We start from the raw sequence: 72,089 nt of genomic DNA, 5'->3' as shown, positions 1-72,089 counted from the left end.
TTGGTTATGGAAGCTAACTCTTTTTTCTCTTGCTGCCATTCTCTTCTCTCCTAAACAATGTATATCTCAGAAAGGTAAATGGAATGTATTTTGTTTACCTTATGTTTAGTAACTAATTATATCCGAGGCACTGATACGATATTGGACATTCCACTGTGTGACTGAGACTAACACGTAATCAGACATGTCTTTGTTTAGAGGTGTCAGTGTTACAGAGTTAATATCAATTAGATAAGATTGGTAACAGATCTAAAACTAACAAAGAATTATGATTTTACAGATACAGATAGAAAATATCCATTTATGCAAAATGCTGCATCAGCACCAAGTGTATCATACTATGATTACATCATAATTGGTGGAGGAACTGCAGGATGTCCTTTAGCTGCAACACTGTCTCAAAACCATACTGTTTTGCTGCTTGAACGTGGTGGATCGCCTTATGGGAACCCTAATATAACAAATTTAAGTGCCTTTGGTGTTCCACTTGCTGATACTTCTCCTTCCTCTCCGGCTCAAAGATTTGTTTCTGAAGATGGCGTTCTCAACTCAAGAGCTCGTGTTCTTGGCGGCGGATCATGTTTGAATGCTGGTTTCTATACTCGAGCAAGTCCTCATTACGTAAGGTAACACGAAAAAAAAGTTACAATATATTCAGAATTTTTCTAATATATACCCGGTCTAATAACGGGTTTTAAAATATTTAGCTATGAAGCACACTCTATAAAGCTTTCTTACACGAATCATACATGTGTACAAATGTCTGACACTGCGACGCACCTACTATCATTATCAGAGGTGTGCGTGCTTCATAGATTTTTAGTAAATTTTGATAAAATGTTATATTTGTTTTTCAGAGAAGTTGGTTGGGATGGAAAGTTAGTGAATGAATCATATAAATGGGTGGAGAGAGTCGTGGCGTTTCAGCCTCCTGTGCGACAATGGCAATCGGCGGTTAGGGATGGATTATTGGAAGTAGGGGTGTTGCCCTACAATGGTTTTACTTATGATCATATTTATGGGACAAAGATTGGAGGTTCAATTTTTGACCAAAATGGTCATAGACATACTGCAGCTGATCTTTTGGAATATGCTAACACAAACACAATTACTCTTCTTTTGCATGCCATTGTTCATAGGATCTTGTTCACAACTAACAAAGGTTTTCACCCTAATCCTTAATTCATCATAGGATCATGTTTTTAAACTACTTTTTTTGGTGGCTTGGTTTATTTAATGATGATTTTATGAATGCATTTTGCTTGATATTGAATCAGATGGATCAAGTTCAAGGCCAGTTGCACATGGAGTTGTATTCAAGGATGATCGCGGAAGAGAACACAGGGCATACTTGAACCGGGGGACAAGAAATGAGATCATAGTGTCAGCTGGAGCACTAGGTAGCCCACAACTTCTAATGTTGAGTGGAATTGGAGCAGCACATCATCTTAGGGAACACAACATCAGTTTAGTATTGGATCAACCTTTGGTTGGACAAGGAATGTCCGATAACCCAATGAACGCAATTTTTGTCCCGTCTCCTCAACCTGTTGAGGTCTCCCTCATTCAAGTTGTTGGCATTACCAACTTTGGAAGCTACATTGAGGCCGCTAGCGGTGAAAACTTCAACGGCCGTTCACGAAGAGACTTCGGAATGTTTTCACCTAAGGTAATAATAACAAACTAATTATTTGATTAAGATCACCTGCGATCACTGATGCCATGAATACGTGAATGTGACGCAATCCATATTCACATTTTTTTTAGTATAAATGTTGATGTAACAAAATTAACTATTTTTTATTGGTTACAAATTACAAATGTAGATTGGACAATTTTCAAAGTTGCCACCAAAGCAAAGGACCCCAGAAGCCATAGCAAAAGCAATAGAGAGAATGGAGCGCCTAGACCAAGAAGCTTTCAAGGGTGGATTCCTTCTAGAAAAAATAATGGGACCAATTTCAAGAGGTCATTTGGAGCTACAAAACACTGATCCAAATGAGAACCCTATAGTAACATTTAACTACTTCCAAGATCCAAGAGACTTAGAAATGTGCATACAAGGAATCAGCACCATTGAGAGAGTAATCAATTCAACGGCATTTTCACCATTTAAATACAATAACATGTCAGTGTCTATGTTACTTAACATGACTGCAAATTCGCCAGTAAATTTATTGCCTAAACACACAAATACTGGGAGGTCTTTGGCACAGTTTTGTAGAGACACTGTCATGACTATATGGCATTATCATGGTGGATGCCAAGTTGGTAGGGTTGTTGATAGTAATTATAAGGTTCTTGGTATCGACGCGTTGCGCGTAATCGACGGTTCAACGTTTAATTATTCTCCTGGAACTAATCCTCAAGCAACTGTTATGATGCTTGGAAGGTATATGGGAGTCAAAATATTGAGAGAGAGACTTGTTGATGATGAAACCAAATAATGTTGTATAAAGAAATTTAGTATATGGTTTTTCTCTAGTTGATGTTCATCAATTGGTGTCTTGTTACTGAGAATATCTACACATTTTACCTTTCAATTAGAAGGGTAAATAATGGAAGAATTTGATTTTATTGTTTCAATTAGAAGAATTTGATTTGGCAAAATTTTATGGATGCATATACATAAGGGACTAATTTGGCAAAAATTTTAAATGTAAGGTAGGCCCTAACAATCATTCATAAAAAATTAGAAGAATTGTAGGATAAGTAAGAAATTCGAATAACTAAGAAAATTCAAAAATAGTGAGATAATGTGTACACATACATAATCTTTGTATAAATAGTTACATATTACTATAAATCATTTCGTTGTTGGTAAGAAATATACTGACTTTTGATGTTCAATTCAAAAGTAAGTAGAAAATTCGACTAATATCCCTTAATAATAGTTTTTCTTTTTAAAGTAATTATGTCTAAGAAAAAAAATCTTTAGCTATGAATTTTTCACTTTTAAAAATAATATTAAGTACAGAGGATTAATTTTTATAGAATTATTAAATTAATAAAAGTCTAATTTAATGAAAAGGCAAAATGATGAGTAGAAATACTAGTTTGATTGATTGTGTATGTGTAAATTGTAATGACTTCATTCATCTATGAAACGGGAGGTAATAAGGAAGTAACACTTCATGCTAGGTCCAAAAGAAACACAGTAAGGTTCAAACGACTAAATGATTTTGTGGTGCCGAAGATCCCAAAATAATGGAAACACCTAAAAGTTTTTATTATTGAGCCATTTATTCTACTGTTATTGTAAGAATTCCAGTTGGTATTGGGTATTTAGATTCGTGAATATGTTGTAACCCATATATGTATTTGTGTGATAAACGAATGAAATAGAGATGAAAATATTGAGTAAAGTTATTAGTAGGATTTTTTTTGGTAAAAATTAAGTTTTAGGATTTAGTTTAACCTTTTCTTTGACTGGGAACATAATATTTGGTGTCTTCATATTTTCATTGAGTTGTCATCATGATCTCGTCATCACGTCTTAATTTTGATGATCTTGCTCTCACCCTTCAACAAATCCTCCAAAACCAAAAGCATTTTCTCCAAAACTAGGAAACTTTTCAAAAGAATCTCTCCACCATAATACCCGAAGCAGGGCCGGTCCTTTGAATTTGGGTGCCTTGAGCGAATCAAAAGAGTGATGCCCCTATAATTTTTTTAACAATAAATACATAAGGATAAAGAAATAATTTGATAAAAAACACATTTTCATTTGACATAATGCAAAGAGAATAGAAATATAGATCTTTGAATCAATGTTTATACTACATCAAAATATAAACCACTATAAAGAGACTTATTCTTCTTCTTCTTGATCCCGTCTTTTTTCCTATAAAAAAATTGACCAAACCTTTAAAATTATTTAAATATCATCCTCTTAGCATTTTTTGTTGCAAAATCATTAATAATTTAATCATAATCAAGATTCTTCAAAAAATTATTTTCAATTGAAATAAACCAAAGACTATTTAATCTATCTTGTGACATAGTAGACCTCAAATAAGATTTTAATAATTTTAATAAGATTTCAATTGCTCTATAATTTATGCGCGCATTAGGCTAACAATTAAAAGTGTTTAAAGAACTCAATATCATATAGCTTGATTTTGATTCAACTATTAAAAATTCTCTAATAACTTTCAATTCTTCAAACAAAATTTCACCATCAAGATCAAGAGAATCGTCATGTTTTATATAAGTTTCAAGATGTTTACAATATGCTTTCAAGTTCCTATCAAATAATGATTTAAGTATTTCAATACTAAACAAGAATCCAAAAATATTTTCATATGTGCTATACTGCTCAAATCTTCTATCAAGTGAGCCAATTGTTTGATCTATAATATATAAGAAATAATAATTTCGAAAAGACTCTTCAGTAGACTCAAGATTCAGTTGTGTGGGTTGAGATGGATTTTCATCATTGTGTTGTTTTGTACTAATTTGACGTTTTTGAATAAACACACATTCAATCTCTATTTCACTCTCAATCTTTTCAGCACTAGCCTTAGCATTTACAAATCCAGATTCTTTATATTTTTTCAAATACTTGATCAAACCTTTTACTAGTTCTATAGCCACATCAATACACATGTCTTTTTTTTTTGTTGCAAACTTTTGCTAATCTCATTAACAACAATTAACAATTCAAACCAAATAATCATAGCTGCTAAAAATTCAAAGTAACCAATTTCATGAGTTGCTAAAAATTTGACTTCACTCTTATTTTAGAGATCATTATCTTGTTCAGCTAGTTGAAGTAGTACTTCACTCTTAATTTTGGGATCAATAATATAAAATATTTTTTATATCATTGTTTTAATTTTAGTGTCTCAATTAAGCTCTTTAGTTTCTAAAATTATGGATATATTAATTGATTTTATTTTAGAGAAATTCATTGATTTTATTCTACTCTATATTTTATTTATGAGAAATTACATTCTTTTATTAAGTAGTGCCCCTATAATTTTGTTAACCCGTATTTAAAAAAAAAAAAAATTTTAGCGAGTATTTTTGTAATAGAAAATTCTGTTTTAATATATATAGGTATAAGAATTTTTTTTTTGGTGCCCCTAAAATTATGGGGCCCTGGGCTCCCGCCCCGCGAGCCCGTGCTTAGGGCCACCCCTGACCCGAACTCAACCACCTCCAAAATCGCTTGGGACCTTTGGGATTCCAACCTCCGTCAAATGAAAATTTCCACGCCCCACCCCTACCATTAAGCTAGACATACCTAGATTCAATGACACATACCTCATGCTAAGTTGCGGGAAGACAAGTTTTTTGACTGGCGTAGCTCGTACCCACTACCATACAAAACCAACCCACCATCGTCTTCATCTTTTAAACCGACTCTTATTGTATCACCCCCTAAACCTCATTCAACCATTAAACGTTTGTCTTCAGCGGAACTCCAAGTTCGCCGTGAAAAAGGGCTCTATTACAACTGTGATGAGCATTACCAAACCAGCTACTATTGTAAGGGGTTGTTTCATCTCTTTATTGTCAAACTGTATTTTTCACTAACCATTGAGGAATCCACCCACCTCCAATTGACATTACCTGATGACACAACCCCTACTCAAAACACACCACTAGAAACCAATTCACCACCCAATATCGACCTCACAACCCACATAAGCTTACATGCCCTCACGAGCCACACCATACCACAGAGTAGCAAAACAATTGGGGCTCTAATTGCAATCGGTTGATTCCTTTCACGTTATTTTGGGTAATGGAGAAGAATTGAGTTATACATTGATGTGTCCTCAAACCCCTATTGTATTGGGCTTGCTTGAATTTAAAGTTGATCTATTCTTTTGAAAATTTCTTAATGCACCCTTATAGGGGTGAAATAAACCTCTAAAAACCTCAAAATGTCCTTCGAAAATGCATATAAGAATTCATCCAAAATCAATTTTCAATGTGTTTCAGAAATGCATCTCTGAAACAAACCTTATTATTACTTGAATGTTGGATTTAAACATTCAGTGGTATATTCGGATATGCATTTCTGAAAAATATTGTTGATATATCAGCTTGATGCATGATCACCCCTACCACTATTTCATTCTCTTCTTTTTCCTCGTAACCAAACGTACCATAAAATTCAACCATTCTCAATCAACTTTTCGTCACCAAACCAAGTTTCAAGTGTTTTATCATGTCAAATAGAGCAAAGAAAGTTGCAATTTAAGGTAAAATTTCCTCAAATCATCACTCATTTCCTAACACTGATGTTGAGTTTTGGATGAAAAAAGGGTCACTTCGGATATTCATATCCAAAACGAACATGTTATATTTCTGATGTGCATATATGAAACATGCCCTATTGCAGAAACAAATTTTTTATCAGATTTGTTGTTTTTGTCCGTTTTAGATATGGTGCACCCCGACATGTTTCCCAAAGCTGTTGTAAGGGTTTTGGAAAAAGGTGAATGACGATGTTAAGCCGGATGAGGTGAAAGGCGACGTTAAAATAATAGATGTTCCGCAACAATTTACAAATGATCAAATTTTTAATGTTCGTCAACAAATGCTTGAATGGGTCTAAATAGTAGCTAGCAAACTCAGGTTTGGTGTTATGATTGGAAAGTCCGACAATGACACTAGTAGAAGGCAAGCATTTGTAACAATGAGATGCGAGAGAAGTGGAAAATATGATCCAAAAACTCGAAAGTTAAAACATGATACCGGATCAAGAAGATGTGAATGTCCGTTTAAATTGCGTGAATAGTGTAGGGTGGATGATATGTGGCGTTTATTGTGATTTTTGGTATACATAATCATGTGTTGGACACCAAGCCACAAGGTCATCCAATCGTATATCGGCTTAAGCCGGAGGAGAAGGAAATTATTTTAGAAATATTGATAGTTAAAGTTATGCCGAGAAAAATACTTGCCAATTTGAAACGGAAAAGATCCCAAAGTATTTCAAATATCAGACTGGTATATAATGAACATTATCAACAGAACATGGCGAAGAGAGGTACGAGATCCGAAACGCAACAACTTTTTTTTGGACGATAACAACTATGTTTCAAGGTACAGAGTGTGTGAGGATAAAGTCAGTGTCCGTGACATTTTTTGAACTCATCCACAAAGTATCAAGTTGTTCAATACATATATAATATATCTATTCTACATTTTACCGATGTTTACTTTTATCGTTTTATTCTTTTTCATGTTTCTATGTAAATGATTCTGCTTCTGTTTCTATGTATGAGCTTTAGGGGTGGAACCAAATACAGAGAAAATCAGTGTTATCACCACTTGGCCTACTCCAAAATTTGTCAAGCACTTGCGCAACTTCTTATGTTTGACAAGATTTTATTTGAAGTTTGTCTATAATTACTCCAACATTACTGCTCCTTTAACTAAATTGCTAAAAAAAGATGAATTTGAGGGGGCAAATGGCCCGTTTGTTTTGGCATTTTTTAAAAGTGATTTTTATAGTGTTACATAATTTTGTAAAAAAAAAATTTACAAAGAAATTTTTTATAAAAGTTTCAAATGAAAATTTTGTTTGAATAGTTGTTCTTAAAATGTGATTTTAGATATTTCATCTATTTATGAGAAAAAAATTTGGATATCAAAATTTCAAGAGGGTTATTCCGGATATACATGTCTAAAACCCCTATTTTCGTAATAAAAAAATGTGAATTCGGAGGTGTGTATCTGAAACATGCCCTGGTGGCAAGATAAGAATTCTTGGGTCCAAAATGCTCCAAATCTTCTATAAATAGGGTCTCCAAACTATTTCTTCAACATCACACACCACAAATAGAGATGAGCCAAAAACATCCTCACATTACTTTTGTCTACTTCTGTGGTGAGATGTCGCCACGTCAATTTAGGTTCCCCGAGGACATGCCTCTCGCCGAACTGATTACCATACTTAATTCTCTCCTGCAATTTCCAAAAAAATTGAAAGGTGGTCAAGCTCGAGTATAATTCATCCTCAATTGACACTGAAGGAAAGATAAAGTTTACTCAGTTTGCACTGAAGACGGATGATGACTTGAAGGTTATGTGGAGTACTTTTCACCGATACTCTACTAATGGTTTGATTGAAGTCGAAATGAAGCTTCAACGATCTGGAGAAGATGTTATCAAAATATTACAACATCCTAAGCCACCGGTTTATAACTAAATATAATGTTTAATTTTTTCCACTATATATGTAATTTCGAGTATCGATCTTAAATCTATGTAAAGTTTCTTTGTTTTTAAGGTTTTTTCTTTTGTTTTGGGAGTCATTCTTTAATTCGAATATGTATATCCACATTATACAATTTAGTTCTTTTGGATGTGTATCTTTGAACCTATGCGAGAAAAAACTGGAACTTGGTGTGTTCGGAAATGCATATCTGAATTTAGGGGGTATTTGGGGAATTTCGTCAAAGTCCCCTAAGAACCCTTAAGGGAGCATTTAAAATTATCATTTGTTTTACCCTTGAGTGGAGCTGAAATGGTTCTAGGAGCCCAATGGTAGAAGACATTAGGGCTAATTCTAACAGACTATGAATCATTGACTATGACCTTTAAGGTAGCAGGTCAACCAATTCAACTGATGGGGGCAACCCAAACCAGCTTTAGAGGAGGCATATCTTCACCAGTTTAAGCGACTCTGAGCTACCAAAACCATTGACACGATGCTACAACTATACCTTACCCTAAATTCATCTCACAGAGCAACAATTTAGACGGAACCTCATTCAGACCCAAGAATTCATAACCTTCTAGAACACCATTCTTCCTTATTTATGATACCAAGGAAACTCCCACAACAGTGTCAAGTTGACCACCCCATTCCTCTCATTTCTAGCGCATACCCAATCAACGTCTTGCTCTATTAATATCCACATCTCAAAAAGTAGGAGATTAAAGCGCAAGTTCGTGAGAAACTTGACAATGGTATTATCCAACACAAGTTTAATGCTTTCTCTTATCCACTACTATTGGTTTTCAAGAAAGATGGTACGTGGATTTTTGTCATTTACTACAAGGTCTTAGCACTAACATAGTTAAAGAAAGGTTCCCCATACACGCAATCGATGAATTATTGGACGAATTGTAAGGTACTAAGTTGTTTCAAAGCTCGAACTTCACTCTAGTTATCATCAGACAAGAATACACGATGAGGACATTCTTAAGCCAACTTTTTGTATGCACCAGGGCCACTAAGAATTCTTAATGATGGTTTTTGAGGACATTCTTATGACAACTTCTCGTACGCACCAGGGCCACTAAGAATTCTAAAATTCCCTTTCAACATTCCAATCTTCTATGAATTTGGTTTTTGAGCTATATCTCTAGTAGTTTGACATTGTATTTTTTTATTATATTCTTGTCTATAGCCATTCCCTCGAGTCTCACCTTCAACATCTTGAGATGGTGTTATTGTTGGAACATACACAAAGTATTTTGGTGAATCAATGGAGAAAAATTAGTAATCTGAGAAGATGAAAATGAGAAAAATAATTTAGAGAGAATAATTGAGATGAGATGTGAATTTTAGCATTAATAACAAATGTTACAATTGAGAGATATTTATACAAGCTATCTAAAACAAGTGGAATACAAAACAACTTAAAGAAATAAGATCAAATGCCTAAACTCATGCTCGTAACCGGTTACACCAAATGTTGTAACCGGTTACGCCTACTCAAATAGAAACCCAAAAGCTGAAAACACCTGCTGTAATTGGTTACGCTATTTCCCATAACCGATTGCGGCCTTGATAAAACCAATTTCCATACTTCCAGAAGTTCTTATTTGATAAGCTGCTTACACTCGTTCACATCTATAAGCTTATACAATGCATTTGAATTATTATGCACATCCAATAGTCATATTATTTGGTAAAATGATGAGTTCTTTCTTTAGCAATCTAAGTGTGCCTTAGCCCATCCTTTTTTTATTATTTGGGCCACATTGTATGAGCTTTATAGGTGGAACCAAATACATAGAAAATCAGTGTTATCACCACTTGGCCTACTCCAAAATCCGTCAAGCACTTGTGCAACTTCTTATGTTTGACAAGATTTTATATGAAGTTTGTCTATAATTACTCCAACATTACTGTTCCTTTAACAAAATTGTTCAAAAAATATGGGGTTGAGGGGACAAATGGCCCACTTGTTTTGGCTTTTTTTAAAAGTGATTTTTATAGTGTTACATAATTTTGTAAAAAAAAAAATTACAAAGAAATTTTTTATAAAAGTTTCAAATGAAAATTTTGTTTGAATAGTTATTCTTAAAATGTGATTTTAGATATTTCATCTATTTATGAGAAAAAAATTTGGATATCAAAATTTCAAAAAATCACTTAATTTTGAAGCTATTTCAAATAGATTTTCATAAAAATCATTTTTGAAATATAACTTTTTGAAAAAATTGCGATTTTGACTAAGTTTTGGTCTTCAATAATGTGTGTTTATGTTATAAGATGTCAAAATTCGTATTTCATTTTAGAAAAAACAAATGTAAAAAAAACTTGTAATATTTTGGAAAATCTATTTTAAAAAGGCTTAAATGCACTTTTGGTCCTTGTAAGTTAGCGAGTTTTTGATTTTCGTCCTTGTAAGTTTTTTTTTGTTTGAGTCCCTATATCTTACTTTTTGCTTGAGGTTTAATCCCTAAAGCCAAAATCTGCAGGTTACCTACGGATTTTACTGTGAAATTTCCTGCGGATTTTGATTTTAGGGACTAAAACGAACGCGAAAGTGAAATATAGGGACTCAAACTAAAAAAAATAACTTACAGGGACGAAAATCAAAAACTCGCTAACTTACAGAGACCAAAAGTGCATTTAAGCCTTTTAAAAAATACAAAGAAAAATCCATTTTTTTAAAACTTGAAACAAACATGCCCAAATAAAGCTCAAGCAGCTTTTGATCAACTAAAGTTAGCTATGACACAAACACCTATTTTGGCTCTTCCCAATTTCTATGACGACTTTATACTAGAAACAGATGCATCTAGAATAAGAATGGGAGTTGTGCTAATTCAGCAAGGCCATCCTATATATTATTTTAGCAAGCAGTTTTGCCAAAAACTTCTCAATGCTTCTATGTATGTGCGATAACTCAGTGCCATGACATTCAATAGTCAAGAAATGGCGTAGATATTTATTGGGCCGAAATTTTGTTATTCGTACTGATCAACGAAGCCTTCACGAATTCATGATGAAAAGTATCCAAACCCTTGTGTAGAAATTCTACTTAGCTAAACTTATTGGTTACTCCTATGAGATATGTTTCAAATTGGGTGCACAAAATATGGTCGCAAATGCACTTTCATGCGTCATTGCTTGTTAATTACACTTTCTCAGTGGGAATTCCTCCACAAATTGAAAGATGAGTTGTTCAATGATGATGGGTTGCAACGATTGATTAATCAGATCAAGCAAGAACCCACGTCACATAAGCACTTTCAAATTTTGTGGAGTTAGTATATTTCAAAAGGAGACTCTTCATTTCTTCAACATCCCAATTCGAGGAAGTGTTACTCGAGGAATTACATTCATCACTATTAAGAAGTCTTAAAGAAAGTGCGTTTTGGCCTAACATGAAATAGTATGTCACAATTTTAGTGAATTCCTGTTTTGTGTGTCACCAAACCAAACACACAACCGTTGTTCCTATTGGATTACTACAACCACTACCAATCTCGAATCAAGTATAGGAAGATGTATCCTTGGACTTTGTAGTATGACTCCCTTCTTACCAAAGCATATCGATATGGTGGATAAGGTTAGGAGGGTCATTATCTTGTACCTTTGAATCGGGGATAAAATTTTATGGAAAGTGTCGTTTAGAAAAAAATTATGACTTCAATGTGGACAAAACTTAAATAATTATATATGACCTTAATTCAGATATAGCAACAATATTTTTTTAATTCCAAATGACATTATTTTAAATTATATGCTTATATGGTAATACATATTTGGATGAAAACATACTAATATTTTTAGATTTTAAAAATGCACGAGGCCAAATTGTAAGCTAACTAACAGCATTTGAGTTGAAAACGAAATGTAACTAACACCAAAGAAGTCAAATACAGACTTCTACACTCGTGGAGTCAATAAACACAAGCCGTGCAAAGCGAGGAAAAATAAATAATCATCCAATCAAATATTTTATTCGCTTTTCTATTGCCAACGCGAACCGCGAGCCTTACATGTGATAACAATAAACAATTACCACCACAATTTTTGCATGACATTTTTCTAAACTTATTTTCATTTGTTTTTTTAACATATCTTAAATTAAAATTAAATTATAATTAACAAATTTAGAAAAAAATTATGATTTTTTATTATATTTTTTTAATATTTTGTATTCTTTATTTTTCTTTTGATAGTTAATTTTTTATTGAATGCAATAAAAAATTGTTTTTGTTTATTTTAATTAAAATATATTTATGTCAGTTTATAAATACATATATTAATTATAAATATAGTATGATGAATTATTAGCCTGGGTCTAACAGCCAAGTCTAGCTATTTTGCATAATCATCCAATGTTTCTTGCCTAAACATATATTTTAATTAATAGTGAAGACAAACCTTAAGGTCAAATAATGCCAATATGAGATACAAATGCCAAATATATATCAATTTAAATGGCGTATTTTTTTGTATTTTTTATGACTTTGAGTATATTTTTTGTTTTTAAGAGAAGGAGAATGATTAATAAGCAATGAATAAAAAATAGTACATAAAGTGGGGAGCATGGAACACGAGTACGGTTATGGATCTATGATGAAAGGTCCACATGATGTAATTGTAAAGTTGGACAGCCATGGCACATAGTGCCATAATATATCTATCTGTCACTTATATTGAAGGAACTTTTCATTGCCTTTAATTAAACCAAGTTTTATTGTATACTTTAATATTGCATGTGGTAGCTGTTGTTTCAGATTCACTCATTGCATGTTTCTATAGTTTTTTATTTTTTCAATTTATTAAAGTAAGAGGACAATCATTCAATTAAATATATATCACATCTATATATCCAGATCCAGACAATAATCACGTGTTTAACAAATCCGAAAGATCAATTGTTTTGAAGGAATTAAATAAAAAATTGTTATTAATGAAATGGAAAAATTTATTTGTAGGTGAATTCTTATTTACCCAACTCAAAAAGTTGGATAAAGTTACCTTTAGTGTAAAATGCATTGAAAACATCAAACAATTATTTTATATAATAAATAATTAAATATATAAAAATTAAATTGTGTCATCTGATTGGTGGAAGGTACACTTCTCATCTTTTTGTGATGGGTAGAGAAGTTGTCCCCTTGATAACATATTATTAATTGTTTAGACATGATATAGTAAAAACATTTCTAATGTTAAAATTTTGTGTTCTTTGTAGAATCTTGAAAACAATTTTATATGAAAATTTTCATGTTTTGATAGCAAGAATCATGAGAATAACACAAATGCGTTTGTGTTATTTTCATCACATCTTCACTACTCTAAATTATTGTATAAGAATTATGAAAAATCGATGACAAATGAAAGTGATCTTTAGATTTTAAAATGTGATGGAAATAACACAAACGTGTCAGCAAGATCTTTTCTATGATGTATAAGATATTTATAGTATTATATAAATAATTGAAGAAGAAAGATTTTAATTAGATGGTATTTTTAATCCATCAATGTGTTGATATATTGAGCTTTTAAAAGATTGAGAATACAACTTCATTGAAGGAGGCATGACAAATTCAAGAGAGTTTGTTTACAAACATTGAGAAGAAAATTTAAATTGTTGTAGATGGAGAACAATGGGAAGAATATTGAGTATTTTCATAGGATCACACAAGTCACTAATAAGATGAAGAGTTGTGATGAAGTTGTTTCTGATCAAACCATCGCAAACAAAGTCATGCACACTTTTTCCAAATTTTATTACATTGTAGTGACAATTGAAGAATCAAATGATTTTTCTTCCATGAAAGTTGATGAGTTGCAATGTTCCTTGAAAGCACATGAACAAAAGAGCAAGTGATTGAGCAGACTCTACATGCTTAAACACTCAAGAATGGTGGTAGTTCAAAATGGAAAGGAAATGACAAATTCAAGAAAGAGGAATCTCAACAATATAACTTCAAGAAAGATGATCAACCTAAATCTTCTTTAAGAAATAATAGTGCCCATCAAGATAAGAAGATGGATAAGCTAATGAAAAAGAAGAACGCTTAATGTTATAAGTTCCAACGATTCTAGCACTTTGCATATGAATGTAGAAGTAAACATGTTTATAGAGAATGAGACACATGAGGCTCAAGGTGAGAGTAACTCTGACCCTATCCTCCTTATGACAACAAATGATGAACTATGAAGCATATTTGGGTCGTATTTGGACACATGTTATTTAAATCACATGATAAGCCATCAAGAATGACTAGTGAATTTTTATTATTCAATAAAGATGATGATATTTCAATCAAAGGAAGGCAAGCAAATCAAGTACGCATCAGTGTTGTGTTGTATGTTCCAAACATGAAGAGTAACTTGCTGAGTACGAGCCAATTATTGGAGAAGAGGTTTACTAAAGATCTTGTTAACAACCAAATGGATATCTTTAATGCATATTAGAAAACTATTTTGAGAGATCTTATATCTCAAATTAGAACCTTTAGTAACTGGCTGATATGCATAGACATGACACATGGCTATGGAATCTTAGGTATGACAACCATAACTTTAAATAGTATATGTATCTTAAATTCAATGGAAATGATACATGGTTTGTCTATAATTAGGGTGCATGTAGATGTGTGCAAGAATTTATTTATACGCAAGCAACCAAGGAAATATTTTGGGACTCATATTTCAACAAGATCTCAAGGTAAACTTGACGTGGTACATACCGATGTTTGTGGTATCTTTAACACAGTGCGGTTGTGATGGAATATGCACTTTGTTTCTTTTTTGGATGTCTTCAATAGAATAATATGGTTTTATCCCATGAAAAACTTCAAATTTTTAAAAAGCTTAAAAGTAATGGTAAGAAAACAAGCAGAAAGGAAACTTAAAGCTCCTTGGAGTGATGAAGATGAAAATTACACTTCAAGATAATTTAAATCCTTTTGTGAAGTTATGGGATTTCACCATGAGCTCATAACATGATCCACCCCTAAAAATAATGATCTCTGTGAGAGGGGAACATGATTATAATGAACATTACCAAATGCATATTGAAAAAAAACATCCAAATGCTTTTTGGGGTGAAGTTGTAACAAATGTATGTTATGTTATGACTAACGCAGTCAAGAAATATTACATCTACCAAGCATTTGAGAATAGCTTCAACTTCATAGAAATCTTGCACAAGTTAGAATATTTGAGACATAAAAGTTACAAGTAGATATGACTAACTTCTTACAATAGAATCTTGTTCAACTAGATTTTAAATTTGCATTTCTCATTGGCTACCTTGAGGGGGAAGTTTATGTTAAACAACATTTTGAATTCATTGTGAAGGTGAAGAAGATAAGGTCTTGAATTTAATAAGGCTCTTTATGCCCCGAGACAAAGTGTCTAGAACAAGAGAAATGATGAGTTCCTAAAGCATATTGATTATTCCAAGTCTATTATTGAACATCGAATATATATATATATATATATATATATATATATATATATATATATATATATATATATATATATATATATATATATATATATATATATATATATATATATATATATATATATATATATATATATATATAAGGGCTGAATCAAGACAATTTCAATATAATATGTCTTTATGTAGATCATCTACTCATCACAAGCCGAAATCACAATGAGACTATGGATCTTATATTCAACAAGAATATTGAATTTGATATGATTGATTTAGGAGTCATAAATTACTTCCTTGGTCCTGAATTCGCGACAACCATGAAAAGTTTGGTAATTAACCAAAGAAAGTAAATTAGTGATATCATGAAGAGTTTAATATGTTGAACCTCAAACCAACAAGTACTCCTATGGAAGAAAATTCAAAATTAAGGAAAAATTAAGATGACAAGCTTGCTACTAGAATTTAATACAAGCAAATGGTTGGATGCTTTAAGGTACGCTTGAAATTACAGATCTAAGTTATGTCAAAATCTAAGTTATGTCAAAATGTAGGTGGGTGAGAAGATTTATGCATAAACCTAAAATGTCATATATGCAAACAATCAATAGGACCATGAGATATCTTAAAGGAATAATAGGTTATCTCATCTAATTTCTAAAATTTGATGGCCAGAGGGATAAACTTGTACTCAATTTAGTATGGAGACAAAATGGAAAGAAGAAACACAATGAGATATGTTTTAAGTTGTTCAATTCTTCAATTTTATGGTGCTCTATGAAACAAATAATAGTGATTTTATCTTTTGTGAAACAGAATATATCTTCACCTACAATATAATTTGTCAAAAAGTTTGGTTGTTGATTGGAATGGAGAAATACATAGATAAAAAAACGGAATTAATGATATTCAACAAATCAACAAATAATATTGAAAAGAATGTCACACCTCATAGAATGCGCAAAAACGATTTTTCTTTCTTAGAGATCTACTAAGCAAGTGCAAGATTACCTTAATATATTGGAGAATATAGGATTGACTAGTAGATGTTCTACCTAAGCAACTCAAGATTGAAAGGTTCAAAGATATGAGAAACATGCTCAATATAATAAGTGTAAGAAATTTGAATTAAGAAAGAGTATAGAAGTGTAATTCAAGTCTAAAAGTAACTAACTAATAACAATGTTGGTTTGGTTGTTAGTCCATATTAGTGTTTATAAGTTCACTAATGTTGTATGTGATCATTAGTGTAACAATAACCCATGAGTATTAAGTATAATACACACAAATTCATTAAGTTTTTATATTTTTCTCTTCCATGTGTGTGTATAATTTTTAACAATGCAAACACAATTCTATACATGATGAAACACATAAAAAAGGACTATGCTATTTACATACTAATAAAATGAAGAAAAAAATGAAAACATGTGAAAAGATCATATAAAATACAATTCATTGATAGTTGTAAGATTTTATTTTTTAAAAATCTAAAAAAAATAATTGTAAAAATATTAATGAGAATATCTTAATCCACCCCTTGAATTTTTATACCAGAAGTTGAATGAAGCATGCAACTAGAGGATTAGACAATTGTCTGGCTCTTGCACACTCCTCACGTTACCTTTCATTTCAATCGTATAACATTTAATATGTTATTTATTAACTTGTACTTATTTATTTTGGTATTTGTGTTTCAGAGCTAGATTATTTCTTACTTCCACCACATTCATGGCTACGATCCTGATCCAGAATATAATGACGACATGCCTAGGGCTGCAAGATACGTCCTCCACAGGGGGAATCATAAATTGGTGCCATATTGAGTGTACCTCGATCATGCTAATCATGATGACATAAATTGGGCGCCGTTCCAAGATTACGGGCATATTGAGCGGATACACTTGACTGGGCAAAAGGCATTAGACATTGGGGTCATTCAGGGGGCGGTGCATAGGCGGTTTCCATAGTTGAGAGGATGGTCAGGGAGGTGTTCAGTGCGGCAGGGAATATGAGGCAGATGAGGTCGCAGGGGGTAAGGATTAGGCATACTCAGTAGCAATAGCCTATGTTTTATGTTTTATATTTCGTGTTGTAATATTTATACATTTCGCACTTTCATAACAATTTATGTATTGTATTTTGATATTTCAGAACATTTAATGTAGTTGTTATTTTCAATTCATTTTTTCGTCTAAATCGTATCACGGGTAGTCTGATTCTCCGTTTTTATCAATGTAATGATGAAATTTTAAATAGAAAAGACAGATTCAGACAAAAATTTGCAGGTACATGTTTGAAATCTTTGTTTTAGGTGGTTTCAGATGTGCATATCAAAAAATGTCTCTGATATTTTAATTCAATGTCTAAATAGTAAAACTTTGAAAAAAAAGTAATTTCGGATGTGCATATCCGAAACATCTTAAAAATATAAAAAAATGTCCGTTCGAATATATACATATGAAGGATATTTTAGAATTTTCAGATATATTTTTCACCATATAGAGATGACTTAAGAGATTTCCATAACTATTTCTAGACATTAGACATGCGTGCCTCTCCAATTAAATCACATTTTAGCACCACTTTTTATTTAAATTTTACTGCATTTATATTTAATCCAAATCTACAAAATAAACCACAACTTTTCTCAAATAAAACAAAATATTAATCTAAAAAATCAATAGAATTTTCTTATAATGAATATTTTCAAAAATTGAATATAAAAGTACATAATAAATGCTAGATGTTGTACAATTTTAAGGAATAATTTAAAAGAATATTCATATTTTCAAAAATAAAATATCATAAATAGTATTTTATTCTATACATGTATATATAGAATATCCTTATAACTTAAATTCTTTAAATATGTCTCTACTATATCATTTGATATAAATATAATTTTTCCAACTTTACTTTAAATACTCACTAACAATGTCTTGAAAATTGGCTTGTCTATCAATCACAAAAAGTCATAAAAAGTTAAGTCCTTAATAAAATTAAAAGTCATTAGTTTAAATGAGTTAGTCCCTCACTCACATAACTCAAATTAAATTGAATCTGATGAGTCTGAACTTTTAAATTCTTTTATAAAATCATAACATTTTAAAAAATATTACAGGCTAAATCGAGTTTTCATTATTGATTAAATATTTTTTAATTTTTAAAAAAAATATCTGTACAAATTTTTAATTCATGATCAACTTGCAACGATTTTTATAATTTTTTGTCAAATATTTTAGTGGTGAAAATTCAACTATTAAAGATGAACAAATTCTTTTATATATATAACGGTTTAAAGATAGAAATTTTTTTTTTTATTAAAGATGAACAAATAGAATGTCGCAGATTCGAATCCGTGCCACTGCATTTGATATATATTTTTTAGATAACCAACATATTTCTTTAAACTGAAGAAATAGAAAGGGAAACAACATATGATGGAATATAACCGAACCAAGTTTTAGAACCTACAAAATTACCTATCCCAACTAAAGAATGGGCTTTGAAATTTCTATCTCTACCTACAAACAAAACAACAGAAACCGAAAACTCCTTCGACAACACCTTGCAATCCTCAATCACTGGTTCAATGACTGCACACAGAGAAATATCATTCTCATAATCTACCACAATCAAAGCATCAAAGTGAACGATAATTTTTGACAGACTAATGTCTTTGGCCAGCATAATTCCCCATCGAAGGGCCAACGCTTCCGCCACAGTCGGTCCAACATCACTTTCAACTTTCTTACGTGCAGTTAGTAGCACATTATTGTGCGTGTGCTTAATAACACAACCCAAAACCAAGAAACCGTTAGCAAAGCAGCCAACATCCATAAAGACTGTGTGTGTCACCATGAACACTGTGAATCCTGTCAACGTGCAACCCTCTATTCCTGCAATTGATAACTGCATTGGTCCGCCAGAAATCCAAAACATACTCCTCGGCCTATTGTGCAATATGTCTTGGGTCAACCTATTTTTTCTCAAAAACCTTTTTATTTCTAGCATGCCAAATTTTCCACGGCATAGTGCAGATCAACTGTACCACAAAGATCTCCTTGCTATCCAGACAAGCTTTCGGTCAGTCTACAAATTTCAGGTTCTCCGACACTCTTGTCCCCATAGGCAACGTAAACCACACCAGTTTAACGATAGAAAAGTGCATGAACATGTGGGAAATAATTTAGGGGGCCATACAACAAAAGGGGCATAAGGATTCAACGCAACAACCTTTTTTGATTAAATTACCTTTGGTGGTAAGGATGTTCTTGTAAAGTCTCCAAATAAAGTTTGAATTATCCCATGGTTTGGAATCTTCCAATTCTTCTTCCATAAACTGTCCTACTGCTGATTCGAGGTACCACATTTTTTGGCTTCCTTCTCCGAAACAAGTATGTGATGTACTGACTTCACTAAGTAGTTGCCATCAGTTTCACCATGCCAAAGAGAAAGGAATGCTTAGGTCATGTCTAGTCTCTGTTAGATAAATTTTTTTTCCACTATTTGCTTATTCCACCTGCATAACTCATGGTCAATTGGATTAACTACTTTATCCTCCCTATTCACCCCTCTGACAGCACTTAGAATTTTGAATCCAGGGTTATCTGGAACCCATTGTCATCCCAAATTCACATTCTCGGCCCATCTTCGATCCTCCACCTCTTACCTTTCATCACAAGGTCTTTAGCACTAAACACACTTCTCCACGTGTAATTCAGGGCATACCCAACTCTGGCTTCTTGGATAGTGAAATGAGGGAAATACCTACATTTCCACACTCTTCCCAAAAGCGAGTTATCATTTTGTTGGAGCCTCCAAAAGTGTTTTCCAAGTAGGCTCAAGTTGAAATCAACAATTACCCTAAACCCTAATCACCCCACACCTTTAGCCTTGGACAAGTTTACCTAGGTCAGCCAATGCACCTTCCTTTCCCCGTGCTTACCTCCCCACCATAATCTAGCTAATAAACTCTCAATTTGTTTGCAGACCCCATCAAAATTTTTGAAGCAGCTCATGATATAAGATGGGATTACTTGATCAACAGATTTAATAAGCACTTCCTTACCCGCCATCGACAGAAGAAAACCCTCCTTCCACCCTTTAACCTTCTTCCAAATGCGCCCCACCACAAGTGAAAATACCTCTTTTTTCGACCTTCCCAAAACCACTAGATAACCAAGATATCTCGAGTAAGATAAAATTGTCTTAACTCCCATCCTATTATGGATCATTTGTTTGACTTCATCACGAACACTTCGACTAAAAGAGACTTCCGACTTGTCTAGATTCACAATTTAGCCTGAAACCTTATGATAGATTTAAAGGATCTCAATGATTTTCTCTGCTTCAGTAGAAATGACCCTCGAAAACAGAATACTATATTTATATCTGATATTCCTGCACAACTAAACTAAAAACTTACTTGACCTAACGAAATCAATTTCCATAAATTTAATTAGTGGACCAATCCAATTAACCAATTCTAATCAATTACCCTCCTAAAATCTCACTTCAACCGATTGGTCCAGGTTGGAAAACAACGTTGGTTATACTTCTTCCGTAATTACACTAAAAATTTTAAGACCTTTCGAGGATGAAAAGCATTACTACCATGGTAGTTGGAAGCAATACTTAATTTATAACAGAAAAAGACAGACAGGGTAGGTACATACGTACGTGGTATACCCTCAAGTAGTGTCAGGCATAATGGCAATCCTTGTAAATAAACTAAAAACCAAAGGTTATTAAAGGCACAAAATAACCTCTGTATTTATCGCGGAAACTCACATAATCCGCATTTCTCATTTTTTTTTTTGAAATACCAAACAACTTGCTTTCCTCTTGTTAGTGGTTGTTTCCAAATAGTACTATTTCTAATTTAATTATTATTTTTATTATTAATATTATAATAATTATAATATTATAATTTTTTTTAATCTATAAATACGAAACATTTCCATGTTAAGCTACTATCTCTCTCTTTCATTCATTCACCCATTCATTGAAATTCAACTCTCTTCTTTCCAACAACAACAACAACAATTTTTCTTTTTTTCATTTCTTCGATCTTTTTCTTCTTCAATCAAAAATGGCAGCAAAGAACGTTGGAATTCTCGCTCTCGACATCTATTTCCCTCCCAACTGCGTTCAACAGGTACCTTCCATTTCCTCTTTCTTTCTCTTCCTTTCATGCTTTCAAGATTCATGATTTCAACAATTTATAATAATTTCTTTACTTAATCAAGATCGTTAGGCTGGAACTTTTGCTTAATTACGTTAATTACGTTAATTACGCATTTCTAATGATGTGATTGGTTTTACTTGGAAAGTAACGGTTTGAGTTTTTTGATTTGTTTGTTTGAGCAGGAAGCATTGGAGGTTCATGATGGTGCGAGTAAAGGGAAATATACGATTGGACTTGGACAAGATTGTATGTCGTTTTGTTCCGATGTTGAAGATGTTATCTCAATGAGGTTTGTACTTTTGTTTCTTCTTTTGTACACTAGTTGTTTGATGAAATGCCATTACCATTGCTTGTGGTTGCATTGTTGTACACTAGTTGTTCGTCGCAAATGAAGTTACCTGGTTGATTAATTCACACAAAAATGTGTATAAATGAAAGAGATAATAATGATACTTTTGATAATATGGCACTTTTACCATAAATGCGCTAAAGATATTGAGTTGGGAGGGATGAATCTAATATTAATTAGAGATTACAAGTGAAAAAAAATGATAATTAATGTTTTATTGAAATTGAAATAGGTGAGTAATTTGAAATGTCTTGTGTCACGTCTGAAGCTTTATATTCAATCTTGAAAAAGATCATTTTCTTAAGCTTATCTTTTGACGGTTCATTATTGCATCTGCAGTTTGACAGTGGTTTCTACCCTTCTTGAGAAGTATGAGATCGATCCTAAACAAATTGGTCGTCTGGAAGTAGGCAGTGAGACTGTGATAGACAAAAGCAAATCCATCAAGTCTTTCTTGATGCAGATCTTTGAGGTATCCATTCAGTGTCTAACCACATGAATATTAGATATCTGATTCTCCTTGTAAAGTTGTCAAGTAATGGTGGCAGTGTTAATGATCAGATTAGGATTGGTTCTGTTTGTAGTATAAGTTTCTCTTGATCAACCGTTTGTTTGCATAGCTTTCTAATACAATACTTGTTTTCTATTTGTCTGGAACAAACAGAAATATGGAAATACAGACATTGAAGGTGTTGATTCAACTAATGCATGCTATGGAGGAACTGCCGCTTTGTTCAATTGTGTCAATTGGGTGGAGAGCAATTCATGGGATGGACGCTATGGACTTGTTGTCTGCACCGACAGTGCTGTAAGATAGTTTCCTAATTATATGTTGCCCCTCTATATCCATATTCAGTAATAATAAACATGGTTTCATTATATATGATTCTAAGAGCACTACAAGTCCTGAACTAAAAAGTACATGTCCTGCATTCTGTCATAACATTGGGGAGTTAATCAATTGGTGTTTATTTTGTCAGGTCTATGCTGAAGGTCCTGCTCGACCTACCGGAGGAGCTGCTGCTATTGCCATGCTAATTGGTCCTGATGCTCCTATTTCTTTTGAAAGCAAATTGAGAGGAAGTCATATGGCTCATGTTTATGACTTTTACAAACCTGACCTTGCTAGTGAATATCCGGTAAGCTTTTCAATCTCTTTCATAGTTGTCGCAACATTTGATTTGGGATCATATAATTTGAAAAATAACTTCCAACTATTTTCCCAATGTGATGATCAAAGCATCTTAGCAACTTTAATTTGGTTTTGACACATCATCATATAGCATTTCAGGATACTAAATTCAATAAATCAACATAATATTTGTGTTGTAGGTTGTGGACGGAAAGCTTTCACAAACATGTTACCTCATGGCTCTTGATACTTGCTATAAAAATTTCTGTCAAAAGTAAGTCTCTAATGTCAATTTTGTTTCTTGAGAATAAAAGCCTAAAGTATAATATAGCAAAATATTCGTCGAAAATTATTCAATTTCTGAATTAGCTCAAATCAACTAGTATATGTATCTATGCACGTACGTGTGGGTATGTATATCCTTAAACCTCATTTTATATTTGCATCAAGATTGATGTTTTGTTTAAAAATGAAAATATTAGTAATAGCTAACTGACCAAGTACATTGTATTTACTTTTGCAGATATGAAAAACATGAGGGAAAACCGTTTTCTCTATCTGACGCTGGTTACTATGTATTCCACTCTCCTTATAACAAGGTAGTTTAGACTTTTAAGGATTTGGTGTTTAATATTGTAACTGCCAATGAGACTGAATAATGCTCCAAGTTTGTGTTTTATATATTTTTGTCTGACTTTAAAGTGATATGTATATTTGTAATTTAGTATGCCTGTTTGTATATTTATTCTAAGACTTTATCTTCTGCAGCTTGTGCAAAAAAGTTTTGCTCGTTTGGTCTTCAGTGACTTCTTGAGGAATGCCAGGTACTCATCATTTATCCATCCTCTGGAAAACTTTTTGATTTTTATTCAGTTATTCAGTTTCTGCATGTGTATTTAAAAATCCATAATGTATGCAGCTCTTCTACGGATGAGGTTGCCAAGGAAAAGCTGGGACCTTTTGTAGCTTTATCTGATGAGGAGAGCTACCAAAGCCGGGATCTTGAAAAGGTTTGTGATCTTATATAAGCAAAAGTAATCTTCTTATGTTACTTTTCCTTTTTGGCCTTGGGGTTGAAAAGAAAGCGTGTGAGTTCAAATTAAAAATGTGCGGTTAAAATTGGACCGTTGAGAAAATATTTGCTGATGATGTGCAATATTGTTTATTTTGAAGGCATCCCAACAAGTTGCAAAGCCTCTATTTGATGAGAAGGTACAACCAACTACTTTGATACCAAAGCAAGTCGGCAACATGTACACCGCGTCCCTCTATGCAGCATTTGCATCCCTTATTCACAACAAAAATAGCTCATTGGTGAATGTTCTAACCACTATCTATGACAAATATAGTTTTCTCACAACAATATTTGTTACCCTAATAATTATTTACATCTTACAATTTTCAGGAAGGTAAGAGGGTGATATTATTCTCATACGGAAGTGGCTTAACTTCCACAATGTTTTCCTTGCAATTACGCGAAACTAAACATCCATTTAGCTTGTCAAACATTGCTAAAGTGATGGATGTTGCTGAAAAGTTGAAATCAAGACAAGAGGTATTGATCCATAAATAGTCTAGTCAAATATGAAAGTATTCAAAATGAGTTCATGAGTTTTGATATTAAATCGACAAGCCCTTTGTTAGATTTTTGTTGTAATGTTAATTAAAATGATGGAACATAGTACTATGTTGCTGTATGGTATTTTAATGAATACATGCTTTTTAAATTGCAGTTCCCTCCAGAGAAGTTTATTGAAACACTGAAGCTAATGGAGCATAGGTATGGTGCCAAAGATTATGTAACAAGCAAGGACAGTAGCCTTTTATACCCAGGCACATTCTATCTCACCGAAGTTGATACCAAGTATCGTAGATTCTATGAGACAAAATCTAGTGAAAGCAAATCGACAGTCAACGGTGTGAGTGCCAATGGTCACTGATGGTTAGCATGTAAGCAACAAACAATAAATGGAATTAAGCTTTGCATAGATTGAAGAGTAGTCTTTGTTTGCATTAGTTTTTGTAAGGGAAAGCAAAAGTTTTCTGCAGTTGCAATTGTTGTCAGTTCAAATATTGTAATTTTATTCTTAAAATGTTACTTTGAATTCAAAATTTTACATTTTTAGGTTATTTGTTGCATTTTAATGACTCAAAATTCAAAGAATATATGCTCATGAAAGTTAGCCTCTAGAAGTTATGAATGCTCTAACTCAGTATGTAGAAAAAAGTTCATTCATAGTTGACACTGACTTGTCTTTGAACTAGCAAATAATTATTTCCAATAGAACTTATTGAAAAAAAAAAAAATTTCCAATAGATGTCACCTTCATATGGTCCAAAGTAATGGACAAAACATACTCACTCATCAATTTTTAAATTCCACAACCATCAAATGTCAAATCAAAGCCAAAATCTCTGTACTACCAAACCTTGACCCCAAAGGCCCAAACAACTCCTAACTACATCAAATAATACGTGCTAAATAAATGCAATCTAAGTCTGGAATGCTCCCAACACCGATACACACACTAGGCCATAATTTCTTTTGGATAGACAAATGTTAGTGCATGTTTGGCATCGGATGGAATCAGTTTTTACCCAAAGCTGTTTTTTCAAGCTTTTTAATTTGGGCAAAATCAATTCTCCCTACCCATAACATACACCTGACACCACAAGTTATTGACTGTTTTGTTCTTCATAAGTCATAACTTCTCTGCAAGGGTTGTTGGCTACATCTCATCTTTTCTTCACCCAATAATATAATATAATACTAATTCTATCTGCTATCAATATTCGACACATTCATGCATTTAATGTAGTTTGATTGTTTGATCGAACATTATTGATTTAAATGATGACAGTCATGACTTTTACAATTTTCAAAAGTATTTTTGGTTCACTTCAACTTGAAAATTGTTATTTTTGTTTGAATTTTTTCTTCAAAATGAATTTTCTTCCTTCAAAAACAATTATCGTAGAAGTTACCATTTCTAGCTTAGTGAATATCAATTCTACATTTATTATATTTTGACTATTACAACTCCCTTTAATTTTGTTTCTTTATCCTCTTTGTGAAAATTGTTTCGATATTAATAATTTAGATAAAAACATGATTCTTGATAGAACATTATGGTGAAAGTTGATCTATGTAGCCGATCTCACTTAGTAGTAATTATATATTGTAATTTTGATAAAAACTATCCAAACAACATTAATTTATAACAATTACTTCTATATTATTATATTCAAACATAAATTAATTATGATAATCTCAATTATGTTAAAAACAATTTTACAAATTTAATTCAGTCAAAATCAATTATGTTCACCACCAATCTAAACCTAGCTATGTTTGTTTCGGTAGTGGAAAACTAACAAACGCACGTCTGAATCAGAAGCTACCTTTTGGAGCTTCTTTAAATCATGGCAGAAAGACACCTAAACTTGCGTTCGTTTCAAACCGTGCGTTCGTTTCAAACCAAACTAGCACTAAATCTATATGAAAATAAATTCATCTATATAACAATAGAGTGTCATTGATACATAAAAACTAAAAGGTAACTAATTTGACAAAACTTAAAGTAATTGGTGGTAAAACCACACTTGTAAGCAATAACTCCACCCCTTATATAGTGAGATTTTCTTGAACTACAATAAAGGTTCCCTTTATGTTCCCACCAACATCAGGGAATGTTTCACACCCAACAATAGGTGTCACATTGCCCTTTGAATCAACCTCAAGAGGATATTTCAGTAAATGACTTTTCATTTCAGTTACTTCATTAGCCACATATTGTCTCCAGTTATACTCACTCAAACCTCTTATCCTTCTCACACATTCAACACTCTCTGGTTCCTTGAAACACTCCTCCACACCTCCTATATGTTCACTCCATAATGACATCCTATAGCCATGCACCTGAACACATCACAAAAAATAACTTCATATAAGCACTTATATGATAATTACTTATTCTATAAGCGCTTAATTAAACTCTTTATCCAAACATACCTGGCCATGAGGTTTAGATTTGCTTGTTGCCCAAGTATGATTAGGCTGATATGCTCCCATTGCAATCTCAGTGTCTCTAGTGCCTTCCATGGATCTTTGGTTTATGTTGGCAGATCCCATTAACACATATTCATCATCCACTATCATTCCTTTTGAATGAACATAAATCATGAATCTTCTATTCTTTTGAGCTTGTACCTATGTTCCAAAATGCGAAAAACAATAATGATAGTAAACTAACTTGATCAACAAGCAAACAAAAAAAATAGGGTTAATAAGCGTGTTTCGGTTTACCCCCACCGTTGCCAAAGGCAGGTTTTGGCAACGGTTTTTTTAAAAAAACCGTTGCCAAAAGGTAGGGAGGGGGAAAAGCAAAATTCGCTAACATTACAAGGGGTGAATTATTATTAACCCAAAAAAATATTTAAGTGAGTAAAACAAAATACCTGCGGAGCATTTTGTCCGGTCGGTTTTATGGGATTTGGAATGCTTTCGTTATCGGGGAGCTCGCGATTGCCAAGGCAAAAGAAGTTCAAGTAGTCCTGCGGTTCGTACTGATTTTCAAGTTCAGCTTCCTCTAAGGCCTTGTAAATTGTTGCATACATCATTTGCATTGTTTTGAACTGCCAAAAGAGAATCCTCTGAGTAGCTATACTTGAAGGTACACCTTCAGGCCACATAGGAATCACAATATACACAGAGAATCTCTCTTTCTGTTTGATTTTGTTCGCTATTTTTAGCGCGATTTCCATTGGAATTAAGTTGTTTGCACCTGTGAGTATCAAATAGACCAGTTATTTTGGGACGGAGGGAGTATCGTTCCTCTTTCGGCTTCGGTTTTAGAACTTAATACTTACCGAGGTCTTTGTAAGAATCCCAATTATACGATGAGCCGAGAAAATATTGATTCTCGATATAAATGAACTTCTGTGCTGCTCTGATTGCTTTGACATATGCAGAATGTATGCTCATGTCTATCATTACATTCTTTCCACAAACCAAGTTCTGTTCCATGAAGTTAACATAGTAAGATCTTTGTTTCACATTTAACAGCAACAAAAAAAAGGTAAAGTTGAGAAGAGAATTGAAGTCACTTCACCCTTTGTATAGCCTCTTTCGGTTCTTTTGGAAATTTTTTCACAGAATTGGAATCGATCGAACGGAAGATCTTCGATTAAAAAATGGAGTAAATAGTCAGAAAGGTGTAAATTGATATTGAAGAAGTATTTTGAAGGGAATGAGAATTCAATCAATCAATGATACATACCTGGACATGCCAAGTCTCTTCTTGGTTATGTTCATCTAGGTAAGGAACTTCATCAATGCCAACAATGTCGGAGATTCTATCGACTTTCAGTAATGAATCATCATGTGAAGTTTTTATCTTTTGAAGTGTAGTCATTTTTAACGCTCTTAGCCAACGCTCCTCGAAATTGGTGAGAATGTCATATGCAGCAGGACCTTCAATTTTGGAATGCAAATCATGCCATGGTTGTCTTGGACAACCACTAGCAGAACCCTGTTTAGTATATTCCAAACTAGCTCAATCAATTCATAACCTCTAAAACACTTCTATAAACATTTTTCTGGTCATTTCGTCTAATGTGAAACTCTTATTACACCCTTTCACGTCCAAGACAGAACATCTGGAGCATGTGGCGTAATGGATCTTGGATAGGTTCTGACACTATCTTACAAAACCGGCATATGAGGCCAGGAATGTCCACTTTTTATAAACACATTTTCCAACATATCGCATTTAATGTAGACGAAAGACGAAAATAATGAAAATCAAGACAAAATGGATGACTTACCTCAAAGTTATTATTATAAAAATCATCTTTGTGTGCTGTCTGCAAAGTCCTAAAGAGAGAATGTTCAGGAGTATCATATCTTCCCATACATAAATCAAGACCTCCAATGAAAGCTACAATCTTTCTCTTATGATGACCTGCATCAGCATCCACAATCACTGTCTTCTGATGATGTGTATAGATTGCTCCAGCTTCCTAATAATTCATCACAAAGCAAAAAATGGTAAGCATTTTCCTTAAACAAGTATTATGCAGTTAGACATACAAAAAGGGTTTTTCTCACTAACCTGTTGTTTCATCCAGCTATGTCCTTTTCCTCCAGATCTTGGACAAAGAAGCACTCTAACCGAAGAATTCTTGAAAAAACGGCGAGTTTCCTCGTCATAAGTATTCATTAGTCCAACCTACATTTGATGATATAACTTATAAGTAAGAAAAGGGTTACAATATAACCGACATAAATAGAAAGATTATTCAAAGATTATTACTGTTTTATATCCGAGCACGCTATTAGAAGTAAGATCATCCCACACAAGTAGAAGCACTCTCACACCTTCTTGTGATTTCGCTTTGAGAAGTTCACCTAAAGTATAATCTTTTCCATCTCTAGTATCTCTAATGAGACTAACATTGTAGTAAACAGACCAACCGACGATATAGACCAATCGACGTGCATGACTTATTGCATCGAATATGTCATGCCAACAATTTCCACTCTCATAACAACTCACATCAACAACCTTCAAACTAGGAAGAGAATCTTGTGGAACATGAGCATCTTGATAAAGTGTAACTTTCCCACCTTTTCTAAGCGGAAAATACGTATCAGGAACACCTTGATAATCCTCACCGACACCGTTTCTATAAAGGTTTACCTTATCAACAGGAGTATACTGAATTGATAAGCTCAAAACTGTATTAGTCTTAAAGGGCTTTCCATTAGTGTTAAGAATGGGGAAAACGCCTTCAAGTTTGGAACCAGTGCATAAGGTCTCAACCGGAATTCCCACTGCACCGATAACCTGTGAACCGACGACATCATTGTCTTTTACAACAAAGTGAACCTCTGATGCAAGATGTGCAACAGGAGCATTAAAATGCTGCATCCAAACGGGGTTTTCGTTGTTTCTAATGATAAAAGTTCTTGCAATAACAGCACCGGCTATAGAGACAGTAACATATGGATCACTGGTTAGATTTTCAGACATTTTGCCTTCAATTTTACCACTAAGTTTTTTTGGTAAGAATGAAAACATGTCTCCCATTGCCTTATGAAAAGTGTCCATGTTGGGAAGGTTTTTGGCTTCTTTGATCCAAATTTCTAAGTTTCCATGTAAGAGAAGAATCCTTAAGGAAGTTGAATTGGTTGGAAATGAAACATGTTGTTGACCTTGTCCATGGTGTGAGTCTCCAAAAGATGGAGATTCACCATAAACTAAATGAGCCATAACAAGTTTTGTTTAGAAATGCAGTAAACACTAGGATGTTTGAAAGATGTTGGCGATGGATGGAAGAAGCAATGAAACATTTGATGAGGAAATGGTCGATGAAGAACGTGAGATTTGGTGTTGGCGGCCGAAAGAGAAGTCAATTCATGAACAAAATGTTAAACAAAACATAGAAAATGGCATGTGGAAATAGAATATTGTAATTGTCCAGGAGGAAAGTTGAATCTAGAAGATAATGTTTTTGTCCTCTCCTAGGTTTTTCCAAAATTAAAAGTTTGTTAACAAAATTTTCCGGTCATCGACGTATTGTTTGCTATTAAGATTCCCTCCACATGATTAAGTGGTTATTTATTTCTTGTCCATAATTATGTTGGATATATATATATATATATATATATATATATATATATATATATATATATATATATATATATATATATATATATATATATATATATATATATATATGGAGCGTATCCGGTGAGAACTGATATCTTTTATGAGAAATGAGAATTATTGATATCAGCCGTAAGATTTAATTAACGTTCAAGATTAATTGATTCCATATTAAGAACACCTTACTGAATTTTTAACAATTATGATTGATATTTAAAAATTCCATAAATAAAATATATTTTCAAAAGAATATTTTTATTTCTTTAATTATTAAAATATTATCAAAATAAGAATCTTTTTTAAAATTATTATGCTTAATATTTAAATGTTGTCACAATTTTTTTTACTAATACTATTATTATTTGTATGGAATTAATAAATCTTATGAGTGATAAATAAGATAAAAATTTATGTGCTTTTTTTGATCAAATAAGATTAAAATGTTGGTGATAAATATATTTTAATCTTATGAATGAATAAACAATATTTTTATCATATTTATCACTCATAATATTTATTAGTTCCATACAAATAGTACAGTATTTTCTTTTTATCTATTATGCTCAGAATTTAAATTTTTCATAAAAAAGATATTTTTCCGGAATTTTTTTCTTGCTTTAATTATTAAAATTTTAACACAGTAATATAATTTATTTTAAATATTGGTGATCGTTAAAATTTCAAACAAAAATTACCGAGCTTGCAAATTAATAATTCAACCAAATCTATATATATATATATATATATATATATATATCTAATAATTTAGATTCTTAATACTTTTAATCAAATTAAAATATATTTGATAAATCAATAATGTGTTTTAATTTAAAATAATTGCAATAAAAAAATCAACTAAATTAAAATATAAGTAATAGTTTGGTTTTCTTCAATATTTTTTATCAAATAAACATATTAAAAATAAATTTAAAATATAAGTAGTAAATTTCATTTTCTCCCGTATAGAATTCAAAAAAAAAAATTAAATCATCCGAATCAAAATATAAGTAATAAATTTAAATTCTTAAATTTTTTTAATTAAAGGAAAATATAAGTTCCAAATTAATAATAAGTTATATTGATAATTATGTGAAGAATAAAATTATATGAATTCTAAAGTATAAATTAAATTTTATATTGATAGTATTATTCAAAATGAAATAGTTAACAAATCAATATCAATTATGAAGAATAAGTTTTTTTTAGTTATAAAGAAAATAATTTATTTCATTCAAAATAAATTATAGATCAAATTAAAATGTAGTTAGAATAATAGTGAAAATAAAAATTATTGTGATAACATTTGAATATTAAGCATAATAATTCTTATAATGATTATCTCATTTTGAGAATATTATAATAATTAGAGAAATAGAAATATTTTTGAAAAGATACTTTATTTATGGAATTTTTAACTATAGATCATAATGGATAAAATTCAATAAGGCGTTCTTAATATGGAATCAATAAATCTTAAACGTTAATTAAATCTGACGGCTGATATTAATAGTTCTCATTTCTCATAATAGTATCAGTTCTCACTGGATACGCTTCCTATATATATATATATATATATATATATATATATATGAGGAGGGATATTCTTACTCCAGGAGTAAGTTATTTACACTTACTCCAAATCTGGATCATTGATTTTTCTCAATCTAATGGTTAAAAGTAATAAGTAATGATTTTCTCTCTCCACATTTAATTACTTAATATTTTTAACCATTAGATTGAGAAGAATCAATGATCCAGATTTGGAGTAAGTGTTAATAACTTACTCCTGGAGTAAGAATATCCCTCCTATATATATATATATATATATATATATATATATATATATATATAAGTAGTGCTATATGTTACGAAATAAATTGGAGAAGAAATGCAAGAATGGACACATGTCATTCTTTTAGGGGATAATTTTAAATTTATTTTTAATTTAATTTCCTTTTTAATAGGGATCATGGGGTGGTTATGATATTGAATGGCTGAGATTTGTTCTTGTCTTTCTTGTTTTGTATTTTCTTAACATTTAGCATTTTCCTATATATATATATATATATATATATATATATATATATATATATATATATATATATATATGGTGTTCTTGTACGGTATTAACATTTTTTAACATATCTCCTTGACAAACGGTCCAACTAGATCGATCACTAGACCGGTCAAATACCATAGGCCTAATTCAAAACACTTTTATTTTCATTCATAATTGATGAATAGATAGACTCTCACCACAAAGCCACACACTGTCATATTCAATCCAACTATCTCTTGTAATTTACGTCGCGTTTATTGGGAAAAGTTTCAACCGACATCCATATATAAGCACAATTATACGCCATAACATGCAGAATTCATTGACTCTTGCAAGTTACACATCTCTAAGTTTAATGACTTGCGTGTTAGAGTGATAATCTTGCAAGTATACCTCCCACTCCACCTACAAAGGACTTATTATCATTATGAGGAGCTTCAACGGTGATTTTCATCAATACATCATCAATATTCTATTCCACATTGGAATAATGTGTTAAGAAATGTGGTTGAGCCTAACTCATCCCTACAAAACTAGCTCAAACCGGCTTGTAGAGTGCGGATTGTCCCACTTATAAGCACATGTTTAGGCCATATATTGTCTGATGTGGCACTCTTAACACACCCCTCACACCCATGACTAGACAACAGGAGCATAGAAATAAATGGTGGATGACCCACCGAATCTTAAACGAGGCTCTGATACCATGTTAGGAAATATGGTTGAGCCTAACTCAACCCTACAGATGCCCAATGAAGAAACTATAAGGAATCATGCCAGAAGAATGTTTGTCTGGTGTCAAGCCTAGCTTAAGTCATCCGAAAGTATTTGAATCTATAGCACATAGACATGTGCCTGATCAGCTAAGAAGAAAACTTGATGACAAGTCAAGTCAAATGATCCTAATATGATATCATTCAACTGGTGGATACAAGTTGATCGACCCAGTGAACAAGCAAGTAATGATCAGCAGGGACATGATCATAGATGAGCTTAAGGAATGAGATTATATTGAAAATGTAAAGAATGATTAAGTGAGAATCTTATGTGAAGAATCAACAAGTGAGGTCGAAAGAGAAGTTCGACAAGAATAAGTCAGAGGTCAAGAAAGCACAAGCAGACCTCAAATAACAAGACACATGCCTGCAAGTTTGTAGGAATGTGTAATTACATCAGATGATGTGGTCAACGATGAAGGTGAATTGGTACTCTATGATTTCTATGATGATGTCGAACCAGACAATGCAGCTGAGGCATTAAGGATTCAGAATGGATGAAAGTGATGAATGAGGATCTGAAGTCCATCGAAGTCAACTACACTTGGTCACTTGTCGAATTGCCTCAAGACAAGAAGACAATCGATGTGAACAGGGTATACAAAGTGAAGCTGAATCCAAAAAGAGAAGTAACTCAATACAAGGCAAGACTTGTGGCGAAAGGATTTCTTCAAAAAGAAGGAATCGACTTCGACGCTGTCTTTGCACCTGTTGCTAGAATCAAAATAATCAGGTTAGTTGTTGGTCTAGCAAACACGAACAATTGGAAAATGTGTCAGATGGATGTGAAATATGCATCTCTAAATGGCCCATTAGATAAAGAAGTTTATGTTGCGTAACTAGTTGGGTTTGTGAAACAAGGTCAAGAAAGCAATATATACAGGCTGCATAAAGCCCTGTATGGACTTAAACAATCTCCAAGAGCTTCGAATAAGAAGATAAATAGTTTCTTAAGGGAGGAGGAATTTGTGAAGTGCACACCTGAGTATGGAGTATATATAAGAAGAAGCAAGAGTGAATTGATTGTACTGTGTCTCTACGTCGATGACTTGTTAATAACATGTAGCTGCAAGAAAGAGATCAAAGACTTCAAATGTGGTCTTATCAAGGAATTCGAAATGTCTGATATGGGAAACATTTCATACTTCTTTGGTATCAAATTCTACAAGAGTAGTAGAGGTTAGATGCTGCAACAAAGGAGTTATGCAAGTGAAATACTTACAAGATTTGAGATGAAAGAATGCAATGTGACTTCGACACCTGTTGAACCAAGACTGCAACTGACGAAAGACTCAGATGAAGATGATGTCGACCTAACACAGTACATACGACTTATTGTGTCATTAATATACCTTTTTCATACAAGGCTAGATCTAGCATACAATTTAGGTATGATGGGTAGATTCATTAGAAGGCAAAGGTATCACATCTAGCTACGACAAAGAGGATGCTAAGGTATCTCAAAGGAACTCTCGACTATGGCATTTTGTTTCATGTAGATGATGAAGGAAAAGAATGCAAGCTAGTAGGTTACACCGACTCAAGTTGGTTTAGTGATGATGAGGATAGAAAATCCACATATGGCTATGTATGTTAGGTGGTGTACCAATTACTTGGAACTCAAGAAAAGAATTAGTAGTAGCACTATCTTCGTATGAAGTAGAGTACATAGTTGCTTCTCTTTATGCAGTCAAGCAATGTAGATGGTGAATTTGGTTGAAGAGATTACAGAGAGAAATCATGAAGCAATTACCATGAAGATCGACATGATGCTAACTATCAATCTGGAGAAGAATCTGATAGCACATGGAAGAAGCAAACATATCGAGATGAGGTTCCATTATCTTCGAGAGCAAGTAGCAAATTGGAAGCTGAACTTTTAACTCTACAAAACTAAGAACCAGATTGCAGACATCATGACGAAGGGTGTGCAGGTCAAAGTGTTCAGAAGATTAAGAGCAATGATGCATGTAAATAGTTTAGACATGATGAATTAGGTGGTGTGTTGAATATGTAATTCCTTATGCCGAAACTATGTTGGAGACTGTCAAAATGTCGAAGGAGCTAGCCTCAACAAAATTTCGACTTAGTATTGTTTTGCTAGTTTTAGTTAGTTAGTTGGAGACAGCTTAGTGAACAAGAAATCTCATCGTATAAATAGGGAGGTCTCCTCATTGTAAAAATGCAGTTACATAAAGAAAAGATTTAATAAACTTCAGTTTGAAGGCAGAGAGAAACTCTGCAGAAATATTCTTCTTCTTCTTCCCCTTTTCTCTCAAACTCTAATTTCTCTTTTCTTCCTCAATTCATCTTTTCTTTTCGTCTCAATAATTGTGCAGCGTAATCATCTTGCAACCAGTGCGTGGTTAATTCACTCGAGTAAAGAGTGAAGAATAAGAGACGATATCAATCGAAAAATTGATTCTTATTCATCAAAATTGATTCGAAATTCCTTGCTAAGTAATTTGACGGAGAAGAACCTTAATGTCTATGGAACAAAGGCAAGCTTTGCATCAGTACTACAAGTGATTAAGCACAAACAAGATTTAAGCAAAAAAATATACAGTGATCTAGTGTGACAATAGTTTCAACATCAAGTTGTCTTAGACTCCAATGATATATGGAAGAACCAAACATATTAATGTCAAATTGATTCACTGTTGCACACATGATCAATTAATTGATATCACGATTTCGCCTTTAAAGTTAAACTTTTTTGCCTGTTGAGGAATAGCCTTGACATGTAAAACTTAATGAAAATGTTGTAAATTGATTTTGTTTGTTTTGTTGTTAATCTTGTTTCGTTTAATGACGGATATGCTAGACTTGAACGTACTTTTGTATTAACACTCAGTCTAAATAAAGTCATCACACTAATGAGAATAACATATTGGTGGAAGTTAAACCAGCAACTAAACATGATATCCTTATTTTAAATTTATTTTTAATCAAAATCAATTCAAAGTTAATAATTAATTATCATAAAAACACTCGTGATTAAAATACTTTTAGAATTGAGTGCAGGAATGCAAGTTGATTCAGTGGTGATTGGCGCTGAACTTGGTAGTGAGGACTACGGTTCGCTCCTCACAACTACAATCAGGAGGAGACTGGAACCACTTAATGCCAGAACCAACCCTCAAACCGAACTAAAATCGGTGGTGATAAACCAAAAACAATCAAATTTTATTTTTTCGCGGGACTTGCAAAAAATTTTGAGTGCAAACATTTACAAATTATTTTTATAACTTTTAACCTTTAGAATCATAAGACCCACATTCCCACCATATTTTTTCTTAGGCCAAGAGTAAGATTTGAGTCCACACCCTCGAGGGTGTCCGCTCCATCACACTTTCTTTTTTTTTACGGATAAGTAAAAATAAGATCATTTTCGTTTGCCACTCCTAACTAGAATAGTCCCACATCAATTAATAATACTAAAGTATCAATTATCCTAAGATGAATAAAAGGCTTTCGTGAGTGACATCCCTATTCGTGACATTGAGGAATCTCAATCTTGTTTTCTTTTTTTATTATATTATTATATATGGAAAAATACAACTCATTGTATGACAAAGAAATTGTATAAAGAAACGTGAATATTTATGTTTCAAACTTGTGGTGTGTGTATCATAGTAATAATCCTTGAGCTGGTCAGAACGTAACAAACAATTTACAAACACAATTTAAAGAAAGTGACAAAACAACCTTACCACATGCACACAAAAAAAAAGTCATACAAATTTACAACCACACAACTCTTTTGAAATTAAGCTACATCCATCATAAGTACATTTTAGTAAATCAATTAACCAAAATAACTACTATTATCTCCTGATCCATCTCAATGGAGGGTCTTCTATAGTACTCTATTACCAATAACCATAAAGTAATTAGTTCATATTATAATTGTGTTTACTTGTTGTAATTAGTAACACTATTATTACTACTACCTCTTGCGTTTGGATTTCAAAGAGGTAACAGATTGAGAATTGCTATGCCAATTTCTTTTCCTTTGGTTTATGAACCAATTGTTTATTTGCTTCAGTTGCAATCCTGTTTCCTCCACTAGTTTTGCTTTGTCATCTTCCTGCGTAAACCATAACATTAACCAAGCAGGTTATTACTACCTCTGTTTGTGTCTGTGTCCGTGTTTATGTCTGTGTTTCATATATTATTGCATATATAAATAGAAAGGGAATTAACATACAGTTGGATAAGGCCACTTTGCATGTTGCTGCCACCAACTCTTCAAAACAGAAGTTGTGTCACCTGGTAGTTTTCCAGCTCTTCTTTTCCTTAATATTTCCTCTCTTACATCTTCAATTCGAGACTTAAAACCCTGTAAATAAGTGCAAAATCAGTCAATTATTAATTAAGCGTTTGCAGCTGTAAAACATTAACACAGACACGAATATTGACATGTGTCAGACATGCGATACACTTTGGTTCAAAAGTGTCAGATACAAAAGTTTTGAGTAATTAAGAAATGAAACCTGTTTGAGCTCAATTTTGAGTTCTTGGCGAACTCTTTCCATGAGTGACCTTTCAGATTCAGTAGGAAGTAATGGACCAAGTCCCATCATGTCATGATCGCCTCCACCGCCGCCACTAGATTGATTATCTAAACAATAATCCATCTGCAATTGTTCATCTTCATCGTCTGACATTGTTGCGCCGCTTCCTTCTCCCAAACTCACTCCTAAAATCATTACATATATTTATCGTTCCACCTCAAATATGTATATGACACGACACATACACGAACATTACAAATCAAAAATTTGAAGTTTAGTCTAAATTTATATCAGATACATCAATTTTAAAATTATTTTTTTAATGTTTTAAAGTCGTTAATATTTAATTAAACGATAATAAAATTGGAAGAAAACAACCAGACATTAACATCTTTTCATTTTGAAAATTTGAGACATGGTTTGAGCAATGTAGTTACTTAGGACCCCCCTTATGTTAGTGGATACATGATGACAGGGTCTCAAAATTAGGACAAAACATAAGACATGTCTTTATCATACATAAAGGAAATGCATACAATTTAGTTGCAACAACATCAATGATGGACACCAATCATATACATGTTTTTTTATGAATCAATCACATAATTCAAATTCATTGACCGGCTCAACTAAAATAATTATTTTCTCTATAAAGTTTGGGTTATAATTTACACATGTCCAAAAGGGACAGTTAAATGTCTTCTTCATCCCACTTAAATACTATTTATGAATACTAGTACATCTTAATCAATGAATGAAAATGAAATAACAAAAGAAAACCTTAAATTTTATAATATAGTATTCAAAATTAATTCAAACTCTCCATGGAACTATTAAATGCATGTGCATGTGCATGTTTAGATTATCCAATGAATTTGGCATAATCACATAGTTTTAGCAAAAACTACATTTTTCAATTTTAATACCAAATGAAACATACTTTTAGAGAAGAAGAAAAAAAGGAAATCAAACATAGCCAACAGGAAAAGGGTGTGTATGTGTGTGTCCACAAATCAGAAGTGTATAACCTGATGGATATTGACAGAAAGCCTAACAAGAAATCTCATGCCAACCAAATCAACATTACCAAATGTCTCCCACTATTTCACTGTTTTAACAGTCTTAATCATTCTCATCATGTTTTTTTGTCTACTAATAATAGATCCGAAACTTCGGTTTTAGCCTAAAATGTTAATTGTATGTGTGAGTTTCAGATGATTATTGTCATTTCATCTGCGTAATAAAAATAAAGACATGTATAATTGATGGATTGGTATTGACAGATCAGAAAATTATAAATATAATTTGGTTGTGGGTGGTATGAGTTGTTGGCAGTTTCATTTCATGGTTGGAGGGACTATCATTCCTTACCAAACTAAACTCCTCCAAATTGGTTGCCATGTAACTTAATAATTTATTAGTAGACCCTACCACACCCCCCATTTTCTTCTTGATAAGCCTTAATCCACCAATATTAGCTTTTTAACAATATAATTATATATATTTATAGCTTCTTTCACTCAAATGTCTAACCCACCAAACCAAAACAATGGATACTTAAAGATTCAAAATAAAAAATGACACTCATTTACGAAGCACCGATACAGATATGCATATCAGACACGATACTGACACATCAATACTGATAGTAATTTAAAAACATATAGATAAATAAATCGAACATAACAACATGTGTCAGACCATCAGTCTTGTGTCGGTGTTGGTCAGTGACATGTTTCAGACAAGTCTTTGTTCAGAGATATCGGTTTCTTAATGCTTTTGAGTAATATGAATATGAAATTTAAAGTATGATAGCTTGTTTCAACTAATGAAATTAAACATGAAACAAGAAAAAAAGTTGTAGGGTAGATACCAGTGAGAGCTTGTAAGGTATTTTCAATATCACGGCAAGCCATAACAGCCTCAACAGCATGAACTCTAACATGTTGTTGAAGCTGTTCTTTGAAAGTACACAAAACTATCAAATATTGCGCCTGCATATAAAAAACACATAATAACATATTCATTAAAATACACAAACAAATCCATAACAAAAAAGGTAGAGAAACAAACAAACACATACGAGGAAGTTGTCAAGTTGTTGACGATCATGCGGTGAAAGAGAATGAGTTTGTTGAGAGATATAAGACCGTAGAAGATGATGAGATTGAGATAACTGTGCATCAATCAATGGTAACTGATCTATAGGAGTTGCAACCCGAAGACAAGCCACATGTGCAGACAGAAGCTGTTCATATAAAGGATGTGTTGCTATCTCCGCCTTGAGTTGTCGGTTGTTGTCACCACCGTCTCCACCGTAACCACCACCACCTTGCATCATGCCTAAGCTTGGTTCTTGCATAATCCACACAAGGTAAGAATATATATATTAAAGAGGAAAGAGGGTTGAGGTTATGGACCACTCTAGAATGAGTAAGTATGAATAGTTGTATCGTTATTATCAGTGTGTATTATAGGGATCTGAGACACAGCTTTCTGCACCACTTTTTCTGATGGAAACAAAGATTTTACAAGCGCATAGAAAGAGGGAGAATCGAGAGCATTTATTAATGTTTATAAAACAACAAAAGAGAGTTTTGTTTTCTTGTGAAAATAGTGTTTGAGTGTTTTGTAAGAGAGAAAGTGTAGAAGGGGAATCATGATGGATGGATAGATGGAAGGAAGGAGGAAAAGGGAAAAGGAAGTAAAGGTGTTTGTGTCATAGTCTCATTTCTATCTTAATGTGGTGGATTTTTGAGCTAAAGGGTTGTTGGTTAGGTGCTTGATTTGATTGCCCAATATCATTATCATATTTTATACTCCTTCATCATCAACTATTTTGCACATGTGTTTGTGCCAAAACATTTGTTAAAACTCATTTTAAGAAAACTAGCTCTAATTTTATTTTTTATGTTCCAAATTTCTTTTAATGAATTTTTAAGGCTAGGTGTAAATAGAGATTAATTTTACAACAAAAAAATTGCCCTTAGGAGGATTCAAACCAAGAACTTTAAAGAGTCTAGGACACAATTTGTTGCCAACTAAGTCACGTGACTTTTGATAGTTTAACCTTCATATTATATATTATTAATATATTAAGTTGTTCTTTTTATTTATTATATTGATTATTCTTAAGATATTTTGAGTGAATTTTCAAATAAAAATTTACTTAATTATGAATATACTATTTTTCTATTATTATTTAAATTCATATAAACCAAAATTACATTTAAATTATATTCAAATTAAAAATTGTAAAAAAAATTATCTCGGCGTACGCACTAACATTATTTTATACAAAACTGGAGAATGAAGCATATCAGCTTCAAGTACAAGTGGGATTCGGCTTCCTACTTAACCTTAGTAGGAGAATCAAGAAGCTACGAATTTTGGCCAAATTGAATCGAAACTACAAACAATCAATCAGGTGTTCAAGGGTGGTGTCTCTTTATGGGACTAAATGCCCTTAGATAAATAACTAAAGGACGTTTCTCGTCTGTCTGTTATACTTTTGGGCCTTACTACTCTCAAGAAAGTGACCGGGAATCTCAAGTGGAGACCCACTTTTGGGATTGGATACCCCCAGAGATATAACTTAGGAAACTTTTGTGTGTTTCATTTTTAGGATTTGATACCCTCGTATAAATAACTAAGAAGTTTCTCCCGTCGTACCTTGGGGCTTATTCTCTTACGTTTCAAACTACTAATTCTCCAAGAGGTAGGAACCAGAAATTCACTTAGGATATTACACAACTACAGGAGTACGTCGAGTCTATCGAAAACGAAGCATACCACTCCCGTTCAACCTCGCCTTAAGGTTACTTTTCACCCTAGAGTTACTTACTCATAAGCATATTTGAGACAACACACTTATGATTATTTATTTACTGTCGCGAGGGTATCCACGTCACCTAAGCCATCACATTATTTATCTCCTAGCATCGAGAATTTTGTATCCTACATACCCTCACCAATAAGTATCCAAGTCTCTTCGTCAAACTCTCGTGATTACATAAGCACACCGTATAAAAATAGGGGTGCAATACGGCCTGTCCGGGTTAGGGAACACGGTGCGTGTCACCTCCACCCAGGTTCGTCCCAAGCCCTTGATATGGTCTTCCTGCTCATAATTAATTGAACTTTTATTTGAATATTTATTTTCAAAATGTCTCAAAAATCATAAATATGACAAAAAGAACAACAATAATGTGTTAGTAAATAATATGCGGTGTTATTAGAAACAAATGTCTTGTTACTTTTTTGTCAAGGTGGTGTGTCCTAGTCTCTTTAATATCTATATATTAATGGATGATCTGCTTTGTGTCGAATAACAATAGTCTAACTCATATGTCACATACGAAAAAATTGAGTTATAGTATGAACTCTTAGAGAGAAAGGTTGTGTGAAGATGTGAAAATTGATATAATAAGTCACATAATTTTTTTTTGATTTGTGAGACACACAAACAACAACAACAATAAAAATAAATGACATGAAAAAAACAAATTTTTCAAATAGTGAAAGCAAACCATAAGAACAAGAATCAAATAAAAGAAGAGTATACACAAAAAAATTCATGTCGTTCGATCAAATCGTTCTACTCTGAAAAATAGAGAAAATCCCTAACCCTCTATACTTCAAGAGTTGTTACAAGATATTGAAAGACGAGTTGTAAGAAAATAACCCTCCAAATTCATAAGAACATCTCCTATTTTCTACCCAAATATTTTTCAATCTCTTATTCTTTCAATATATGAATCACACAAATCCAAAGTATTTAGAAGTTTTTGTCAATTTCCTTAGATATCCCTAAAGATCTTCCAATATATAAAAATAAATAATCCTAAACATTTCTTCTTTTGTCTCTTTAAATTCATTTCACTAAGCTTTCACCACTCACGACAAAAGTGATAGAGAACCACATTTATAAAAGCTTGAAACCCTGAGAAATCTTATTTTAATACCTAAATTATGCTTAAGATGTAGGGCTTACCCTCCTCGTGAATCAGATTCCATCGCCCTGATTCTCAATAGTTGTCGCTTGACAGTGTTGAAAACTGAATTTTTTGTCTAAGACACTTGAGATTTTGAGGCATAATTTCACAATTTTCATTCTTGACTCAAAACCAACTGTGACGCTATTTTAACCACCCACTACCTTGATATTCTCTCCAAAGCTTAAATTAATAGTCCACAAACATGATCAAGTCCATTCAATGCTTTAAATTTTATCTAGACACTTGAGCCCAACCACATTTTGTCTTTTAGGTTGTCTCACTAGCTTCTAGGATGGTTCTTCACTAATGAGTGCATCTGATCACTTAGTATCTTAGAACTTTTTTAATATATTTCCTTTTAAATGTGTCCCTAAAGGTCTTTGGTTGTAAGTCTTGTGACCCTTCAACGACATCCAAAGTATAGAAAATAAGTTCAACATAACATTATCTCTAAGGTGGTACAATTTCCCTTGTCGCCAATTCATGAGCCAAATCATAATTAGGAGCGGCAGTAGATTTCCCTTACTTGCATTAGATGTAGGAGCTTTAACTTCCTCTTTATTTTCAATCTCCCTAGTAGGAACCTCCACCAAAAGCTAACTCTTCTCCATCATAGTTTCTAATTCTTTATCCCTAGGTATTTGCACTTCATCCTTATTAATGTCTCATCGAAAGTAACATTCATACTTATGGTGATTTTTGATCCTCTAGGTTCCACATTCCATAGCTTATAATTCGTTACATGTTTTAAATAACTAATGAAATACACTTCAAACCCTAACGTCAAGCTTGTCGTGCTTGATATGTGAAAAAGCCAAAACTCTAAAAACCATCAAATTAGAGTAGAATATTGGTTTCCCATTCTAAAACTCCATAAGTGTCTTAAAGTATACTAATATATATGGATATATGTCGATAAGGTAAGATGTTCTTACAACAATCTTACTCCATACTTAGAAACATAGTACCAACAACATGCACCTTAAACTCTATAGGATGGTCCTTTTTTGCATTCAATTAGGCAATTTTTTAGGTGTTTTAATAAAGTTTTTGTGTCTTTTTATACCTCATTTATTGCAAAAATCATTAAAGTTCTCTTAAACAAACTCCAACCCATTGTGAATACTTCTCCTGCTAATATGCCCAGATCTCAAATTCCATAACATGGTTTTATTGTGAATGTCTTTAATAAATAATTATGCAGGCCAATAACACTAGAACCATCTAAAATATATAACCCACGCATTTTAGATCCTTTATCCACAATCAATGCACTATGCAAAAAATTTAACACCCCATGTTTAACTCTAAAGCAAACGTCTATATCATCAAATATGCTTATGGAAATCAATTTTCTCTTATGCTCAATAATATACCATATATTGCATATAAGGAACTCAAGGTCATAACAAAATATAAGTCTAACAATATCAATATTATAAACTTTATAAGCCTCATCGTTACCAAGTCAGACGACTCCACCTTGTTTGAACTCCAAAGTCTCAAAGTATTTTTTCCTTGGGCACATGTTATAAGAACATCTTGAGTCCATTGACTCTCATCTATCCCAAAAAATTTCACCACTAGTGCACTAAGACTCTCACAATCATCCTCATATGAGGCAAAAAAAAATTGAACATAATCATCATTGTCCCTATCTTAAGACAATCCTTCTTGGAGTGACCAGTTTTATGACAATTGAAGCCTTTTAATCGTGACTTATCAAAACCCTTGGATTTAGAATTCCTTCTACTCTTACTCCTTCCTCTTGAAACACTCAAGCATTTACCATAATCGTCAAATTCAATTCTCTCTTCTTTGATAGCTCTTTGATCCCTATATTCGATTTAACCTCCTCCAAGATAATAGTGGATTACTTGCCATAAAGATGAACATCCTTAAAATTCTTAAAATATATGGTTAATAATATCAACACGAGTATAGCCTTGTCTTGATCATTAAAGCTTAACCTTAATATTTTGCAAGTCAATAATGCTCTTGTTGAATTTTGTCAATTGCTCTACAATAGATTTGTTTTCTACCATTCTAAATGAGTAAATTATTTTTTAGACATAATATGTAAGTCAAGAACTTGTTCATATAAAATTATTCAAGTTTCAGCCACTTCTTCCAGGCAACTTCCCTTAGGACTTTATCTTCGAGGTACAAGTTAGTGGAACTCGTGGTCTTATCATCATCTTGGTTATCTCTACTTATGCTAGGCGTACAAACATCAATGAATCACCCTTAAATGTTTCCATATACCTTTATTGAGCTAATTTTTCTTGCATCTTCATTTTCCACAACTGAAACTCATCTCCGAAAAATTTGTCTATATAACTAGTCATATTAATAATGTTGATGTGTGGGACATGAACATCCACAACTAAAATAAATTTCCTCGACCAAAACGAATCTACAAAATAGTGAAAGAAAACCACAATAACAATAATAAAATAAAATAACAAGTACACACTTAATTTATTTACCCAGTTCGATCAAAATGGTCCACTCTAAGGGAAAGATAAGCTCTCTAATCCATTATACTTTAATATTTGTTACAAGATATTACAATGTGGGTTACAAGAAAATAGTCTTCCAAGTTCATAAAAACATCTTCTAATTTCTATCTAAGTGTTTCTGAAACGCTCTTCCCCTCAATATATAAATCTCACAAACTTAAGGTATTTATAAGTGTTTCTCAATACCTGTAAAAATCCTCAAAAGTCTTTCATTCTTCTCTCTAAGTTTCCCTCAAAAGGACTTCACCCTTCACACCACAAAAGTGAGAGAGGACCTCGTTTATAAAGGTCTGGCACCCAGAGAAATCATTTTGTTGACTCCAATCGAGTCCAGCACGATGGTCCCACCCATCTCCTTGTGAATTAGATCTTATCGCTCTGTTGTTGTCGCCTCTACTCTGTTCACACCTTTGTTCTTATTGCGTCTCTCCGCCGCCTAAAAATGCAGAAAATTTTCTCTAAATCACTTGCAATTTTGAGGCATACTTCCTTAGAAGAAATAATATATTTAATTAGTAAAGTAAAACTAATAGAAATATAATAAGAATGAATCCTCAAACTTTTTTGACCTTATTTGATATGTTGGAAAGAGAAGGGACATATGATTTACCGGATGGTTTACTGTGGAAGACCAAGTTGCAAACTCAATTTACATATTAACACATAATGCTAACAATCATGAAGTTAACTTTTGATTTCACGTTTTGACAAGACAATTACCCGTCACTTCTATCAAATTTTGAGAGCTATTCTTGAATTAGAAAGAAAAAACTTTTTTATACAACCCAATGGCTTAACGACCCTCCTAAAATTTATGGCGGTAGTATATTCTATCAGTATTTTAAAGTAAATTTTTTATTAATAAAGTACCCTATTCATAAATATGAAAAGGATTTGCATAAATTATATTAATATAATATTTAATATTGTGTTAGACCTACGTTGGTGCAATAGATTGAACATACATGCATTAAAGTGTTTATAAAAGATACTTCTCGATATTGTGGTAGAAAAGATTACCCCGACAATATTTTATCAACATGCACTTTTTTTTATAAGAAAATGAATTGACAAGAGTATACGGGATATTCTAACCCATTACAATGTAAAATCAAATTTTCAAGAAATTTAAAGAGAAATGTACCCAATCATACAAAATCGTGCATCTATTGACTTTGTTACCTATAGCATTATAGCATGCCAATGGCAAGACAACACTATGATGTTCCAAATTAAATCATCAAAGGGTGCATTAAAAATGATGCTATTAAGTTCCATATAGACTAAAGTGTGGCCAGCCACACTAATCCTACTTTTGATGTAAAGTCACTTGTGTGATACCAAGATTTAAAGGATCACCCTTAGTAAATAATGCATTAACACGAGAAAATTAAAATTAAAATTCTCCAATGTTGAAACTTATACCGCTTTTATAATTTATTAACATGTTAAAACATAATTGATATTCTAGTGTTAAAATTCATATATTTAATTATTGTTTATTGTCCTTCATATGAGAGAATGTTAGATTAATCATTTAAATATTTTATGAATTACTATTAACTTAAATTATAGCCAGTTATTATAAAACACAAATTATTACTACCTCCGATCCCATTTATAAGAAAAAATTCTCTTTTTAGATACATTAAATAAATAATATATCTAGACAATATATTGTCTAGATACATTATTTATTCAATGTATTTAAAAAGATAATCTTTTTTTATAAATGGGACCAGAGGGAGTAGTAAGTTGTCGGCTGAAAAATGTTTATGGACTGAAGAGGATTGGGTTTATTAAGTCAAATAATGAGATATTGTTTGAGAGATTTTCATTTGTTTAGCTATTTATTTGTTATATCATTAGACGATTAATCATGTGAAAATATAAACCCCAAAACCTATATTATTTTGTAGATGGTTGCTTTTCATCAGTAACACATTAGATATATGTGCTATCTCAACTATTTATCAATTATTGATGATCTAATACTCGCATTAGATATATCATAATTAATTAGACGTTTAAATTTAAAATTAAAAAATAATTAGGTTTGAGTAAACATTCAGATTATCTATATCATGGACTAAATAAAAAAAATTATAATATTATATTACTGAGAGTGGAAATAGGCTGAGTTAGACTTTGTCAAGTCTGAGTCTGATTTGTCAAAAATTTGAAAGTTTAAGTCTGGCTTGTGGTCTATCAAAGACTTGTTTTTAGGTTTAAGTCTGACCTTTTCGAAAGCCTGTTTGGCCTAAGAAAACAACTTATGACATTATTCATAAAGTTTTTGCAGTTAATTTTCATTCATTCATCAAAATGACTAAGCTTAATTTTTTGTATTTTAATTCGAAAATTTCTTTCCCTACCTCCCTCTTTTCTTGGCCACCTCTGGTGAAAAACCCAAAATACCCTCACTTCGGAAATGCATTTCCGAAACGCTTTTTTTTTTCAAAATTTGTCTTATTTCGGAAATGCACTTCCGAAAACACGAAAAAAATGTGTTTTCGGAGATGCATTTTCGAAAACACCCCTTTTTTGGTTTTCGGAAGTGCATTTCCGAAAACACCTTTTTTTTTTTGGGAGGGGGTGTCTTCGGAGATGCATATCCGAAATATTCCAAGACCAAATTGGTCTTGGAATGTCTCGGATATACACTTCCGAAAGAATTCAATAATTATTAAAAAATTAAAATCAAGGTGAATCAATACAATTAATAGGTATAAAATCAAGGTGAATCAATAAAATGAAGGCGAATCAAAATTTCCTAAACAATTTTAAAGTTAAAAATTATTTTTAACTTATATAAATCAAAAAACATTTTAATTCCATAAGTAAATTTTGAATTATATAGAATTAAATATAAAATTTATTCATTAAATAAAATTAAGACAAAATCTTTTTTTAATTTTTTTAAACTAAATAAAAAATTATAACTCATTTTTAATTATGAATCAGAATAGAAATATATAAATATATAATAATTATTATTAATTTTGTAAGTGAAATATATAAATATATAATATATAAATATATATAATAATTATTATAAATTAAAATACTCATTTTTTAATTTTTATAATTATTATATAAATATATAAATATATTTATAATTAATATATAATAATTATTATGTAAATATATAAATATATAATAATTTTTATAAATATATAATAATTATTATAATTATTATATAAATATATAAATTAAAACACTCATTTTTTTAATTTTTTTGTAAATACATAATAATTGTTATAAATATATAAATATATAAATAAAAAATTATAACTCATTTTGTAAGTGGAATTATTTTAGTTTTTTTAATTAAAATTATTTTAAATTTTAAAATATGAATCAGAATAGAAATATATAATAATTATTATTCATAACTCATAAATCATATCAAAATATATAATTATTATTATCCATTACTCATAAATTATATCAAATTTATGATATATGAATTAATTAATATCCTAAAATTAATTTTTGAGATTTTTAGATTTTTTTTTTATTTTTTCGGAGATGCATCTCCGAATTAATCAAAATCCCAATTTTTGAGATTTTTTCGGAAATGCACTTCCGAAGTCTGGAAAAATTTAGAAAAAAAAAATTTCGAAAATGCATTTCCGAAGCAGGGGTAAAGTGGGGTTTTCGCTGGGGGTGACCGCATAGAGAGGTGTGTAAAGAAAAAACCTTTAATTCAAAGTATGAATACAATATTATAATTATTATTAAATTATTTATATATATTTAAATAAGTCAGTCAATTAGGCTTAAGAGACTTTTTTGTATGGCCTATGGCCTAACCTTTTAATAGTTAAATAAGCTTTTAAAAAATGGTCTTACTAACGAGTGCCCTCAGGAAAATCTTTAAGTATACTAATTAAAGAAAATATTTTTATAAAAATTATGATTTCAATTTCCAATGCATTTTCAATGTATTTTAAAAAAAATATTTACTACATTAATCACTTAAAAAATACTCTAAGGGTACTGATTAGCATTTCGCTTTAAAAAAACCTAGACCTTTTTTATTTGAAAAAAAATCTGGCCTAATTTAGATCTGTGTAGACTAGATCGTAGGTCCATGTTATTCTCACCCCTATTTACTACAGATTAAAAAAATTAATGTGATAAAAACAATTAATATTTGTATGCAAAATAGGTTAGTATCAATCAAAGTTATGGGAACTAAGTGGGAAACAAACTTGATGACTACAAATTCAACAATCGTTAGTTGTACCAAAAAGTAAGCCATACAAATTCAGTTACAATAATTTAATGTTTTTAATTATTAATTAACACAATGTTTTACATGTACGCAACCAGAAAATATGCTTCCAATTCCACCCAGTAGGTTCAACCAAATTATACATATTAAAAAATATATCATTCTGAAAAGCTATCTTATTATTTATTGATATATTATTTTTATATTTAAATAACATGTGTAAATTATACATATTAGTTTTTTTTGAAAGAGGTGTAAATTTCAGATTTTGATTGCATGCAATAGAAATTTGTGTATTCATGTATGTGTCTGCACCAACTATAAAATACAAGTTACTTGTCACCAACTATGAAATGAAAGGGTTTTGAGATCATTTATTTAAGGAGTAATTTGTTAGTTACAACTGATAAAGATATGTCATCAATCTCATAGCTTTTAATATATCCTTCTCTATTAAGCTAGTTGCACATTTTTTCTATGTTTTCATAAGAATTTGACAATTTATTCAATCATCCATAATGAATTATCTTCCCATTAGTATATGTCTATAATTAAATAATATGATTTAATTAGAAATTTAGTATATGTCTATAATTAAATAATATGATTTAATTAGAAATTTTGTAATGTTAATATTTACTCCCTCGGTTCTTTTTTAGGTGTCGTTTTAGCAAAAAGCTCTTCCACCAAAATAATGGATTATTAGAGTTATTTTTTCTATTATACCCTTATCTATTTTTCTCTTTCCAAATAAATTCAATCATACACTCTCTTTTTCCAATAACTAATTGAAAAATTTGAGGTGAAGTTATTGAAAAAATAAGGGTATAAATGACAAATTATAATATTAAATTATAAAATGATACTTAAATAGGAAAAAAAATTCTTCTAAAACGACTCTTAAAAAGGAACGGATGAGTATTAATTAGTGCATCTATGACATGACACTTATCTATATGTATTCATATTAGAGGTTATCATGCACTAACAACACATAATTGTTTTTCTCTATTTTTATTTTAGACTTTTCTCTCCTTTCTCACCCTTTTGTTTCAATCTCTCACCAAAAAATCAAAAATAGAAAGAAAATTAGTTTTTTTTTCCATTAGTCAATCTTTCATGTGCCTTACCGCCAATTTGTTCAGCCATCTTAAACCAAACAAACTATGTATTTTCATCATCTCTTTACCTTATCTCTTTGTGGATTTAGAACGGTATAAAAAATTCGTTCAACAATAGTAAAAAAAACAAATGCTAATGAAGTATTTTCCAACTTTACCGATAACATGATATTGATAGAAAGTAATTTTTATGTTATACATTCAATTTTTTTATTTCACAATCAAATACAGGAGATGCCGAAGTCATGGAGAATGTGTGAACCGCCATGGACAAATTACAACGTCACAATTTTTTTTTTAAGAAAGACGATGACCATAATATTAGACATCGTCAAAAGGATGTCAATCCCACAGAAGAGATGTAAGTGTTGGTTCCCCTACCCCTCTCAGACAAAATATGGGGCTCTGTTCCCGAGAGTTTCAAACCCCCATATCTTTGGTCAAGTTTGATGAACGCAGTGACCCCTACGAGCATGTCGCCTCCATCAGCACACAGATGGCCATCATAGGTGCACCAGACTCCCTGAAGTGTAAGTTATTGCAAAATACCCTCAGGGATGTCGCCTTCTAATGGCACATGGGCCTCCCCCCGTGCCTTTATTAACAGCTATCAGGAATTGGAAAGAAAGCTGGTACACCAGGTTTCCTCCAGTCGCCACAGGTAGGTGTCTACCACCAACCAGTTCAACATCCTCCAAGGTCTGTTGGAATCGTTGAGGGACCATCGAGCTCGTTTAAATAAAGCCGCCATCAAGGTATTCCCTTCAAATCAATAAATGTTTGTGGGAGCATTCCAAAATGGACTTTAGGTGGGACAATTCAATGAATCCCTCACCCAAAATTTAGCGCTCATGCTTGTCTAAGTAGTTGTCAGGGTAGAATGTTACATCAAAGACGAGGAAAACATCACTAAAAAGAAGGCTCATTACGCCAAGGAGTGTATCACCGACGTCGAGGGCTCTCATACCTCAAGGAAGAGTATATACACCTCACCCGTGAAGGACAACTCCCTGTTCAAAAGGGTTAGAAAAGCGACATAGAGTTTCACGCCATCAAATACCCACCAAAAACAGATCTAGCGTGAGGTGTTCCACCCACAAATCATCCTGACACCACCTGCCCCCTGGGCCGAGGTAATGGAATTTGAACTAGAAAGATGGTGTAAATTCTATACGGTTAAAGGACATCACACTGATAAGATTTACCAGTTAAATAAGAAAATAGAAAAGCTGATACATGAGAGCCACCTCAAGAATTACGTGAAGGGAAGCCCTTCCAACCAGGCGGAGCGACGCAACCTGTGTGAACGAGAAGATACTAGAAGCTCTGGGCCAGGAAAAGCCAAAGAAGCTCCAAGGTGTGACGACGAGCAAGTGGTACGTCTTGTACCATTAACACCAAAGCTGGAGGGTTTGTCGAGGCCGACGAGACCATCTCCGCCCGTATGAGAGACGCCCCCCAAGTCTTAAGTGTGGGCGATCTTCCCGAGATTGCAAGTATGAATGCTTCAGAAGTCGCGTTTGTCTTTTAAAAGGAAGATGTGTCTGGAGTCCATCCTTACATTGATGATCCCATGGTCATCGTCGTCAAATGTGAAGAATGGGAGATCAAAAGAGTCTTAGTCGATAAGGGAAACTCCAATGATATATTGTACTGGGATGCCTTCGAGAGATTGTGTCTTGATCCCGAGGACTTGATGCTCTTCAAGGGATCATTGGTTGGATTCTAAAGAGAACATGTATAGGTGAAAGGCTACCTCACCATGAGGATCACATTCGGAGAGCAAGACCAAAACAAGGAATAAAGGTTAAGTATTTAGTCATTGACACCCCATCTTCATATAATATGATTATTGGATGACCAGCCTTTAACCAGCTGGGAGCCGCTTTGTCTACCTCGTACCTATGCATGAAATACCCGCTCCCTAACAAGCAAGTAGGGGTCATTCACGGAGACCAGTATATCAACATAAATTGTTATGCAAAGAGCCTCAAATTAAAGAAATTGGTGTCTCCTAGGCGTGATGGCAAAAAAGGCCAACCTCAGAATAACACCACCCGAAGAATCAAGCAAGAACAAGGAAGTTTATCATCCATCCCCACAGCACGATGAAACTTGAAAGCGAGAAGAAATTCCTTTTTCTCATGAGCACTCATACAATCGTCTTGTTGTTGTTATTTATGCATGTGGTTGCTTTATCTTCTGTTATTTACTTAGCTAACATTCTTTTCGTGGGCGAGTGTTAAAACATTGTCGATTGTAAGAACAAGTTGTTAATTGGGATGCAATATTTTCCCTCTGAACCTCCTGAGGGGAAGGGTTTTTAACGAGGCGTCTCATCCTTGACTTATTTATGCAAGAAACCTAAGTTCACGAGAGAAAAACAACTACGTTCACTGGATCCCCCAAGGGTGGATCCTGGTTGCCTATAGAGGCAATTATATTTACTAGATCCCCTAAGGGTGAATCCTTACCGCCCATAGAGGAAATTACATTTGTTGGATACCCCATAGTTATATCCTTATCGCCCATAGTGGCAATTATGTTTACTGGATCTTCCACGGGTGTATCCTTGCCGCCCAGAATGTCAATTATATTTGTTGGATCTTCCATGAGTGTATCCTTTCCACTTATAGAGGCAATTATATTTGTTGGATCCAGGTCTATCCTTATCGCCCATAGTGACAATTATATTTGCTGGATCCTCCACGGGCGTATCCTTGTCGCCCATAGAGGCAATTATATTTGCTGGATACCCCAAGGGAGAATCCTTGCCACCCATAGAGGCAATCATATTATTGGATCCCCCAAGGATGGATCATTTTTTCCCAAAGAGGCAACCATGACCACAATGCGTCTAAAATGAAAAAAGGTAGAACGGTTAAACACTAAAAAAAAGTTAATATAAAGACGCCCCTTGAGGGGCGTCGCTATTCCAAAACATTTACAAAAACCCCCCAAGGGGGTAAAAAAGGAATACAACAAAAGACAAAAGCCACTAAGGGTGAACGTCATTCTTCGGGGATTTCCTCCTCAACAACAGACTTCGGCTGCACACTCCTAGGAGCCATCCTATCGGAACACGCCTTCCACATGAGAAAGGAAAGGTTCAGGTTCAAGAGGGGTTGTCCTCCTCATCCACCATCACCCCACCTTTCAGGACCTTGAAAGGATCTAAAGGGCTCAGATTTAAAGCAGTGTACTATAATTGGACTTGCTCCTTGGCCTATTCAAAAGATACACCGGCAGCTGACACCAGTTCATCGGTTAATTTCAAGACCTCCTTCTCCAAAAAAAATGTCGAACAAGAACTGCATCCAAAGAACTCTATAGATAATTTTTTTTCTTGGCATTTAGCTTGGGAATCCTTCTCCTCATTCTGTTAGAGGGACTACAATAGCCGCTGACTCTCATTATAGCCCTTCGTTTGCTCTTTAAGCCTCGACTCTAGGTTGCTTACGTCCTTGTCATACTGCCCCTACTCAACATCCTGAACACCAGCGCCCTTAGCAGAAGGGTATCTTTCATGTTCATGATAATTGAGGGAGATTGTGAACAAAGGGTCTGGTACTCTGTAGGGAACTCTTTTGAAACGAGGATGGCAAGCTTTTGAAGCGAAGAAGGTCAAGATTGACATCACTCCACCAGGGCGCAAGATTTGCGCCCCTAGTGGGCTCTGTCTCCTGACCAACAACAAAAGTAGACTCCTCTTCTAATCGTTGAGCTTTAGCTCCCGGCAACGTTGAGGCAAAAGTCTATTTTGCTCTTTTTTGCCCTATGAAAAGGAATTGGGTGAGGGCGTGTGAAAAGGAAAGATGTTTTAAACACTTTTCCCTTTTTAACGGAAAAAACCCTCGTGCTTGATGAATTGCGAAGTGACCTATTTGGCAAAGTCCTAGATTATGGTGCTCATTGCCTAACTAAATGGGTCGTCCAGACGAGAACCATTGGAGTCACCCATGTGATTTGTCCAACATAAAAGTTAATAAGAGAAAGTCCTTGTTTACTTTGGAAATATAGTCGGTCAATAACCTCCTTAATATGGGGAACAGTTAAGATCACGTCCAGGGGAGCCATAAACCCCAGACCTCAAGAATTCCTATAAATAGACTATCTTCAAGGGGATAAAGATCTCTCAAGTCATACACACTTACTACTATCAAACATTATTCAGAGAGAACTGTGCTTCGAGTAACCCTGACAACATCATTCTAACCGCCTGTCAGTAACCTAACAGCACTGGCTACTAGCAGGACCTCTTCGCTCACGTGAACCGGTCCCTTAAACAGCTTAAAACCACCGTACAAGACTACTCACCGTCATGAGCTAACTCACATTCAAACGTGCAATATACCTACAAGCGATTCTAAGTCTCCATACTTTTGTAGGAAGAACACGCAGACACCGGTATTTTTTTTGACAATACATACATCATTCTTCTCTGCTCTGTTATGTTCCATCAATCTAAATATAATTAAAAAATAAAATAGTATGTAAGAGGTTAAAATTTAAAAAAAAATTATATACTATATTTTTTAAAATTTTATTTTAATATTCTGCATTTAAAGTTATTCTATTATTTATTTATTTTTTATTATTAAATGTGTATACTTATTGATTTTTTTTATTTTTTGAAATTTTTGTATTCGATCTTGCGACTAATTTAAGAGGACAAATCCTATCATTCACTAGGATTGGTCCTTTAGAGCAGAGCTTTGTATGAATTGGCCTATCACAAGAATTGTTAGCACTTAGTTGAATTTGAACTCAAAACTTTAAGAGAGACACACTTTTAAGATCTAAGCCTCCACTACTAGACCAATTCTTAGAAATTAAAAAATAAGGTAATTAATGTTGCATTTTTTTAGCACTATATACACGTGTTCAATATAAAAACTATTTAAAACATTCTTTTTAGTTTTAAAAATAAAACTATTTAAAGTCATCTAACAAACACACATCCTTTTATGATTCAAGTTACAAACAAAAAGTTAGCAATTTTACTCTCTTTTTCTATAAAAGTAATATGACCAATTAGGAACTAGCTTAGAAGATAAGATGTCAAGAGATATAGGTAGCGGCGGCTATAGCCTATAGTTGTGGTGGGTGCAGATATAACTGAAAAAGGAAAAGTTATAGAATACATTAAGCAATCGGAAATTGCATAGGACTAGTAATATAAAAGTGTGAAGTGATTGTACATAAAATATCTGTACTGAATATTCTCTAATTAGTTTACGATTACTTTGGTTTGAAGAATGTGTGTTGCGTGGAAAACAAGAAAGAATTTTATCAAATAATCCGAATAAAAAACTTTCAAGTATTAAAGCACATGTTGATCTACCAAGGGTCGGTTCATACAAATGAAAAGAAATATTTGTAATTTAAAGAATTTTTTATTTTATTTATTATTTGAGTTAGGATTATATTCTTGTTTATGCTTTTTTTAAAGAATTGTTAATATTTTAGTTTTAAGATCATTAGAATAATTGTTTAAAACGAAAATTATTCAAATTGTTTAAAACGAAGATCATTAGACTAATTATTTAAAACGAAGATTATTCAAACTTGCATATTCAAATTGTGCAAATATATTACACCGAAATTATTAATCAAACTTTATGAAAATAATTTCGTGATGTGGAATCAACAAGTAGAAGGGATTATCATATCCCACAAACTCCACAAAGTGGATATGATAGGGTGACTAATGTTGTATAAGAAGATTATGTATCTTGGATAGTTCAAAATTTAGCCTTATTCATGGGCACTTGTCTACAACCTCTGAATTAATGCTTCCTCAAGATCTCTCATGCAAACACGCATATGAAGTTTGGGACAAAGTGCACAAACACTTCAATTCTCAAATTAAAGCTTGAATTCATCAATTAAGAATAGAATTGAAAACTACCAGGAAAGGGAGTCACTCAATTTTTAAGTATGTTCTTCGAGTTTGAACCATAGTTGATTCTCTTCTAGTCATTGTGATCCAATTTTTGAAAGAGATCAAATAGATGCAATACTTCAAGGTTTGATTGAGGAATATAACATTTTCAACATGATGATCTATGACAAAGGTGGAACTAATATATATATATATATATATATATATATATATATATATATATATAACGTTGGTGTTATTTTATATTTTTAAGAAGTATAATTGGACAAGTTCCGTTAAGAACTTTTCATTCCTACTGCAATTGCTAATGTTGCTCAGACCATAACTAACTCAAAGTTTCACATAATTGGTGGTTCATTTGGTTCTTATTATCATTTTCGTGGTAGAGCACACTCAACTCGTGGTAGAGGGCATGGAAGACATGTGTATAGCATAAGTAATAGGATAGCTTGTCAATCCTGCAACATGTATGGTCATTCAATTGTAGAGCGCATGCATAAATATGATGAGTACTTTGTGTGGATCTATGTGCTTACATGTAACAGTCAAGTTTTGATGACAACAATGCATCTACAAATATGAAGTACTCAAAGTCAACTGTCAACAAACATGAAAGAACTTAAACTCAATTAAACAGAAGTCCTAAAGATCTCTTCAAAAATAAAGGTGTGGAAGCTCGCTAGCTAGGTCTTGTCAGTTTGTCTGATTGAACAGAGTATTATAAAAAATAAGGTAGTAGCTTAAAAGTACTAAGGAAACTCTCTCTCTCTCTCTCTCTCTCTCTCTCTCTCTCTCTCACACACACACACACACACACAAAAACACTTTTCCTAAAATAAAAACATTTAAAAAAATTACTTGGAAGCTGTGTCAAATAACTTAGGAGCTCTAGAAATTTTTTTTCTAATTTAACCGATTAGCCCAATCGGTTAGAAAAGATCAAACTTATACCCAAATACATTTCTACATCGCCCAAACATTTGGCAAAGGGTCTATATCACAACCTTCCATTTTGAGAATCATAACGGTCATATTCTCAAATCTGTGTCATTGTTCAGTAACAAAATCACCAAACCTTGGTTCAGATAACCAAGCATTCTCGAATTTGAAGCTATTTCAAGGCCTATGCTGCTTTTATCACACAACACAACTTAACAAAATTGGTAGTGAAATGAAGTAGTACTTGTTAAAAATTTCTCCTTAGCTTCTAGAAATAAAATACACCAATCACTATTGGACATAGCTCTATCAAATTTTTATTAAACGACTTTATCTGTTCCAAGACTCTATAATCACGTAAAAGAATACCCTTCCATAGGAACATCCATTAACCCTGCATCTTGAACAGCTTGTCTAAACCCATTAATTAACCAGTTTGGCCTTTCCACTCTCCCTTTCTTTTCTTCTGAATAGAGAATATCATTAAAGTCTCGTAAAATACACCAAGTTAAGTTTGAACTTTCAGAAAGATTACAGATTAAATTCCACTAAGACCTTCTACAGGAGACTTCGGGATGCCCATAGAAGCATGTATGAACAATAATATCGATATGGTTACGAGAATAACTTTGAATGGAATAAGACGAAGAATTCTGCCATAAAACTGCCACTCCAACTCCCCGACCCTCACGATCAACAATAAAGCAACAGTCAAAACCCAAAAGATACCACAACTTTGTGCTTTTATTAGCATTACTTATTGACTCATACAGGAATAATACAGCTGGTTTATAGCTTCGGATGAGGTATTTTAAGTTAGGAATTGCGCTCAAATTACCCAGGCCCCGACAGTTCCAACTAATAACATTCATTTTTCTTGGCGGGCTTGATGAACAGTTTTGATATCAGAATTAGAAGTAGGTTGCATGGTCATGTCATTTCTAGTAACTACTTTTGTTCTCTCACCAGCATCCATAATCATAATGTCTTCCTTCACATTTCTAGCCAAATCTGAGTCCACCTTAGTTGGAGTTCCTTCTTCCACACGAATTCTTTTTTTCATGATCTTACCCGGAATAAGCAGATCCTCTGGACTCTAATTTTCTTCCTCTGACAGCATGTTTTTTGTCGGCATTTTGCGCCGAGCTTGGTTTTTCATTGAAATTTTGTTGACAGTAATTTTATTATTACTGCTTCCTACAGTTCTTTTCTTATTTGCAACTCCATCAATTTTGGTACCATTTTCAATTTGATTCCTTCCTAATATATGTGGCTTTGTGTCGGGAATTGGCAGCTTAGAGAATTCCTTATTCTGACCAAAACTTTTAGGATATTTCTCATTCCATCCTTATACCTTCTCAGGGGCCTCTAGTGCAATTCCTTTGTTTTTCATCTCCGAACGCACCACATTTTGTTTTTTAGAGGTATTTTCGGAGATGCATCTCCGAATTCACTTTTTTTTTCAAAATTACATGTGTTTCGAAGATGCATCTCCGAATAAAAATATTTTTTAATTTTTGGTATTTCAGAGATTCATCTCCGAATTGGGCTATATAATCAAATTCAACGCAGAAGCACACTCATTATTCTGTGTGTTGTTCAAACCTCATTCATTGCAACTCTCAAATATACACTCTCAAACTTCATTTCCATCCATTTTCACAAATATTACTCCATTCATTGCAACTCTTAACAACTCATTGCAACATCATTCAACTAATTTCTACACACTGAGTAAGTTTTTGAAAATTTATATTTCTATTTGTATGTGCATAAAAAGTTATTTATGACCCTTTATAGTTAATAGGTATTGTATAATGTTGGTTGTTTGAAGTTTAAATTATGTAAAAATGGCTTTTTTGGGTGACTGTGGTAGAAGCTCCAAAAATGAAGGTCGTAGGTCGTTTCGAAGATGCATATCCGAAAACACCTCTGAGGGGTTTCAGAGACGCATCTCCAAAATAATCAGAGTTTTTTTTAATTTTTCAAACCTGGCCTGTTATTGTCATTATTATTTTCCAGGAAAAATGTATGACAACCCGGAATGAGACTCAGCATGCCAACCCAAACTGCTTCGGCTCGGCGTGAGAGAGCTGAGCAAGCTACGAGGGATCGCGAACACCGTTGGGTACCACGAGAAAAAGTGAAGGGACCATCCACTTCTGCTCCCAAGAATTGTCTATCCCGTGCATCCTCATCCCAGGAGGCACTGAAGGAGATACATGTTTCTGCACACGAGGAGGTTTGTGTTCCTCAACTAATGAGGTTTGTATGCCGGCACCCGTGCATGTTACCTCGGCTTACCCAAGAGGACCCTCTGACTCCTTCCTCTTGATATATTACTCTGATCATGTCTCACGACATGTTTCCATTGGAGAGGTATATTTTTATTACACTTTTTAATTATAATTTTACTTTTTTTATTACACTTTTGTATTATACCTCCATCTTAATATTGATTTTTATTTTACAGGAGCAGACAGTACTAAAATCCGTGAACCACGCTCGCAAAATATTCACTCCGCATCATCCTGTTGCGAATTGGTTCAGGAATGGCATTATTGCCTCCGGACTTTCAGGATTCTGTTTTTCTGGTTACAACACCAATAGCCACGGAATGCGGGGGGCATTCGTAGATAGATTGCACAAGGAGCCGTCATTTTTCCACTTTCCAGTTTGAGAGATCACGATCATTCTGGATGACGTCGCCTGCCTGTTACACCTTCCTATCCGAGAGAGGCTCCTTAACCACTCCCGCATCACTCGTGATGTTGCCCTTCAGTGGATGGTTGAGTATTTGGGTGCTCAACCAGAGATGGTAGTTGAGCAGTGTTCCTCGACTAATAGGGCACGTGTGAAGTTCTCATTCTTGAAGGACCTTTATGACGACCACCTTATTGCAGCTGCTAATTCCGAGTCTGAGGGCGTCGACTTCTTTGTTCAGTATCACTATCAGTATGCTTTGAGGTGTTACTTCATGTACTTGGTTGACATGTCCCTTTTTCTGGACAAAAGTTCTAACTACGTGAATGTAACATACCTCTGGAACTTTATGGATTTAGATGCGGTGAGTGAGTGGAACTGGGGGGTCGGTTGTTTGGTATACATATACCAAAAGCTGAATGAAGGATATAACTAGAGGACGAGGCAGCTTACAGGCTCTTGCACGCTGCAGACGATACATTTCATTCCCACTATTAAATTTACTTTACTATTAATAATTTTTTTCTTACACGACTCTTATTTGTTTTTCAGGGATGAATCATTTCTCACTTCCACCGCATTCATGGATATACTCTTGATCTTGTCTATACGGAGGTATGCCGAGGGCTGCTATGTATCTCCCTCATAGAGAGAATCAGGATGTGCTGCCGTTCCGGGTGTATCTCAATCGGACTGTTCATGATCACATCCTATGGACGTCGTTCGAGGATCACAGAGAGGTTATCCCATTTGACTCCATCTCTTTGTACTCTAGGTGGCTGACATGTGGGGCTGACACTATGGTCTGGTATTTGCAGGAGTGATGCATGCGACAGTTTAACCATGTTCAAATCATACCCAGATCTCCATCTCAGGTTGCTCCTGACACCATTGTTCGTCGGGATCTCGATGAGATCTTCAATGATTAGGAGCATCATTTGGTGCCACAGGACTATCAGATGATGCAGGCATCCAACAATTGGCATTGTGTATATGGATACGTGACATGGTTCTACACAGTGTCACACCCTATCATGACACCTGATGCTCTTGGACGTCCACCTATGTCAGCTCATGAGGAGATTTTGGAGAACCAGCAGGTCGAAGATGACCAAGCCACTGATGTCTTGTCGATCTGTCAGCGGATACAGGCGACAGGGCAGGAGGCTCTGGACTTAGGGATCGTTGAGAGGGGCGGACCTGGGGCGGTGGCCATCATGAAGAGGATGGTTAGCGAGACAGGGACTGCAGTGGAATACAGAAGACAGAGGAGGGGTGAGGATTAAGCGTACGCATTAGGCCATTATGTTAAATATAGAAAGTTTGTTAAAAATTTGTATATTGTATTGAAAAATTATAATTTGTGTATTGTGTTGAAAAATTGTGTATTGATTCGAGTCTATAATTATTATTTTTTATTTACTTTTTCAATACAACCTTTCTATATATGGTTTTTCGACATATAGAAAGTTACATTTAGGGCACAAGTTATAATTATATTTAAGTTAAGTAAATACTCCCTTCGTCTTATAATGAGTGATTCAGCATACCATTTATACATATTAAAAAAAGTGTATAAAAATAAGATAGAAAATATTATTTTTACTATGATACCCTTATCGTACCGTTATTATTTAATGGAAATGGTAAGCTTTTAATAATTAGAAGGTAGAATTAAAAATAATATATTGAAAATTGAAACGAATCAATCATTTGAGACATCGTTTTATTTCAAATGAATCACTTACGCAAGGAATAACAAATACTCAATTCCTATTTATAAAAAAATTTAAAATTTTTAAATTCATTGAATAATTAATGTATTTAACTTATATATAGTCTAAATACATCATTTATAAGAAAAAAATCAAAATTTAATTATAAATAGAAGTGGAGGAAGTAGACGGGAAGTAGACATCGTTGTATTATACCTCCATAAATGTGTTTATTAGACATAAAATAAGAAGCAAAAACTAATGAATTTCTTATTAGATAGAGTTAATTAAAATTAATTAAAATTAATAAACTAAAAAGACCAGCTATCTCAAAAATTAATTTAAAACAATAATTTATATTCAAATATTTTTGCGCTAAAAACTCTGACGTCAAACTATACATATTCTTTTTTATATTTATTTTTGGTACAAATTGTACACATTTTATAATATAAAAAAAAAAACATTTATCATAACTAATACTCTTGAATACATCTATTCATCTTGTAGTATTGCAAATAACTTGCTATGCTACGATGAAACATTTTGCAAACATACATAGCACTTTACTTTAACATTCTTAAGTTCTTACAAGCGACTACAAAGGGTTATGGGAAAATAATAATGGAATCCTTTTAATCTGAAATTATGAAATCCTTTTAATCTGAAATTTTGAATATCATGCACTTCTTCCCCTATCAGTCAACATCTAACTTGCAAGTTAACAACAATATCCATAAATTACTGGCTTTTTACATCAATATCACCCACAACAACGTTGGTGAGATGGCAGTAAAATTGTGGGCTGTGCTTTTACTCTACTAAATCTGCACAGCCAATCAGCACAGAATGCGTTTGAAGCTCATAAAGATGAGGGTTGTGGTCACAACAAGGACCTGGCACTGTGGTACACTATTTACTTCCAATATTTACAAAGTAACTTAACCTAACATCACATAAATGACATGAGGAAATAGGTTACTGTAATTATGGGATACAAAAGTTATGGCCAAGAATTATAAAACAAGCTTCTAACTTATGAAATTCACATCACTATACACTTTTCTTTGGATTTTGCATCAGGCTTGGGAGATGAAGATGGATTCCTTACTGTGCTCCTTGCCACCTGCAAATAGCATTTACTAAGAAATTGATAAAATTTTCAAATTCAAATATAACCCGTGTAGTCAAAACCAATGCTTTTATAAGTATGATACGATCTGGTATCTACTACTTAATCATAAAGATCTAATTAATTTGTGCACTCACACCTCCCTTATTGTTTTCCCACACCACCAACTGACAAGACCTATTTTATTTTTTTCCCCAAATTACAATTGCCATAGCAGCCGTTTATCTCTCTTCTCCAATTTAATTTCCTTCTTCCTTCCACCAAGCAAGCACTCCCTGATATCCATTTTCAAATAACAAAGGGATTCAATTCCAAATTTAGTTCCAATTCTAAATTCTACTTTCATTTCCAATATTTTTGTTATTTTTCATTATAGGCTTTCAATCAATGGCTTCAACCAGAAGAAGATGGTGTTAAAAAATTCAAGGCCAAGTCCAAGAATATGGTCCTTTTCACACATATTCTCTAATTTACGGCGGTGGTGTCATACAAAACAAGTTCCGTTTGTGATTGTGGTAGTGAGAAGAAAGATTTGGTGTGGGTAGGCTAGCATTATCCCTAGTGTGCCTAGTTGATCTAATGGTATAAAATGGTAGTGCATGGTGCATGACTTGATTCACGAGTCTTTTGCTCAACTAACAAATGCCGATACTGTTAGGCGGGATATCATATTCCGAATTCGAACCCGGTACTTCATAGTTGTGTGAGTTTTTAGTGGTTATTACCACTTCGTCTATAGACACGAAAAAGAAACCTTTTCTTATAAGTTTGCAAAATAATCTTTACCTGGGGACCTGTGACCAATCTGGAACTACCACTAGTGGATGATGGTGTTTGTTGATTTTGTCGTGGTGGCTGCTGCTCAAACTCTTGTTGTTGCAAGGCTATTGCTAGTTGAAAATCAGAACTGTCACAGTTACAGAGAAGATTCAGTTTTACTAAACCATTTAGAATAGTGAAAATTGTAACTAAGTCAATAATAATAGTTTAAGTTTCATGTTTGGACTTCTTTTTTTATGGGAATAACTTTTTGCAAAGGCGCTCTCAAGAAGCTTTATAAAGAAGTTTTTTTGACCCAAAAGTTAGCAAATCCAAAACACGCACTGACATCACTAAGGATGCTTATTTAGTGAATATCATTTTTTGGAGGGGGCAAATTATAAATGTTCGTATATGTAATAATAACAAGTTCAGAAACTCAACTTGATATCTAAGCCTGCCTGTGCTGCACTATCTATGCTGGCAAGATAGTCCTGAAACATGTCAAGTTATCTTTAAATCAACGAAAATTTGTTTTCAAGATTAGATATTTGCATTTTTTTAAGGAAAACAAATTACGTACAGCAGTGCTGGTCATGACATTGTTCTCATCCCAGGTGTTATTTTCATGGCTTTCTACCTTGAATTCCTTGAAATTGCCAGTCATAAACAATGTATCACCATTGACCTGAAAAATCAGTCAGTATGTCAAAAACTTCTATGTCTTCAATTTAATTCAATATTTCACAAAAACAAAATATTTTATTAAGACACTGTCATGCAGAATTTACTCAATAATCAGGAAAAGCTAAAAAAAACACGTGTAAAACTTAAGAGCTATCCAAGAGAAGCTCAAATTACCAAGCAGGAAAACTTTTAGTTTTCTGAACATTCAACTGATAATATCATCATCTTAATTATAAACTACCATCAGATTTAACATAGAAAGGAAAGAGAAGAAAATAGTAACATTTTAAGATGACATGAGTGACTAAGGTCTGGAAACTAGAGTAATTGTGTTTTACCTCATTCAGTTTTTCCCAAACCAGATCAGGCTGATTTATGTAGCCTTGGTCTGTAGCTAGAAGATAAAGTTCACCCTCAAGCTGTGAATAGAAGAGAATAATTTTAGGATTGAAAAGAAATATTATGAAAGACAGAGAGCCAAAAAAAATTCCCCAATGAAAAAATGTGCTGTTTGGGGTAGTCGATATCATTTTCATTAATCCAAATGACCAAAGAAATGAGCCTTTTAAAGCTTTGTGCTCACCTTAAACATGGTGCTGAAATGATTGTTTCGGAAAAAAACACATAACTCACGCTCTTTAAGACCATCTTGTAGGCAGAAAAGCCTACAAAAACATTGATGGTTTATAATATTTAAAGTAAAATTCTTGAGCCAGTGAAGAAAAAATATATAAATCTGGGAATTAGTTCAAGAACTTTGAACCGATAAGACAATATGTAACATACCCGTAAAATGTCAATTGACTGGCATTATTCCTCAAAAAATTCTTGATATGTTCTCCTAAGACCAATAAAAAACAAGGATATCATTTATTATCAAGATAATAATAAATGCTTTTCTAAGAAAATAATATTCCAATCAGATTAGATCCGTTTCCAAGATATAGCAAGATTGACCTTGTTCTGGAGTAATTTCTTCCTTAGCCCTTAGATCCAGAGCAGATAAGGTGCTTTTGTCAGCCTGTTCCTGAAGCACCACCTCACCTTCATAAACAGGCTCACGATCCTCAAGATTTCCAGTTCTTGTATCCAATACACATTCCTCTCCTTCGTACAAGGGCTCACTCCTATCAACAGTTGAAGGGAATGCTCCAGAAGCATCAGTTTGATGAAATCTGATATTAGAAGAATCCGAATTCGTATGGCTTGCAGATAAGCATGGTCCACCTGTTGCATCAAGTCCTTGAGATTCATCTGAAACTTCATGATCTATAGTTGTAATAAGAGAGGGCTCATTGTGAACCTTTTCATCCCCCCTAGAACCATCTGCAAAGTTCTCAAATAAAGAAACAGAATATTTTTCAGGAGAAAGAACTGCAACACTCTCATTCTGAACCAATGCATCAAGGTTATGCTTCTCAAATACATCATTTTGCTTAATAGATTCTTCAGGTCCCATAGAAGTTAATTGATGGAAGCCACTTACGGCATCATTCTTTGAGGACAAGTTAGTTGTTTCCCCCAGTGTAGATGTAGAAGATGTATGTTCATTATAGTCTTTGCTAGAAGCAGTGCAAACATCAGGTATGGAGGTTTCCGATTCATGGTAGTCATTGCTTTCTTCACCAGTGTTCTTTCTTAAGTTATCTTCAGAATCCACGGTTACAGCCTGTTTGTTACACGTATTGCCGTCCGTACCAACAGAAACTTCTCCCTTGTTATCATTTGCATGACCCTCAACAAGATCACTCATTGAAGCTTCAGACATCTTCAAGGCTCTCAACAACTGTTCTTCTTCTTCAAGATCACCTTTTCTTGGTGCCTGATCAGAAACAGAATGTGGAGAATCATCAAAAGACATAGCCTTTGAAAGACTAGGAGAAGGAACTCCAAGAGCAGCAGTTGTTGCAGCCACAAAATCAACACAATCTTCTTCTTCTTCTGGGTTATTTTTTGGAAGGGTTTCAATGTTCCGTGTTTCAAGAGAAACAAGCTCTCCCATAAGGGCATTATAGGACTTCGATCCAATTGCAGTTGCAGTATCATGATCCTGTTTCACAAGCACATGAAGAATTGGATATGAAACAAACACATCATAAATAATAAATAAATCCTTCGTGTTTGAAGAAAAACAAAAATAACATTTTAGTGATCTTTGAGGTGATTATTCAAAAAGATCACTCAGTCATTTAAAATTTACAGCGAACAATGAGTCGTACGTACCAATTAATCAAAACACAAAAAAATAGAACCAACATGAATGGAGGTCAAATTAATTTAGGATATCACACAACAAGGCCACTGACACGGCATTTTTAGTTTTCAAAGAACTAACTGAGTTGCAGACTGCTGCATAAATCCTATAAATACAAGAAAATGACTCTGATGAAACCTAATGACTCATTTATCAAAACTTACAGCAAACAATGAGTCTTGCGCACCAAGTAATCAAAACAGAACCAACATGGATGGAGGCCAGATTAATTTAGGATATCACACAACGAGGCCACTGACACATCATTTCTAATTTTCAAAGAACCAACTGCGTTTGCAGACTGCTGCATAAATCCTATAAATACAAGAAAATGACCCTGATGAAACCTAATGACTCATTTATAGACCATTCTGAAATCAAATCTAGTTAGCAACATCAAAATGGATGCAGTACAAAAGCGTGAAATGGCTAAAAAAGGGGTGTGGTATGACCAATAGGATACCGATGAAAATTTTTGGAATTCGCTTGTTCTTAGACTAACATTGACAGACAAAAATATGTTGCATCTCATTTTACACACAGGATTTCTAGGGCACATTAGAACTTGTCTAACATTTGGCAAGGGAGCAATCTTCTAGAATTTCTCTAATTCATATGACAACATAGATGATAGAACTAATTAATTAAGATTGCGGTAAACAAAACACCTGCGGATCAACTATCCAGCCATGATACAAAGGGATGTCCAGCAAATCAAATATGGCACACTCTGAAGTGAATTCAAAATCATCTATTCTGCAATTGATATGTAACTTTGGTGAGAACTTCAAAATTGATGATGGATGCAAACAGCTTACAAATAAATAAATGACCCTGACCTTGTAAATTTTAGATTTACATCAATTCCGGTGGCAAGCCTAGGGAGCAAATCAATTGCATCAGAAATATTCTGCTGTTGATTTTCAACATAGCCTGCATCTTTGTTCTGTAAGACGATAAAAAAAATTGTTAGATGAACCTAAATCGCGAAATAGTGATGTCATGCCGCCAATGATTACAAACCCAATCCTTACATTCACATTACTATTTGAATCAATCAATCGTTCGGCAACCAATGAAAGCAACTTCTCCTGTGAGACTTCAGCCACATCCGGGCTCAAACCTAACTGGTTTCGTAGCAGAAGAACATTACCTGCAGCAAAGCAATATAAACAGTGAGGTATGAAAAATAAACAAGCAAAATAAAACAAATATTGCAAACAACTCTCCAAAGTATAAAAGTTTAGAGCATCGGCTTGTTACCAATCCTACAATCCAGATAATACAAAAAACGGAAAAATAAGTAAAGCAAAATAGGAACTAAAAAGACTATTGACATATAGCAAGATACCTACAAAGGTGACATGACGAGAAAAAAAATCTACATTTGTCAATTGATCTAATAAGAAATATCTGACTAGATTTGAAATGGAGAACATTAAAAGGTCAGAAAAACCACAGGAGAATGACAAGATAAGACTAATCACAAAAAATTACATAGAACTTATATTTTTGGAGTCTTCAAGTAAATCCCATTAGTATTAATATTAGGAGTTTCGGCAATATCCCCAAAATGCTTATTGATGGATGATTGGCATATATAATAATATGCATCAAGTGCCAACCTATGAAGCACAGACACCGGAAATTAGACATCAACACTGACACGTCGACACATGTAATAATTTGAAAAAATTAATAAATTAAACGTAATAACAAGCATTGGTGTATGTTTCGTACACGGACACTGACTTGGACACATCTTTTTTAATAAGCGTCGGTGCTACATAGGTGCCAACTAATTCGTTCAAAACATGAAACACTAATTCCATTCAAGCATGAACAGAGCAAGAAATTTTGGTATCATGAATCAAACAAACATTGAAATTATGAATAACATGGACAGAGTATATCTTGCATAAACTATCATTTTATCATTTCTTTGATGCTCATGAAAATTTATAAAAAAAAAAAAGTATATTGATTTTGTTGCAATATGTAAGACAGAAACTGTTGCGCGTTTTCAAAGATACACGTGAGGAAAACAGAAGTAGCAGGTGTCATTGCATTGCAGCAACTAATATGTGCCAATGCCAAAAACAGCTAATTGACATTCCAATTAAACTCGCAGAAATTTCACTTATAGATTCAATTCAGTTATAAGTAAGGTAAGAATGAATGAATTGAAAAATATTCAAGCTATGATACATGTTGATAATGAGAAATCAATTGGAAATTGAAAAGAAATACGAAATCATATCCTATGTCTATTATCTATCAACAATTATCAGTAACTAGTGAGAAATCGATAATAATAATAATAATAATTATCTATAATCGAATATCCGTAACCTAATATACTCTTCAGTGTTATTGCAATTTATAAAGCGAATAACGAAAAATCGATTAACATGCGATTTGAGAAATCGAATTGAATAATAGCAATAAAAGCAAGAAATGGATAGAAGAAACCCTAGGATGCGAAATGCACTGACAAATAGCGAGAAGAGGACAAGGTCCATTGTCGTTTTGAAGAACGATCGGAGTAGTGCGTCCAAGAAATTGAATCGTTTTCGTTTTGTGAATAAAATCCTTCACTGGAGAAAGCTGTTGCTGTTCCTGTTGAAGTTGATGCTGAAGATCGTGATTTTGATTCTGAGGCTCTTCCGATGGGGAAGAAGACGGTGATGCCGCCGTGTCCATGGAGATTGGTGTGTATGTACGTTATTGACAGAGAAGAGAGATTAATGGGGTGTTATTAGAAATTAATAAGACAGAAAGAAAGAAAGATAATCCAATTTTGTTATTGTGTTAGTTATAGGAGTGTTACGGAATCCGCGTGGTAAAGTTTCTCTGTTTGTTGTTTGTTCCGCCACTACTAGATGCGAATGTCAAACCACTCTCTCGTTGTTTTATTTGTTTTTTATTTTTGTGGGGGTTATTATATTATTTTATTTTATTGTGGTTGCGTCATTAACTAAACCTTAGTTTTTGGGCGTGTGCTTGTTTTGTTCCTTGAGAAACTCATAAAAATACATTTATTTATGACTTTTCTTGTACAAGTAAGAAGAGGAAAGAAAAAACTAGAAGATTATCTAAAAAATAAAGTTCCACTAGTATGAGTTAGCTGAAGTGCTTGATGATTCTAATAGGATGTTCCGAAAAAGGATGGTATGTCATATCATTATTAGTCTTATGTTTTGTTACATATTCAGCATAACCATTATTTATCATAAAAGTATGAAATATTTGAACTCATCATTCTCTAGAGAGAAACTCTTTAATATTGTGAAGAATCGTGACATAGTGATGTCAAACATTAACATATTTTGAGATAAGCTTGATAGTAGAGTTAGAGTCGAAATAATACATCAAGTATGTAATGTCAAGTTCTCAAGTTATACACAAGCCATGGAATAGCACCATCAACTCAGCATGAAGGATGTTGGAATAAGCGATAATACTCGCAAAATGGTGAACCCAAGCACCGTCAATATTTCAGATCAATCCACCAAAACCCGAGACGTCAAGATTACCGAGACTATTGTCACCAACACTCAAATTCGCATTACTACATTTGTGTGAATTTCGCGTGATCGTTCTCGTTGGATGAGATATATTATGCTTGAAAAAAATTTAACTAACAAATTAGCATAATTCGTTGTGATTAGTTTCAAAGTATAGGAAGATATCACTTCAATCGCGAGACAAAGTTTGTTCCTAGCGCACCACAACCACCAACAATAAACCAAAAAGATAGAGCCATCATTGATGTCATGTCTAATCCAATCATATAAGCTACCATATTGGATGGAAGCATATTAGGTCTAACATGTCAATATATTTTCCAAACGTGAGTAGTGAATTCATAGTCTCTCGGGTAGTGTAGAGTCGTCTCGACGTCTGGATTGCATCTAGAACAGAGATCCGTCTGGAGCATACCACAATGCCACAATATTGATCTCGTAGGAAGAGACTTATGTAAAGTTGTCCAAAAAAGAATATCACATTTTCATAATTTCATTTCAAGTAACTAATCTCAATTTCCTTTCCATATTAAGAAACATTTCTTCACTTGTGTACTTATGCTTCAAAACTTGGACCCATAAGGAATCACAATCTCGCTGGAGACCCCAAACCAGCTTATCCGACATAGAAGTATTGGCCTCTCTTACTTTCCAGATCCCAAAACCACCCAGCTTTTTGGGCTTAGTGATTTTATTTCAGCTAATTATATGCACACTAGAGTTTGAATTACCTTTCCACAAGAAAATTCATAGTCATCATATCAATAGATCACAAGTTGGATGAGGTAGGCAAGTCACTTGCATTTAATAATTTAGGACGGAGTTTAGGACAGACCTAACCAGAGTCAAATGACTAGCCTTGTTTAACAATTTATATTGTCAAAATGCTAACCTCAGACTGATTTTCTCCTAGGAACTCAAAGTCCTTGCATTGAAGACGACCATGCAACATAAGAAAACCCAAGTACTTCTCTACAGTAAGAGTTTTCGTGATACTTGTGTTGGAGATAATTAAATCCATTTTAATCCTATTAGTGGTAGCAGAGAATAACACATTTGATTTAGCAACATTCACTTTAAGGCCAGAAAGCATGAAAAATGATTCAAGATATCATAAATGATCTCTACTTAGGAGTTAGAAACCTTCACAATAAGAAGAACATCATCAGCAAAAAATAAATGCAATAGAGGGGGTCCATTACAAAACAACCTAACAAGTTTCCAATGGCCTTCACAGACTTCCTAATGATTGTCTACGGC

The 72,089-nt window shown here is 33.2% G+C and overlaps 5 protein-coding genes across 5 annotated transcripts in view; 2 read left to right on the top strand and 3 right to left on the bottom strand.

The window, feature by feature from the left end:
• The window catches only part of LOC131647026 (protein HOTHEAD-like), a 2,680-nt gene extending 70 nt beyond the window's left edge, over nucleotides 1-2,610 (top strand). Inside the window, exons 1-5 of the mRNA XM_058916941.1 lie at nucleotides 1-74; nucleotides 281-626; nucleotides 858-1,162; nucleotides 1,278-1,669; nucleotides 1,827-2,610. The exon at nucleotides 1-74 is cut by the window's left edge and continues 70 nt beyond it. Of these exons, the coding sequence (XP_058772924.1) occupies nucleotides 1-74; nucleotides 281-626; nucleotides 858-1,162; nucleotides 1,278-1,669; nucleotides 1,827-2,447 (1,738 nt within the window). The 3' untranslated portion in view covers nucleotides 2,448-2,610. The remainder of the gene's footprint in view (nucleotides 75-280; nucleotides 627-857; nucleotides 1,163-1,277; nucleotides 1,670-1,826) is intronic.
• A 19,000-nt stretch (nucleotides 2,611-21,610) lies between these two features.
• Nucleotides 21,611-25,418, top strand: LOC131647025 (hydroxymethylglutaryl-CoA synthase). Its single transcript, XM_058916939.1, has 12 exons — nucleotides 21,611-21,795; nucleotides 22,008-22,114; nucleotides 22,514-22,646; nucleotides 22,839-22,982; nucleotides 23,155-23,313; nucleotides 23,507-23,580; nucleotides 23,830-23,905; nucleotides 24,075-24,130; nucleotides 24,226-24,316; nucleotides 24,480-24,620; nucleotides 24,712-24,861; nucleotides 25,040-25,418. Exons 1-12 carry the CDS (start codon nucleotides 21,730-21,732, stop codon nucleotides 25,244-25,246), a joined length of 1,404 nt encoding a protein of 467 aa, XP_058772922.1. The 5' UTR covers nucleotides 21,611-21,729; the 3' UTR covers nucleotides 25,247-25,418.
• A 1,202-nt stretch (nucleotides 25,419-26,620) lies between these two features.
• On the bottom strand, nucleotides 26,621-30,867 carry LOC131652424 (phospholipase D gamma 1-like). The gene is made up of 9 exons (XM_058922273.1): nucleotides 29,621-30,867; nucleotides 29,420-29,536; nucleotides 29,133-29,327; nucleotides 28,586-28,837; nucleotides 28,418-28,486; nucleotides 28,176-28,323; nucleotides 27,765-28,090; nucleotides 27,319-27,516; nucleotides 26,621-27,225 (listed from the first exon to the last, which is right to left on the bottom strand). Exons 1-9 carry the CDS (start codon nucleotides 30,578-30,580, stop codon nucleotides 26,932-26,934), a joined length of 2,559 nt encoding a protein of 852 aa, XP_058778256.1. The 5' UTR covers nucleotides 30,581-30,867; the 3' UTR covers nucleotides 26,621-26,931.
• A 6,440-nt stretch (nucleotides 30,868-37,307) lies between these two features.
• On the bottom strand, nucleotides 37,308-41,090 carry LOC131652423 (homeobox protein HD1). Its single transcript, XM_058922272.1, has 5 exons — nucleotides 40,412-41,090; nucleotides 40,202-40,322; nucleotides 38,308-38,513; nucleotides 38,022-38,153; nucleotides 37,308-37,901 (listed from the first exon to the last, which is right to left on the bottom strand). Exons 1-5 carry the CDS (start codon nucleotides 40,688-40,690, stop codon nucleotides 37,761-37,763), a joined length of 879 nt encoding a protein of 292 aa, XP_058778255.1. The 5' UTR covers nucleotides 40,691-41,090; the 3' UTR covers nucleotides 37,308-37,760.
• A 22,090-nt stretch (nucleotides 41,091-63,180) lies between these two features.
• LOC131652422 (uncharacterized) lies at nucleotides 63,181-70,194 on the bottom strand. Its single transcript, XM_058922269.1, has 12 exons — nucleotides 69,798-70,194; nucleotides 68,337-68,455; nucleotides 68,142-68,248; nucleotides 67,971-68,058; nucleotides 66,006-67,098; nucleotides 65,835-65,889; nucleotides 65,632-65,713; nucleotides 65,387-65,467; nucleotides 64,945-65,049; nucleotides 64,806-64,855; nucleotides 64,389-64,509; nucleotides 63,181-63,596 (listed from the first exon to the last, which is right to left on the bottom strand). Exons 1-12 carry the CDS (start codon nucleotides 70,003-70,005, stop codon nucleotides 63,516-63,518), a joined length of 2,190 nt encoding a protein of 729 aa, XP_058778252.1. The 5' UTR covers nucleotides 70,006-70,194; the 3' UTR covers nucleotides 63,181-63,515.
• Nucleotides 70,195-72,089: the final 1,895 nt, after the last annotated feature.

This window comes from Vicia villosa, linkage group LG2 (genome assembly GCF_029867415.1).
Source record: "Vicia villosa cultivar HV-30 ecotype Madison, WI linkage group LG2, Vvil1.0, whole genome shotgun sequence".
Classification (NCBI taxonomy): Eukaryota; Viridiplantae; Streptophyta; class Magnoliopsida; order Fabales; family Fabaceae; genus Vicia; species Vicia villosa.
The sequence above is the reverse complement of the archived record's forward strand: the minus strand, read 5'-3'. Positions and strand labels throughout refer to the sequence as shown.

Coding starts and splice junctions, on each gene's coding strand:
- LOC131647025 (XM_058916939.1), top strand. CDS start 21,730: ATGGCAGCAAAGAACGTTGGAATTCTCGCTCTCGACATCTATTTCCCT. Junction 21,796..22,007: donor CTCCCAACTGCGTTCAACAG/GTACCTTCCATT, acceptor TTGTTTGAGCAG/GAAGCATTGGAGGTTCATGA. Junction 23,906..24,074: donor TCCACTCTCCTTATAACAAG/GTAGTTTAGACT, acceptor TATCTTCTGCAG/CTTGTGCAAAAAAGTTTTGC.
- LOC131652423 (XM_058922272.1), bottom strand. CDS start 40,690: ATGCAAGAACCAAGCTTAGGCATGATGCAAGGTGGTGGTGGTTACGGT. Junction 38,514..40,201: donor TACCTTACAAGCTCTCACTG/GTATCTACCCTA, acceptor TAATGATTTTAG/GAGTGAGTTTGGGAGAAGGA. Junction 38,154..38,307: donor TCAAAATTGAGCTCAAACAG/GTTTCATTTCTT, acceptor ACTTATTTACAG/GGTTTTAAGTCTCGAATTGA.
- LOC131652424 (XM_058922273.1), bottom strand. CDS start 30,580: ATGGCTCATTTAGTTTATGGTGAATCTCCATCTTTTGGAGACTCACAC. Junction 29,328..29,419: donor ATAGCTGGATGAAACAACAG/GTTAGTGAGAAA, acceptor ATGAATTATTAG/GAAGCTGGAGCAATCTATAC. Junction 28,838..29,132: donor TTTATAATAATAACTTTGAG/GTAAGTCATCCA, acceptor TATACTAAACAG/GGTTCTGCTAGTGGTTGTCC.
- LOC131652422 (XM_058922269.1), bottom strand. CDS start 70,005: ATGGACACGGCGGCATCACCGTCTTCTTCCCCATCGGAAGAGCCTCAG. Junction 65,714..65,834: donor AGTCAATTGACATTTTACGG/GTATGTTACATA, acceptor ATGTTTTTGTAG/GCTTTTCTGCCTACAAGATG. Junction 64,856..64,944: donor ATGTCATGACCAGCACTGCT/GTACGTAATTTG, acceptor GACATGTTTCAG/GACTATCTTGCCAGCATAGA.